We start from the raw sequence: 72089 nt of genomic DNA on the forward strand, positions 1-72089 counted from the left end.
GAAAAGATGAAGACTTCTCAGAGTCGTCAGAAGAGTTATCATGATAAAAGAAGGAGGACACTTGAATTTCAAGCAGGAGATCATGTGTTCTTGAGGGTGACCCCCACAACTGGTGTTGGTAGAGCACTGAAATCAAGGAAGTTGACTCCGCGATTCATTGGTCCGTTCCAGATTACGGAGAGGGTGGGAGAAGTGGCGTATCGTATTGCGTTGCCACCAACGCTTGCGAATCTGCATGATGTATTCCACGTATCACAGTTGAGTAAATACATTGCTGATCCATCTCATGTGATCCAAGTCGATGATGTACAGGTAAAGGACAATCTGACAGTTGAAACTTTGCCTATGAGGATTGAAGACCGAAGGCTGAAACAATTGCGTGGCAAGGAGATAGCACTGGTCAAAGTAGCTTGGGGAGGACCAGCAGGTGGGAATGTGACTTGGGAATTGGAAAGTCAGATGAAGGATTCCTATCCAGAGTTATTTGCCTAAGGTATGTTTTCGAGGACGAAAACTATTTAGTGGGGGAGAGTTGTAACACTCCATTTATTTTCATAATTTAATTTAATTAAATTAATTGAATTATGAGGAATTAAGCAATTGGGCTTGAGTTGTGGTTAGTAAGGGAGGGGGTGCATTGGTAGGCCCTATTACTAATTAAAATAATTTTATTTTATTCTTAATAAAATAGAAGGAGTGGTAGAATAGAGAAGGTTACAGTATTGGGAAAAGAAGTCTGAACGTGAAAAGAGAAGAGGAACGGAGAAGTGCGACCGAGGAAGAACGAAGAATCAACCTTCAGGTAAGGGGGGACTCTTCCGTTTATCTTCTATTATGGGATTATAGATAATATGATAGAATTGATCGTGTTATCCGTACCAATTGGGTTGTGCTTAGGTTGTAGAAATGTTAGGTTTTGGGAGGGTTTACACGTAATGAATATGCTGATTCGTGTAATGGTGTTATTTGGATGGTTTGAATGTATTATAATGTGCTATAATATGTGTTTGTTGTACTGTATGCGAAATCTGATTGGAATGGGTTGAATTGGTAATGATTTGGTGAAGGAAGGGTAAAATCGCAGGCTGTTTTCTGCTATTCGGAGCGCTGGGATTCGCCAGTTCGCGCCGCGTCCAGGAGTTGGCGCCGCGAACAGCTTGGCAGAAGGCCAGGAAGCTTTGTTGCGCTCAGTACGCGCCGCGAACATATGACCGCGCAGCGAGGGCGTAGTTTTTATTCGTTCCGCGCCGCGAACTTTTGTTTGCGCCGCGAAGGCGTAGTTCCTATTCGTTCCGCGCCGCGAACCGTGTGTGGCGCCGCGTGCTGTTAGTTGTTGCGACTATCCATTTTGAAAAGTTTTAAAGAGGTGTAACTTTTAAACCGTAAACCGGATTTTGGTGCCGTTTCGAGTACAGTGAAGTTAATCAGATAATTTATATAATCAAATGGTGTTTGGAGTTGTGGCTCGAACTATTTTTTTTAAAACACCGAGCTTATTTGTTTGTGGTAGGATATGCTTGTAGGTACACTAATGAATGTTTACCTGTATAATGTTGTGGTTGTAATTGGTGTCTATTGTACATGTATTGTTGGTATAAATATGTGTCTTATTGATGATTATGACATTAATTGATGTATGTGGGTGATGAGCATATTATGGTTGATGCATGCATTCATAATCATTATGTGGCTGGTCCTTGACGATGGTGGATCAGTGGTAGCTAATTCCCATTGTGAGGAATTAGTGAGTGGGTGTTACCGTATCCTTGATGATGGTGGATCGGTGAGTTGGGTTATACCCCAGATTTTTGGTACCACATGCATGTAGTTGCATTGCATTAGGCTGTTCTGTGGTTATAACATGAATGGAAGATTGTCCAATGTTATAATATGTGTTAATTTGGTTGTTTGCTTGCTGATTGTGTGGTTTGAAATCTGATCATAACTGTGATTGGGTGAATGGCATGTGGAATGACATTTTATTATTTAGATCTTATAACATTAGTTAAATGTGAATGAGACTCACCCTTACTGTTGTTAATTTTTCAGATTGAGGAGTAGCTCTCGTACTTGGTGAGGATTAGCTCGTCAAGTAGTGTTAGAGTCAGTTGGGTCCGTGTCATGCTCTGGTCGTGTAACACTGGGGGCGTCGTTTAGAATTATTTGCTGAACTTTTTATTTTGGATGATTTGTATGTTGACGCTCTAAGTCTGTGACTTGGCTGTTGTTATTCAGATGTTAAAGATAACTCCGCTGTGTTAACATGATGAATCTGAATAAATTTGGTTGACGTTCTCCTTTATGGCATGACATGAGTATTATTGTTTGAATTATATGGAAGTTGTAATGCCCTTTTCATGTTTACTCTGATTATTGTTTATTATTTATGCGGGGTATTAGAAGGGTGTTACAGTGAACCTCATGCCTACATATCCCTAGTGGAAGTCAGAGCTTAATGTAGTTCGGGGAACTAACTAGAGAAATTAAATATTTTTTTGGTGCCTTGCTTGAAGCTCAAGGTTGAAGCTTGAATTAAATCTCTATTTACAGTAAAGAGACATGAAATCATCTTTACAGAGAGGTATTTGTACTATTCTACCACAAACATTTAAAGGAGTGACAGAATAACTGAATTCATTTCATTCAAGAGGGGGACCTTACTTGTGTATGTGCAAGTATACCAGTCAAATGCCTCTTAAATGAAAGAAAGATGCTCATCCAAATTAGGGAAAGTTACCACATGTCTGGGTTTTACTGCCAGCTCATGCCTTTCAAAATCCTAAATGGGAGACTTGATTAAAATTGAAATTGAAATGGAAATGTTTGTTTGTTTGAATGTGGTAGAGTAGTAAAAATATCTCTCTATAGAGATAAGCTATGTCTATCTACTGTATAAAAGATTTGACTTTAGCTGGCTTGTATGAGGCCCAAGCTTGAGGCTTTTTGATTGATTTATTAATTATTATTAACTCTGGGAGATGACTCCATTGAGGATTAATTACAGGGTATTTTTGTGTTCTGTACAAAGCCCAGAATTGAGGCTGACTCTATTTGGAGAGTGTTTATTTTGATGGATTTTTATTTGGTGTTCTGTACAAAGCCCAGAATTGAGGCTGACTCTAGCTAGGAAAAAACATTATTTTCTGCCTTGTACAAAGCCCAAGGTTGTGGCTGACTCTTAAATAAATTGAGTGTGGATGACTCTATGGGGAAAAGATCCTAGGTGTTAGGAATCTTACACAACATATGGTTTAATCTGCCTTGTACAAAGCCCAAGGTTGTGGCTACTGAATGATGAAGAACTCACTGGGGAGACTCAATTATCTGCCTTGTACAATGCCCAAGGTTGAGGCTGACTCTTGACAGGGGAGTTTTATTGTTTGGGTGCCTTGTATGAAGCCCAAGGTTGAGGCTAACTGTTTTTGTTGGTTTGACTCTATTGAGGAGATTTTATTTATTAAAAGACTGTTTTTCTTTGGAAGCTAACCCTTTCCAGGGATTTTGACTCAGCTGGTGAATTTGTCTGTTAAAAGACTGACTTTATCATGTTTTTGGAGGCTGACCCTTTCCAGGGGTTTTGACTCTTTTGGGGAAATTATCTCCTAAGAGAATGAATCTTTGGTTTTGAAAGACTGATGTTGGAGGCTAACCCTTTCCAGGGGTTTTGACATTTTAAACAGATTTTTATTAATTGACTTTGGAGGCTAGCCCTTTCCAGGGAATTTTGTTAAAATGAAGGAATGTATGGAGGCTAACCCTTTCCAGGGGTTTTGTTAAGATGATAGCAGAAAGATTATCTATTGGAGACTTCTTGTTTAAAGCCCAAGATGAAGGCTGACACTTTGAGGATAAGCACACATAGATCCTAGACTCTACTAAGGAAGATTGATGAAGATAAGGGTGACAGAGACTGTCCATGTCTCTCATTCCAAAAGGTGTACTCAATGTGAAATTGAGACAAACTTAGCTTGTTTAAAGTCTGGTTTAAATTGGAAGAAACTCACCAGGGTATGTTAAAAGGTGACTAAAGACTTGTTCCTATGTTTATAAGAAACCTGATGGGTCCTTGTATACAAGCTCAAGAGGAAGCTGGAAATGCTTTTAAGAAGCCTGTGGGTCCTTGTACAAAGCCCAAGAGGAGGCTAATCGAGGGTCCTTGTTATAGCACAAGAGAAAGCTATGTAGTTTTGAACTTATTTTGGCTCTAAGCAAATGGGTAAGAGGTTTCACCGGGAATAATTCCTCTTTGGGTGGATGTGTCCTATTTTTTGGATTCTAAGGTTTTTGCCAAGATGTTTCACCGGGAATAATTCATCTTCGGGGTTTGAACTACAGATCTCTAATTAGGAAAGAGCCTTCACCGGGAAGACATTCTCAATCCTAGGTCATATTCCTATAATATATATATAGTTTAACTGTCCTAGGGTTTACACTCAAACGTAGTTCTAAACTAATATATATGCACAGTTTATATTTGACAGTAATTTAAATAAAGACTGTAAATTGAAAGCTTGTAAAGCCTAACCTGGATGGAGTGGAGGCCTTTGGAGAAGTATGTACAGAGCCTCAACAATATTTTTGTTGTTTTGTTGATAACAATTGAATATTTATTATAAACAGTTAAGGGTTTTTGAAAACAGAAGAAGTGAAGATGGACAAAGGTCACATAGGTATCTGAAGAGCTTCACCGGGAATAATGCCCTTCAAATACCAGAAGAATGTTTTGAAAACAGAAAGAAGATTTTGAAAATACAGTTTTGAAAACAAACTAAGAAGAGAAGGTGTTTGGGACTTACACTCTATTAGAGGCCCAGTACTTTACAGTACTGGTTACAAAAGCAGTTTGAAAATGATTTGAAATGGTATAAGGTTTTGTTGTTTGAAAACCTTAATCATCCGTTTAATCGGAGACTGGTAATAGCTTTGAAAATTGACAAAAGTCAACTTAATTAAGGTAAAGAATAAAGATCTATGCCTAACTAAGACCTAAACAAATAGGGTTTTATCATGAGCTTATTCACAAAATAAATAGGTTAAAATAAAATGACAATATATATTTAAAGTATTTAAGAAAACACTTAAAAACATACTATTTTAAACCTAATTAAAATACATGAAATAAATAATATTTTTATGATTTTTTTTATTATTCACAAAATAGATATATTAAATGACAAGTGTGTGAAAAATGAAGTGAAAATAAATTAATTTGATAGGTTAAATAATTGGTTGAAGTTGTGAAGAAATCAAATGGAAAAAAGTGGTAAAAAATAGGGTTTTGTCACTAACCAGGTTTGAACCCACGCCCTTTATGTTACCAGCCCAAAACAACACCACTGAGCCAACGCGCGCTTAGTGACAAAAGAATGGTTCCATTGCAAATCATACATTACTCAAGTGCATAGAAGCAATAAAAGAGAAATAAAATCAAAAGGTCTGGGGCGAGGGGGATTCGAACCCCAGACCTTGGGCACGCGCAACACACAAACACTCTTTACCACTGGGCTATCACGTTTTAGTCGTTTATAAGACAACTATCACTCAAAATAAAATAAACTCTTTCCTGAATTTGAATTTTTGCGCGCCACCACCATTGTCATCTTCAACCTCTAGCTTTGAATTTTTGAAAATCTGAACTCTCTCAACTCTCAACCATTTGCAACGATGTAAAGACCAAACTTGCTCTAAATTCACTCACGATTCTAAATATGTAACTAACATAGATTTATATTAACTACATCTAACTAATTTACCAGAAATCGTGAAGAACCCTAAAATTTAAAAATCAAATTAAATGGCTATACTGAAAGATAAATGAATGATGATAGAGGGTTTTCAATCCTCTGATGATGCTGAACAAGATAGAATCGAGCTATATCATAAAGAGTGCTTAAATTAAAGAGGTGGAGTTCAGAAACTTACCTCTGAAAATGGAGGTCGTGAGGATGATAGAGAGCAACTGGGCTTGTATGAATGATCCCAAAAGCTTCCTTGGGACTCAGTGATGCTAACTGAATGCTTGTTGTAACCTCAATCCTTCTGAATTGTTCTATGGACCTCCCTCGATTTGAGCTTCAAGTGAACATGGAGAGTGATGATTATTGAGTTACAGATGAGCTGCAGCCATCTGAACAGCTTCACTACCTCCTATGGAACGCGCCTGGATGCTTGGCTCGATTGGAAACCTTCTGAATTGCACTATGGACCTCCAACTGCAACAGCTTCAAAGTGAGAGAAACAATGGTGTTCCTCCACTTACAGAAATGATCCAGGTGCTTGGATCACCTCAAATGACCTCCCTTGAGATGTTAGAATGCTTACTTTCCAAAGATAAGCTCTGGTTTGAAGAAAACGATTTTTCTTGCCAAAGAACTTTGAAAAACAATAAGCATGAGAAGAGAAAGAGAAAGCAAGGAATATGGTTGCTTTGGTGTGTTTTTCTACTGAAGTATGCTCTCCTATTTATAGGCAAATGAATGCAGATCAATTGGCTGTGGTGAGCTTGCTTAATGAAAGAAGTTTGGTTTCTTAGCCAAGAAGAAATTTTGAAAAGATCCTAAATGCAATGATGCATTTTCGGGCTAGCTTCCCCTATCCATTGATTCTATCTGATCTTGGGGAACATTTCAGATGCAAAGTGAGCTCTAATTGGTTGGTGAGAAGATTCCTTGGGTGATTCATCAATTTGCCATAAATTCACAAATGTAATCATTACATAATCACATGTTCTTGTTTTAGGAATCTTCTTCAATTATCATGGCATGGTGAAAATGAATGCATGGTATGTTTTCATATGTGTTATGGGTCGTGTAGCATCCATATTTGAGGTCATGTGCACAAAATTTCAAAGTTCCAAAATGATGCATGACCTATAATTTCACTTCATGAGGCCAACTTTGAACAAGCATAACTCTTAGCTCAAAATGAATTTGGAGAAGGTTGAACACAATTTGGAAAGCCCTAAACATCTACTTCAAATCATTAGTTTGGAGTTTCTTCAAAATCCTTTGGCAAATTTGTGAAAAATGAGGCCAAAGTTGGAAGAAAACTAGGTTAAAACACTTAGAAAAATTTCTAAGTGTTTATGACCTAAAACTCCAAAATTTCCAAAACTCTTAAATGATTGATCTTTTGAAAAAAGTTCCTTTGTAAGATGTTGTTTTATTTTGCAAGATCTACAACTTTCATGTTGGAAGTTTTTTGAGTTGTGTAGGTGAAATTTTGAGTTCCCACAATGCCCTCAAAAACCCTAATTCCCGACTTTTTGCTCCTTGAAGATTCTTTTTGAATTTCTTTGGTCAAATGACTTTAATATCCATATATTGATGATATTGATCCTTGAAAGTCATGGTTTGACCAAAAATCTTAAAAGTCAAAGGTGAACCCATACAGTTGACTTTTTCCAGATAAGGTGAAATTTTGGACTTTTGTGTAGAATCAAGATCTTCTCCTCAAATGAATGATGTAAATGGGTTATATTGAGGTAGTAGAGGTTCTTGAATCATGTCTTGAGTTTTGGATCCATGCCCTGATTAAAAGTCAACTATCCTGGTGAATTAGGTCAAAAACCCTAATTGTCGACCATATGAAAATAATGACTGTAGACCTTGAATTGAGGTGTGATGTCCAGTGGATATTGTCATATGAGTTATTTAAAAATTATTGATGTCTTTGAATGATCCCCTGGGGCTTTTTAGGGTTTCCCAAAGGTGATCCCTGATTTTAGTCCTTGATAGGCTAAAAAACCCTAGTCTGGTGACTTGAGTAAACCTGTACTCAGATGACTGGGTGTCTAATCAATCATAGGTGAAATAATGAAGCTCTTGAGTCTTATGATTGTATTAGAGACTAATCCTTCTATTGATTGATCCTTTGCCTGAGTTTTCTTGTTTTTGAGCATCCTCGATTAAATGCCAGATGAAGAAGTGACTGCTCTGGGTACTTGCTTTGACCTGATGAAAATCCTAAAGATATGTCATCTCAGGGGGGTCAAAAATTAGGGTATGACAGATGCCCCTATTTAAGTTTCTTTTATCTGGAGGGGGAGAGATTGATATCTCGATCTCTCCTGCGTAAAAGAGACTTAAATATCGAGGAATGCCCGAATTTTGGGCGCTCCTGAGATGTTGTAATTGATAAAATCTTTGCATGACTTTGATCCCGTTGTCGCACTCGGCGAGGATGAGGAGACAAACTCCTGTAGAAATACTTGATGTGGACTCTGGCGAATGGATGGCAGTGTAGGATGCGTAATCCATCTTCTTTAACTAAGTGTTGATACTTAGAAAAAGGTAAACAACCTCCCCCTTGTTTCGGATGTCCATATCTCGAAACTGGTCTTAGTTGCGTTTGGACAATATCTCAGATAAAGAGAAAATTTCCAAAGGTCTGTTTCCTTATCAAACTTCTCATCAGCACTTGGAGATGAGATACCATTTGACGGTAAAAGAAACTTCAAAGGTTTGTTTCCTCATCAAACTTCTTACCAGCACTTGGAGGTAAGATACCATTTGACGGTAAATAAAGAAACTTCAAGGGTTTGTTTCCTCATCAAACTTCTTACCAGCACTTGGAGGTAAGATACCATTTGACGGTAAATAAAGAAACTTCAAAGGTTTGTTTCCTCATCAAACTTCTTACCAGCACTTGGAGGTAAGATACCATTTGACGGTAAATAAAGAAACTTCAAAGGTTTGTTTCCTCATCAAACTTCTTACCAGCACTTGGAGGTAAGATACCATTTGACGGTAAATAAAGAAACTTCACCATCTTCCCTTTTGACTTGGTATCTTTGAAAGATTGTCATATGGGCCCGCGCTCTTTTGAGGGGCTAATGACTTTGTTTGAAGGCGGACGAACTGTTTTCGGGGTGAAAACCAACATTTATTGTCCTCTTGAATGTTTAACAGACAAACTGTCTTTCCTTGGGGAAAGACTACCATTTGTTGACTCCGCTGGGGATCATGAACTATCTTCTGGACGAAGACTACCATTCACTGATTCTGCTGGGGGATCACTTATTGATCTGCTGGGAGATTCTGAATTATTTTTTTTTTTGACGAAAAAGTGGCATCTCTTGACCTTGCTGGGGAAATACCAAACTGTTTTTCAGGAGGAAAAACTGCCACTTGTCAATTATGTCGAGGAATCCATATTTCTTAGAGAAGAGAACCGCTTATCGATCCTGTAGGGAATTCCAAAAATGCGAAACAGACTATCTTATCTGAAGAAGATTGTCGAGCGTCGCTCTGCAGGAGATTCTCAGTTGGGGAATTCCAAAAGTGAACAAACTATCTCTTTGAGGGAGACTACCATCTGTTGACTTGCTTGGAGAGATCCTTGTGTATGAACTGTGGTCTCGAAGGAAAAAGTTTCTCCGGAACTTGCAGGGGAAACTTGAGTTCATGCCTCCATGAATCGGACATTCACATGATCAAAGCCTGACTCGACTATGCAGTTATGATGTAATGTATGCATGAATATTATGACAATTATAAAATGTAAAGTGAATGTGAATAGAATTGTCGCAGATGTAAAATCCTATGATACGACTTGAATTCTTGTTGATCAGAAGATGTCCTCTTCTTGCAGTTCGAACTCTGCCGGGAATACCTGGTTATCAGTTGTCCGTTATCCGAAGTGAGTAATATGAACTGAAGTAAAGATCCGTCATCGGGAGATGTTCGCAAAGCGACCTCATGGGGAAATCTTGATTCCCGGAGTCTCAACCGTTCTCGGAGCAACTGTTTGCATTCTTCCTACTGTTTGTAAACCTCAGAAAGAAATTTCACCTTTATTTTTGCAAGTAAATTCATTTTATTTTATGAAAACAATTGTTTCAAGAAAATGACTGTTTAAATTTAAAATGCATTTCAAGAAACTGAATAAGACTAGATTGCAAAGGAAAAAGCACAAGGCTCAAATTATTATATATGGAATGGTAATCAGCCAAATGCTTGATTCCATGGAGTATTTACAAAGTTGGAAATTGGTAATTTTTCGGGAAAAGGGCTACGATGAAACGTGACGACCGTTATCTTTCCCTTCCATTCCGAGTTGCGCTGTATTCGTGCTTCGTAGAAGATGACCTACTGCTGATGAATACTCCGCTATGGATTTTGAATGATCAAGTTTGTCCTGAACACAGTTACTTGCCATATATCCCTAACTTTTGCGTAAACTACCCCTTTCGGGTTTTAAGTCTACCGGGATTGACTATTTTTTTATGTCTCTAACTTTTGCCTGAATCGCCCTTTCGGGTTTTCGATTCACCGAGACGCTCTTTTTTGCCTAAGCCGCTCTTTGCGAGTTTTCAACTTAGCGAGCTGTTCTTTTGTTTTATTTAGGCGGAGTATTTCTTGACTGCGTCGACGTTCACAGGACGGGTGAATTCTTCTCCATCCATAGTCGTGAGTATTAAGGCTCCTCCTGAGAAAGCTCTCTTGACCACGTAGGGGCCGTCATAATTGGGAGTCCATTTCCCTCTTGAATCTGTGAGAAAAGATTGAATCTTTTTGAGTACAAGGTTGCCTTCTTTGATTGTGCGAGGTCGGACCTTTTTGTCGAAAGCTTTCTTCATTCTTTGTTGATATAGCTGTCCGTGGCATAAAGCTGTCGTGCGCTTTTCTTCGATTAAGTTCAGTTCATCGAATCTGCTTTGACACCACTCGGCTTCTGTTAATTTTGCCTCCATCAAAACTCTCATTGATGGTATCTCAACCTCTATTGATAGGACTGCCTCCATGCCATATACAAGGGAGAAAGGAGTTGCTCCGGTCGAAGTACGTACTGATGTACGGTAACCATGAAGAGCATACGGGAGCATTTCATGCCAATCTTTGTAAGTGATGACCATCTTCTGAATGATTTTCTTGATGTTTTTGTTAGCTGCTTCTACAGCTCCATTCATCTTTGGTCTGTAAGGAGATGAGTTGTGATGTTCAATCTTGAATTCTTCACAAAGCTCCTTCATCATTTTGTTATTCAAATTTGACCCATTGTCAGTGATTATCTTGCTAGGAATGCCGTAGCGACAGATGATGTGATTCTTGATAAACCTGACGACAACTTGTCTTGTAACGTTTGCATATGAAGCTGCTTCGACCCATTTGGTGAAATAGTCTAATGCTACCAAGATGAAGCGATGTCCGTTGGACGCTTTTGGCTCGATCATTCCAATCATGTCGATTCCCCACATGGAGAAAGGCCAAGGGGAAGAGAGTATGTTGAGAAGAGATGGTGGCACATGAATTCTATCGGCGTAGATCTGACATTTGTGACACCTCTTTGCGTACTGGTAGCAATCTGACTCCATCGTCAGCCAATAATACCCTGCTTTCAGTATTTTCCTTGTCATGGTATGTCCATTGGTGTGAGTACCAAAGGAACCTTCATGTATTTCTCTCATGAGTACTTCTGCTTCTTTTCTGTCAACGCATCTGAGCAGAACCATGTCGAAGTTTCTCTTGTACAGAACATCTTCATTCAGGAAGAATCTACAAGCTAACCTTCTCAAAGTCTTTCTATCTTTCTTTGACGCCCCAAGAGGGTACTCTTGCTTTTGAAGAAAGTTCTTGATGTCGTGATACCACGGTTTGTCGTCGATGATTGCTTCTACTGTGAAAACATGAGCGGGCCTATCCAGGCGCATAACATCGATCTGAGGAATGTCATTCCAATGATTTATCCTAATCATGGAAGAGAGTGTGGCTAATGCATCAGCCAAGTTGTTTTCTTCGCGAGGAATGTGATGAAAATTTACCCTGTCGAAGAATGGTAACAATCTTCTAGCGTAGTCTTTGTAAGGAATTAGCCCTGGTTGGCGTGTTTCCCATTCTCCTTTGATTTGATTAATGACCAAAGCAGAATCTCCGTATACATCCAAGTGTTTGATTCTTAGATCCATGGCTTCTTCGAGACCCATGATGCAAGCTTCATATTCGGCCTCATTGTTTGTGCACTTGAAAGTTAATCTGGCAGTAAATGGAATATGGGTACCCTGAGGTGTAACAATAATTTCCCCAATTCCTCGTCCGTAAGCATTGACAGCTCCGTCAAAGATTAAGCCCCACTGGGATCCTATCTCAGGTCCTTCGTCTGGTACTGGCTCGTCGTAATCTTTCATCTTGAGGTACATGACGTCCTCGTCCGGAAAGTCGAAACTGGTTGATTCATGACCATTGAGTGGGTGGTGAGCCAGGTGCTCAGCTAGAATGCTTCCTTTCACGGCTTTCTGTGCGTGATACTCAATGTCATACTCTGATAACAACATCTGCCACCGGGCAATTCTCCCGGTTAAGGCAGGCTTCTCAAAGATGTACTTGATTGGATCCATATGAGAGATCAAGCAAGTAGTATGTCGAATCATGTACTGGCGGAGACGCTTGGCAGCCCAGGCCAAAGCACAACACGTCTTCTCGAGCATGGAATAGCGGGATTCACAGTCAGTGAATTTCTTGCTTAGATAGTAAATGGCATGCTCTTTTCTCTTCGTCTCGTCTTGCTGTCCAAGGACACAACCCATGGAATCTTCTAAGACGGTTAAGTACATTATCAAAGGTCTTCCTTTTACTGGAGGAGACAAGATGGGTGGTTCGAGCAGATATTCCTTAATGCTGTCGAACGCTTTCTGACAATCGTCTGTCCAGACGCAACTTTGATTTTTCCGTAGAAGTTTGAAAATAGGAGCGCAAGTTGCAGTCATGAGATATATGAATCTCGAGATGTAATTCAGACGTCCAAGAAACCCTCTAACTTGTTTCTCGGTTCTGGGTGAAGGCATTTCTTGAATTGCCTTGACTTTATCTGGATCTACTTCAATTCCTCGTTTGCTGACAATGAAACCAAGGAGTTTTCCTGAGTAGACACCAAAGGTGCACTTGTTGGGGTTCAGGCGAAGCTGAAACTTCCGTAAGCGTTGAAATAACTTTGTCAGATTTTGTATGTGATCTTCTTCATTTTCTGATTTGGCAATCATGTCGTCCACATAAACTTCCACTTCTTTATGCATCATGTCGTGGAAAAGCGTAGTCATGGCCCTTTGATAAGTTGCCCCTGCGTTCTTTAGTCCAAAAGGCATAACACGATAGCAGAACGTGCCCCAGGGGGTGATAAAAGCTGTTTTTTCCATGTCTTCAGGTGCCATTTTGATTTGGTTGTATCTTGAAAATCCGTCCATGAACGAGAAAACTTTGGATTTTGTTGTACTGTCTACCAACATATCAATATGTGGTAAAGGAAAATCATCCTTAGGGCTAGCCTTGTTCAGATCTCTGTAGTCGACGCACATGCGGACTTTTCCGTCTTTCTTAGGAACGGGAACAATGTTAGCTAACCACTGAGGGTATTCTGAAGTGACGAGGAAACCTGCGTTGATCTGCTTTTGAACTTCCTCTTTGATTTTCATGGCCATCTCCGGATGAGTTCTTCTCAATTTTTTCTTGACCGGAGGGCATTCTGCTTTTAATGGCAAGTGATGCTCCACTATACTGGTATCCAACCCTGGCATATCTTGATAAGACCAAGCGAAGATATCTGAGAATTCTTTGAGCTGCTGTATCAAACTCTCTCTAATCTCTGAACTGAGCGAAGCTCCAATCTTAACTTCTTTTCTGTTTCCATCGGAACCAAGGTTAATGATCTCTAGAGGTTCATTGTATGGCTGAATGGCCTCTTCCTTTTGTTGAAGTAATCGTGAAATTTCCTTTGATATTTCTTTGTCTTCTTCTTCCTCTGCCTCGAATACAGGAAACTCAAAGCTTGGAGAAGTCATACGGTCGCACGTTTCAACGGGGTATTTTATGATTAATCTGCATATGTGTGATAATTTTATTTAGACAACGAGGGAAGACTCGGTGTATGCAGTTAATGGAATATTTGATGTTTTATAAGGGTGTTTTTTAGGATTACCAATTTCCGAAAAAGAGAAAAGGAAAAACTAAACGAAGGAACAGAATGACATTTTTATTTATTAACAGTCATTTCTTGAAACAAAGACCCTATAAAACAAAACTCTATTGCTTTGGGCGAAGCAAAGAGGGACATTTTCCTAGGAAACAGTAAAATGCAAAGCCCTATGAAACATCTCTTCACCCTGGGCTATGGTGAGAGGATAAAATAACAGTGAAAGTTCCTACTTAGGAGTGCGAACAACAGTTGAAACTTCAACAGCTGTCCAGTAGTGGCGAACCCCATTGTGCACTAGGTAATCTGGAACCTTAGGCTTAAGCTGGCCTGTGGTAGGTCTTGATTTACCAACCACTGTCTTTGCAACACTCAGACGATCTTCTTCTACTTCAGCAGACTGAGCGGTGTGAGCATACCCCTTTCCAAGTGGAGTATGTCAAACTTTCTTTTGAGGAAACTTCCAATCTTCTGAATGGAGAGACTCGTTGTCGGAGACACTTTCGAGATCATCCTCTTCTGTATTTTGGTCTTGCTCTTCTCCCAAGATGGCATTGACTAGATATGTGAACTCTAGATCCGTAGCCTCGGAAGGTGTCTTGGGGATATAATCCTCAATGATGATTTCACCAGTCGATGATGATGAATAGCAAGGGTTATACATCTCTTTTGGCTGAGAGAGGTACTCAAAATCACTGTTCCATCCAGTTGGAACAATATCTTCAAGAGAGATTCTTGAACTTTCAGGAGCGGAGTATTTCACCATGTAGTCGAATTTTCCGCTTGGTTCTCCTAATGTATCCCAAGTCTCTTCGGGGATAGGAGGAACTTCTTCTGATGAACCATGACTTCTGGTGGTGAAGCTGTCAGTAACTTCATCACTGCTTGGTTGAGTCTTACTTTCAGATCCTTTAGTCGGATAACAGCAAGGTGAATCAGACTCTGATAGGGAGATGTATCCTGCTTTGTTAAGATAGGATAACCATTCCTCTTCATCGGTGTTTTCCGTACCGATGGTATTGACTGTTTGTTGAACAGGTTGAAGAAAACCTCCACTGCAGAAAGTTTCTTGAATTGGAAGAACTACCTCAATCCATGGGATAGCTCTTGATGATGTTGGAAAGAATCCAACTCCTGTTCTGTTCTTGTTGTTGGTAGGAATATTAATGTGCCCCCAACCACTGGTAGTGCCATCCTTTATAACTTGGATTGCATCTTTGTATGAAGAGATAGACGCTGCTTTCTCCTTTCCTTTGTCCAAGGAAAGTGCTTGGAATTTAGTTCCAACAACTTCTTTTGGTTCTATGTCGGAGAATGATGACAGGTTGCTGACGATCAGAGCTCGTTCTCCACATACGGTTACCAATTTGTCATCTCTTACTGCTCTTCGTTAACAGACAGAAGGCAAGTAACCTTTTGATTCTTAAGATCAGAAAGATCAATCTTATAAATGTTGTTCTTTCTCTTGCCTGTAAATAGGATTGAGCCATCCTTCTGACTAATAGCTTTGCAGGACTTTTGATTAAAGATTATGTCAGAACCATTGTCACTTAATTGACTTATGGACAATAAGTTATGAGCTAATCCATCTACTAAAAGTACATTAGTTATAGAGGGAGAGTTACCAATGCATATGGTTCCAGAGCCAATGATCTTGCCCTTCTAGTTCCCTCCAAACTTTACTTCTCCAGCAGATTTAAGTTCCAGGCTTTGGAACATAGACCTTCTTCCCGTCATGTGTCGTGAGCACCCAAAGTCCAGGTACCATGACATGTTTTCCTTTGTCTTTTGAGCCTTGAAGGAGATCTGCAACAGGAATTATCTTTTCCTTAGGTACCCACATTCTTTTGGGTCCTTTTGGGTTAGTTCTCCTCAAGTTCTGATTGAACTGAGGTTTAGCAAAAGATTTATCATAAGATTTTCTAGATCGTGTAGCAACATATTTCTTGGTGTGTGTTATGTGGAAAATCTTAGAGTGAGATGTGTGCTTAATATCATGAGAATGGTCAAACTTGATCTGTTCATACAAAGGTTTGTGTTTGATAATCATCTCATCAACAGGTTCAAGTTTGTATGGGGTTTCACCCTCAAATCCTATGCCTATTCTCTTGTTTCCACTTACTCCATATAACATAGAGGCTAGCTGACTTCTGCCTATACCTCTAGATAAGAACTTTCTAAAGCTTAAGTCATATTCCTTCAGAATATTGTTAGTACTTGGAATAGACTTTTCTGAACTAGAAGATGATTCAACATCTTTAGATAATTTTAAAACTTTTTCCTTAAGTTCAGAATTTTCTATTTCAAGCCTCTTAGTTTCAGATGCAAAGAGCTTTTTGAGCTTTTTGTATTTGATACTAAGTTGACTTTTAACTTCCAGAAGTTCAGATAAACTGGAAACAAGGTCTTCTCTAGTAAGTTCAGAAAATACCTCATTAGAGTCTGAATCAGAAGTAGACTCTTCACCAGCGTCAATAGTTACCATCAGTGCTATGTTGGCCTGCTCATCTTCAGAGTCTGACTCTTGATCAGAAGAGTCTGAGTCATCCCAAGTAGCTATTAAGCCTTTCTTCTTTTCAAATCTTTTCTTGGGCTTTTCCCTCTAAAGCTTTGGACATTCATTTTTGTAGTGTCCAGGCTCTTTGCATTCATAGCATGTCACCTTCTTTTTGCTTGATCTTCTGTGTTCAGAAGATTCTCCCTTCTCAGGTCTTTTGAAGTTCTTGAAGTTCTTGAACTTTCTCTGCTTGCTTTTCCATAGTTGATTTACTCTTCTGGATATCAGAGACAGTTCATCTTCTTCTTCTGACTCTGACTGGTCATATTCTTCTTCTTCATCCTGAAAAGCGTTAGTGCATTTTTTATTATTAGATTTTAATGCAATAGACTTGCCTTTCTTTTGAGGCTCGTTTGCATCCAGCTCAATCTCGTGACTCCTCAGGGAACTTATCAACTCTTCAAGAGACACCTCATTCAGATTCTTGGCAATCTTGAATGCAGTCACCATGGGTCCCCATCTTCTGGGTAAGCTTCTGATGATCTTCCTTACATGACCAGCATTGATGTAGCCTTTGTCAAGCACTCTCAATCCAGCAGTCAGAGTCTGGAATCTTGAAAACATTGCTTCAATATTCTCATCTTCCTCCATCTTGAATGCTTCATATTTCTGGATTAGAGCTAGAGCCTTCGTCTCCTTTACTTGAGCATTACCCTCATGAGTCATCTTTAAGGATTCAAAGATATCATGAGCTGTTTCTCTGTTTGTTATCTTCTCATACTCAGCATGAGAGATAGCATTTAGCAATATGGTCCTTGACTTGTGATGATTCTTGAATTCTTTCTTTTGGTCATCACTTGTGGCTTGTCTTGTAATCTTGACTCCACGTGCATTTACAGGATGTCTGTAACCATCCAACACTAAGTCCCATAAGTCACCATCTTGACAAAGAAAGTAAATTTCAAGCCTATCCTTCCAATACTCAAAATTCTCACCATCAAAGACTGATGGTCTATTGTAACCATTGAAGCTACTGCTTCCATTGTTACCATTGTTGTGTTCAGGAGTAGGAGTAGATGAAGATGTTTCAACCATTTTGATTTAGTGTTTTTCTCCCTGAATCTTTTGTCTAACACGGTTAAGTGCTTGCACCTAGAACCGATGCTCTGATGCCAATTGAAGGAGTGAAAAACACTTAGAAAGGGGGGGATTGAATAAGTGTACTTCTCAAAAAGGTAAATTAAAAACAATGAACACAATTATTTTTATCCTGGTTCGTTGTTAACCAAACTACTCCAGTCCACCCCTGACAAGGTAATTTACCTTAATTGAGGATTTAATCCACTAATCCAACTTATTACAATGGTTTTCCACTTAGATACCCTCTATGTCTTCTAGAGTCTACAGATCACAACTTGATCACTCTAGGAATTCCTTTTACAATCAATGTAAAATAAATGTTTACAAGAGTATAACTTGCTTCTAAAAAGCTGTAATCACAAAGTGATATTTCTCTTAAGTTTCTAGTTCTTAACACTCACTAAATAATACAAAGAGTTGTGAGGTTGAAGATGAAGTTCTTTTGCTTTTCAGTTTGACAGTGTTTCTGTATAATTGCGCAAGAGATATGTCAGATGCTTCTGAATGGAACTTCTATATATAGGCGCTTGAGAGGAAATGACCGTTGGGAGCATTTAATGCTTTGCGTGAATAGTACAACGCTGCATTTAATGTTTCACACTTTTTTCAACTACCTCGAGCCATGCTTTTGCTGCTTTTACTGACTTTGCCTTTTGTAGCTTCTAACGTTCCTTTTGTCAGTCAGAGATTTGACGTTATAGCCTTTGTACTTGTACTTTCCTTCTGGACTCAGAATGTGATGAATAGACGTTTGAATTTCAGAGTCTTCAGCTTTGGTGCAGATGCAACTTCTGTCTTCTGACTTGAAGTGCTTTGAGTGTGATACCATCAGAGCTTCAGAGCTTTTACTTCTGACTTCCATCTTCTGATGCTTTGCCAGTTGATGTTCTGATTCTGCAGGACCATCTTCTGATGTCTTGCTAGAGCATGTTCTGATGAAGCCATCCAGAACTTCTGGGTCAGTGCTTCTAAGCGCTGATTTGTACATACCCTTTTATACTTTTCCTGAAATGGAAAACGTAAAGGATTAGAGTACCACATTCTCTTATACAAAATTCATACATAATGTTATCATCAAAACTAAGAACATTGATCAGAACATTTCTTGTTCTAACAATCTGCTCATTTTATTCCGATGAGGATGGATTATTCGATGGAAAGACTTGCTAAGTTATACATTGAAAGGATTGTATGTTTGCATGGTATTCCGTCAAGTATTGTTTCGGATTGAGATCCAAAGTTTACTTCGAGATTTTAGGAAGTTTTGCAAAATGCTTTGGGTACGAAGTTGCGTTTGAGTTCGGCGTATCATCCGCAAACTGATGGTCAAACGGATAGGAATATTCAGTTGCTTGAAGATCTTTTGAGGTCTTGTGTTATGGAACAAGGAGGAGCTTGGGATAGTTTCTTGCCTTTGATTGAGTTTATGTATAACAACAGTTTTCATTCAAGTATTGGAATGGCACCTTTTGAGGCTCTTTATGGTAGAAGGTGTAGAACTCCTTTGTGTTGGTATGAATCTGGAGAGAGTGTTGTGGTTGGACCCGAGCTAGTTTAGGAGATTACGGATAAGATTAAGATTATTCAAGAGAAGATGAAGTCTTCTCAGAGTCGTCAGAAGAGTTATTATGATAAGAGGAGGAAGGCTCTTGAGTTTGAGAAGGATGAACATGTATTTCTTCGAGTTACGCCAATAACAGGTGTTGGTAGAGCTTTGAAGTCGCGTAAGTTGACGCCGCGTTTCATTGGTCCTTATCAGATTTTGGAGAGAGTAGGTGAAGTGGCATATCGGATTGCGTTGCCACCATCGCTTTCTAATCTTCATGATGTATTCCATGTGTCTCAATTGAGGAGGTACATTACGGATCCATCGCATGTTGTTCAATTAGATGATGTTCAAGTAAGAGATAATTTGACGGTTGATACATCACCTATGCAAATTGAAGATCGAGAGGTGAAGAAGCTTTGTGGTAAGGAAATTTCTTTGGTGAAAGTGATATGGGGTGGAGTGGCCAATGGCAATATCACTTGGGAACTCGAGGATAAGATGAGGAAATCGTATCCGGAGTTGTTTGTTTGAGGTAATTTTTGAGGCCGGAAATATTTTAAGTGGGGGAGAGTTGTAACATCCCAATTTTATTAGATATTTATTTAATTAGCATTTAGTGTTTTGATAATTGTTTGTTTTATTTAATTAGTGTTTGGTGTGATAATTATTTAATTATGTATTATTATGCTAATTGAGCTATTTGAGTAATTAGTAGAATAATAAGATAATAACTATTGGGCCTAAATAATTGAAATAGAAGTAATAAGGGAGTATTAGTGACTAAGCCCATTTGGATTGAGAAAGATAGTAAGGAGAGTTAGTTTAGTCTCATAAATTTCATTTGGTAAGAAGAGAAGAATAGAAGAGTATAGAGAAGAGAAGGGAATTATGAGATTCTTGAAGATTGGAGGAGATTGAATTGGGGTAAGGGTTAGAATCCAAATTATTATAGGTTTATATAATTGGATAATGTTGTGTGTGAAATATTCTATGTGTATAATCTCTTATTCTCTCAATATCATAAGTTTATAAAATGTTAGGGTTTGGTAGATTTCATAAGATTTTGTGAATTAAAGCATGTTTGATGATGTATGTATGTGAACCCAAGGTTAGAAACATGTTTAGGAATCTTATATGTCTGCTAAATTGCTACCAATTGATGTATAAATTGTATGAGGGTTAGTGGTTGTTGTATGAGGTGAATGGGGAAGGAAAATGGAGATTTTTGGGTTTTTACGTAGCATGAGTCGACCTATACAAAAGCTTGGGTCGACCTGAGCTAACCCGCAAAGGCAAAAATTCAGTTTCTAACAAGAAAGTTTTCGTCGACTTGAAGAAACCCAAAAACCCAGCATGAGTAACTCATGGTCGACCTGAGAAAACCCGAAGGGGACAAACTCAGCTATGCGTCGACCTGAAGAAAGCTTGCGTCGGCTCACGGAATTCAATTTTTGGCAGATTTTTTAAAGACCATAACTTTTGATTCGTAACTTCATTTTATGCGTCGTTTGAAGTATTAGGAAGCTAATGAGATTACCTATATGATAGGATAGATTTGGTTGATGTTGAATGGTATAATTTTGATGTTAATATATGGATAACATGTGATTACTTATGTGTGCATTATGAATTAATAACTTGTGGCTAATATTCATAAATGTGCTAAATGATGTGATATCCATGATATGTTGGAATGAATATATATATATATATATATATATATATATATATATATATATATATATATATATATATATATATATATATATACTATTTGCATGTATATTGTTGATAATGATCATTTAAATGTGTATGTATTGAGATGTGGATTGAATAACGATAATGCTATACTTGAATACATTTGATTGATTGATGCATTGTTTGGAAGTGAAATCATGTTGTGTATATTGTGCAATGTTGGAAATATGTGATTGTGTATTTTAAGAGATAGAGATCGTCTTAAATGCATGAGTCTTGTTTTGTTGCACACTTACACTAGCATGAGTCTTTGAAAGAGGCAATATCGAGTAATCTCGCGAAGATTATTTGCTTGTCCCAAACCTATCGGGAATGAGGTTTGAAAGCTTAACGAATATGGGGCTTTGAGGTGGTTATCTAATCTATAGAGAATGACAATCGACTTTCCAGAAATGATAACGAAGGGATCCACATGCATATTGCATAGAGTCACACTTGAGTCGCCCGTGTCGGTGTGAATTGTATTTTGTGTGATTTTGTAATATGATTTATATGGAATGATTATTTGATGAGTGATGCATATATGTGGAGATTTGTGGGTTGATAATCGTATACTTGATGATATTTCATTATTGGATTACAATTGTTGAATTGGTAATTAGATATGATTACTTGAATGATGGAACTTGGTTGGTTAATGATAAAATATGTTAACTTTGATGTCTGGATATGAAAGCATGTTTTGTGAAGAGTGATGAATTGTGGAATGTATTGCTTGGTTTTGTTTTTGCATTTCCCATTATTATGTTTCCTATACGTGCAGGTTGGTAACCCTTCTGTTTGAATGTTACCCTTTGTTGGTAACGTGCAGGTTTAGACGCCTAGTAGCTTGTTCGTGGTTTAGCTGAAGAGCTTCCGAGTTTGTTGTTTGATTAGGTAGCGAGTCATATGCTATGATCATGTAACACTTGGGGGGTTTCTTTAGACTTATTCTTATGTTTGGATATTGTTACTTTCTATGTTTTGTTGTATATTTTGGATGTATTTCTTTGATATCTTGGATACGTTGTTTAAAGGCTATGTAGCCTAGATTGTAAATTTCAAGTAACATGGTTGTTGGTGTTTCTTTGGAATTGGTAGATGAATATAGTATGAGATTTATTCATTGAATTTATGTGATAGCAAATTCTATTGTTTTTTGCAAGTGTTTATGCATAATGTATGAGAGCATGAGATTTTCAAATTGTGTTACAATATGATTAGTGCATATTATGAATGCTGGATGTTTGTTTTAGGTTTTCATATTAATGAAAATAACATGTGACACCCTTTTTTCCTTTATGCATGACTACTTTGTGAATTGTATGTTATAATTTGGGGTTAGAAAAGGGGTGTTACACCAAGCCTTGCTGTCCAAGGATTTTGAGAAGACCACCATACGTGGTTTCTAGTGGTCATAATTGCTTCCGTTCAGAAAAGGTGGTGTGTTCATGAATCCTCCTTCCTTGTCCATAATACCAGAAAGTATCTTCCTTAGATCTCACCCAGATGCAGAGCAGGATGCCTGCTCTAATACCAATTGAAATTCTAGTATCTGATATGTGATGTCGAATGAGATGTCACGACACAAATATCTGTTGATTAAACACTATGGAGCAAGATGGTAACAACAATGAAAAATAGTGCATAAACGTAAAAGACACAAGGAATTGTTTACCCAGTTTGGTGACAAACACACCTACTCTGGGGGCTACCAAGTCAGAGATGAAATCAATATACAATAGTATCAATTCGAAGTTAAACTCCCCTTTTTACAACTTCTCACTTAATCACTACCCTTCCTATGACTTCTACCTAAAACTCACCTAGGTATGAGACCCTCCTCAAATCCCTTCAATCACAACACCCTGTGACAAACTACACAAACAATCAACAGTGGAAGACACTCTTCCAAGATACATAATTCTCAATGCTTAAAAGCTTGTGAGAACTGACACTACTCTCCTTGCTTAACAGCTTCGGAGATCAAACATAATACAACTCAACAAAAAAGTCTGACTCTATTATCAAACCAATATTAGAGCAGATTACAAGTCACAAACTAAAGACTAAAAAACACGATAACCACACACACTATTCAAAAACTTGAGTTGCACACACAATTAGGATTGTGCAGCCCTTATAACGCAGCAGCAACAGCAGTGGGCTTGGGCCACCAAGTAGGGTTCAAACCTCTCATAAAAACTTCCATGAAATCAGGTCATAATAGCTCGGGTAAATTCATCATGAGATTACGCAAACCTAACGTGCAAACAAACACCTGAAAAACAAAACCGTAAAATAGAAACTGACACAGTTCAGTTTCGGAAAGCGATGTTAAGACATCTCCTTTGACATCTCATAGAGCATCCTAACATTATGTTTTACCAAAATTGCTGCCAACACAAAACCAACACTTATATTTGATCTAAGGTTTAGATAAATGTAGGTTGGATTGTGTTTTGGGGTTTTGAGATGTTCTTGATGATTTTTATGAGATATGATGATTGATTATTTGGATTGTATTGTTTGTATATTATACGATGTAGATAATTGGTGAATGATAACATGATCTAGAGTCAAATCCACCATTGTTAAGGATTTGAAGGTTGGGGTTTTAATGATGAATCTTGGATCTATGATGAATAATTGTGTTTTGATGTTTGTAATGAATTATGCATGTTAGAACTAGGTTAATAGACCTTAAATTGCAGGAAATTAGTGATTAAAACATGTTTTGGGGAAAAAGTTTGGAACGGGTTTGATGCAGGTCGCGCAAGGTTTTCTGCAGAAATCGCAGACCCTCTTAGCGCGCTTTTGAAAATAAAAGAAGAGTCAAGTCAGTGAGAAACGCCCTTAGCGCGATATGGGACCCGCTTAGCGTGGTAGTCTGGGAAGAAATTTATGATTTTTGAAAAATGATTCCAGATTATGGAAGCTTATGATTTATAATAATTTCTGAGTAATTTTCCAGAATTTAATGAACGTGTTTGGATGGGTTTAGAGGGCTATTTGTATGGGACTTGATTATGTGATTACATGTATTTATAGACTTGTTGTGATGAGCGTCATTGTGATAATTGATTACATGATAATTGTGAAGTATGTGTTGTGTTGATTGAGATGTTTGTGAAATGATGATATGAATTGATAATAAATGAAAGATGATGTCGTTTTGACTAGATGTGGTCGTTGATAATTATGAAGTTGTGCATCATACATTCATAGCATATTAAAGGACGATAGTCCAGTGACATTTGCAGGACAATTGGTTCAGTCGTGGTCTCAATCCCATTGTGTGGATTAGGTGCGATAATTGTAAAGTGCTCCGGTTTCAAGCGAGAATCAATCCTACTGGTGGGGATCTATGGAGAATGATGACTGAGTCATCAGTGAAGTGTTGATATCGCATGCAAGAGTCTATTGGTGTTGCATTGCATTATTTGTGACATTGCGTGATTGAATGATGTTTGATTATTCGTAGTGTGAATGACGAATTAATTGATGAGTGTGATTGAATTATATGATGATGTTGTGAATAGATGATGATGTGCAGGAGTGAGTAAGTTGTTAGAACAAGATTTGTTCTGATCAATTATCTTAGTTTTGATGATAACAATAATATGAATTTTGCTTAAGATAATATGGTACTCTAATCCAATGCAATTTCCTTTTCAGGAAATATATAAAGAGTATGCATAATTCAGCGCTCAGAAGCTTTGTCTCAAGGGTTCAGCATGCAACATCAGAACATGGTCTGGCAAGACATCAGAAGATGGTCGAAGCAGAATCAGAACATGGGTCTATGGAAGCATCAGAAGAACATGAGATCAGAAGCACTGAAGTTCTGATGGTATCACGCACAGAAGCACTTCAAGGTCAGAAGATCAGAAGATGCTTTGCACCAAGCTGTTTGACTCTGATGATATTCAAACGTTGTATTCACAAACATCAGATCAGAAGGAAGTACAAGTGGCAAGCTACGCTGACTGACAAAAGGAACGTTAAAAGCTATTAAAGGCAACGTCAGTAGAAACAGCGTGAACAAGGCTCGAGGTAGTTGACAAAAGCGTATAACATTAAATGCGATGCTGTACGGAACACGCAAAGCATTAAATGCACTCAACGATCATCTTCTCCAACGCCTATAAATATGAAGTTCTGATGAGAAGCAAGGTTAACGATTCTGAACAAAACAACTCATATTAACTTGCTGAAACTCTGTTCTATTCAAAGCTCAGAATCTTCATCTTCATCAAAGCTCACTACATTGCTGTTGTAATATATTAGTGAGATTAAGCTTAAACGTTAAGAGAAATATCACAGTTTGTGATTATAGCTTTTAAGAAGCAATTGTAATACTCTTAGAATTGATTACATTAAGTTGTAAGGAACTAGAGTGATCGTGTGGATCAGAATACTCTAGGAAGTCTTAGAGGGTATCTAAGCAGGTTGTAACTAGAGTGATCGTGTGGATCAGAATACTCTAGAAAGTCTTAGAGGGTATCTAAGCAGTTGTTCCTGGAGTGATCAGTGTGTGATCAGAAGACTCTGGAAGACTTAGTTGCTGACTAAGTGGAGAACCATTGTAATCCGTGCGATTAGTGGATTAAATCCTCAGTTGAGGTAAATCATCTCTGCGGGGGTGGACTGGAGTAGTTTAGTTAACAACGAACCAGGATAAAAATAACTGTGCAATTTATTTTTATCTGTCAAGTTTTTAAAGCTACACTTATTCAAACCCCCCCCCCCCCTTTCTAAGTGTTTTTCTATCCTTCAATTGGCATCAGAGCGCCGGTTCTAAGGTGCAAGCACTTAACCGTGTTTAGAAAAGATTCAGGAAGAGAAAAACGCTTCAGTAAAAGATGGCTGATGAAACTGCAAAGTCTACACCTGCATCTACATCTGGCTCTGCTGAGCAACACAACGGTAACAATGGTTATACTAGACCGCCGGTATTTGATGGTGAAAACTTTGAATACTGGAAAGATAAACTGGAAAGTTACTTTCTTGGTCTAGATGGTGATCTATGGGATCTTCTGATGGATGGTTACAAACATCCAGTAAATGCCAGTGGCGTAAAGCTGACAAGGCAAGAAATGAATGATGATCAGAAGAAGCTTTTCAGGAATCATCATAAATGCAAAACTGTTTTGCTGAATGCTATCTCTCATGCTGAGTATGAGAAGATATCTAACAGGGAAACGACCTATGACATATATGAGTCCTTGAAAATGACTCATGAAGGAAATGCTCAAGTCAAGGAGACTAAAGCTCTCGCTTTAATCCAGAAGTATGAAGCCTTCAAGATGGAGGATGATGAAGACATTGAAAAGATGTTTTCAAGATTTCAAACTCTTACTGCTGGATTGAGAGTTCTTGACAAGGGATACACCAAGGCTGATCACGTAAAGAAGATCATCAGAAGCTTACCCAGAAGATGGGGTCCTATGGTGACTGCATTCAAGATTGCAAAGAATCTGAATGAAGTTTCTCTGGAAGAGCTTATCAGTGCCTTGAGAAGTCATGAAATAGAGCTGGACGCAAATGAGCCTCAAAAGAAAGGTAAGTCTATTGCATTAAAATCCAATATCATGAAATGCACTAACGCTTTTCAGGCTAGAGAAGAAGATCCTGAAGAATCAGAATCTGAAGAAGAAAATGAACTGTCCTTGATCTCCAGAAGGCTAAATCAACTCTGGAAGAACAAGCAAAGGAAGTTCAGAGGCGTCAGAAGTTCAAAGAAATTTGAACGTGGAGAATCTTCTGATGACAGAAGATTTGACAAGAAGAAGGTCATGTGCTATGAATGCAATGAGCCTGGACACTTCAAGAATGAATGTCCAAAACTTCAGAAGGAAAATCCCAAGAAGAAGTTTCATAAGAAGAAAGGTCTTATGGCAACCTGGGATGAGTCAGAAGATGATTCAGACTCTGAAGATGAGCAGGCTAACTGTGCGCTGATGGCGACAGAAGATGACGGATCAGAATCTACATCAGAATCAGATTCTGAAGAGGTATTTTCTGAACTTACTAGAGATGAGTTAGTTTCCGGTCTAACTGAACTTCTGGAATTCAAGTCTCAGATTAGTCTCAAATACAAAGAGCTGAAAAAGCTATTTGAATTTGAAACAAAGAAGCTTGAGTTGGAGAATTCTGAATTAAAAGAAAAACTTTTAAAATTATCCAATAATGTTGGATCTCCTTCTGATTCAGAAAAATCCACTCCTAGTCTAAACCATATTCTGAAAGAATATGATTTAAGTTTCAGGAAGTTCTTATCTAGAAGTATTGGCAGAAGTCAGCTAGCTTCTATGATATATGCTGTGTCTGGAAACAAAAGAGTCGGCATTGGTTTTGAGGGTGAAACCCCATACAAACTTGAACCTGTTGATGAAATGAAATTCACATACAAGCCATTGTATGATCAGTTCAAGTATGGCCACTCCCATGATATTAGGCACACTTCACATGCTCAAAGTTTTCACATAACACACACCAAAAAGCATGTGACACAACCTAGGAAATATCATGAAACTCACATTAAAAATTATCATGCTGTTCCTCCAATTGCTTACAATGTTAAACCCAAGTTCAATCAGAACTTGAGAAAATCTAACAAGAAAGGACCCAAGAAAATGTGGGTACCTAAGGATAAGATTATTCCTATTGCAGATATCCTTGGCTGCAAAAAGGACAAAGCACAACATGTCGTGGTACCTGGACTCTGGATGCTCACGACACATGACAGGAAGAAGGTCTATGTTCCAAGACCTGGTGCTTAAGTCTGGAGGAGAAGTCAAGTTTGGAGGAGATCAGAAGGGCAAGATAATTGGCTCTGGAACTATAAAGTCTGGTAACTCTCCTTCCATTTCTAATGTACTTCTTGTAGAAGGATTAACACATAACCTCTTATCTATCAGTCAATTGAGTGACAATGGTTATGATATAATCTTTAATCAAAAGTCTTGCAAGGCTGTAAATCAGAAGGATGGCTCAATCCTATTTACAGGCAAGAGGAAGAACAACATTTATAAGACAGATCTGCAAGATCTTATGAGTCAGAAGGTGACTTGTCTTATGTCTGTTTCTAAAGAGCAGTGGGTCTGGCACAGAAGATTAGGTCATGCTAGTTTGAGAAAGATTTCTCAGATTAACAAACTGGATCTTGTCAGAGGACTCCCTAATCTGAAATTCAAATCAGATGCTCTTTGTGAAGCATGTCAGAAGGGCATGTTCTCCAAACCTGCATTCAAGTCCAAGAATGTTGTTTCTACCTCAAGGCCATTAGAACTCTTGCACATTGATCTGTTTGGCCCAGTCAAAACAGCATCTGTCAGAGGGAAGAAATATGGATTAGTCATCGTAGATGATTATAGCCGCTGGACGTGGGTAAAATTCTTGAAACACAAGGATGAGTCTCATTCAGTGTTCTTTGATTTCTGCATTCAGATTCAATCTAAAAAGGAGTGTAAAATCATAAAGGTCAGAAGTGATCATGGTGGTGAATTTGAGAACAGATCCTTTGAAGAATTCTTCAAAGAAAATGGTATTGCCCATGATTTCTCTTGTCCTAGAACTCCACAGCAAAATGGAGTTGTAGAACGAAAGAATAGGACTCTGCAAGAAATGGCCAGAACCATGATCAATGAAACCAATATGGCTAAGCATTTCTGGGCAGAAGCAATAAACACTGCATGCTATATTCAGAATAGAATCTCTATCAGACCTATTCTAAATAAGACTCCTTATGAATTGTGGAAGAATAAAAAGCCCAACATTTCATATTTCCATCCTTTTGGATGTGTATGCTTTATTCTGAACACTAAAGATCATCTTGGTAAGTTTGATTCCAAAGCACAAAAATGTTTCCTTCTTGGATATTCTGAACGCTCAAAAGGCTACAGAGTATACAATACTGAAACATTGATTGTGGAAGAATCAATCAATATCAGGTTTGATGATAAGCTTGGTTCTGAAAAACCAAAGCAGTTTGATAATTTTGCAGATTGTGATATTGATATATCAGAAGTTGTTGAGCCAAGAAGCAACGCATCAGAAGCAGAGCTTCTCAGAAGCAAAGAATATGAAGATCAAGTATCAGCTTCTCTGGAGAATCTAAGCATTTCTGAAGAACCATCTGTCAGAAGATCATCCAGACTCATCTCTGGTCATTCAGAAGATGTCATTCTTGGAAAGAAGGATGATCCAATCAGAACAAGAGCATTCCTTAAGAACAATGCAGACTGTCAATTAGGCCTTGTATCTTTGATCGAGCCAACTTCTGTTGATCATGCTCTAGAAGATCCAGACTGGATAATTGCTATGCAAGAAGAACTGAATCAGTTTACAAGGAATGATGTTTGGGATCTTGTTCCTAGACCAGATGGATTCAATATAATCGGTACAAAATGGGTCTTCAGAAACAAGCTCAGTGAGAAAGGTGAAGTGGTAAGGAACAAAGCCAGACTGGTGGCTCAGGGTTATAGTCAGCAAGAAGGGATTGACTATACAGAAACCTTTGCACCAGTGGCCAGGTTAGAATCTATTCGTCTATTAATTTCATTTGCCACTCAACATAACATCACTCTCTATCAGATGGATGTTAAGAGTGCCTTCTTAAATGGTTATATAGATGAAGAAGTTTATGTCCATCAACCTCCTGGTTTTGAAGACTCTATGTCTCCTAATCATGTTTTTAAACTAAAGAAATCGTTGTATGGATTGAAACAAGCTCCCAGAGCTTGGTATGAACGCTTAAGTTCTTTCCTTCTGGATAATGGTTTCACTAGAGGAAAAGTGGACACTACTCTCTTTTGTAAAACCTTTAAAAGGGATATTTTAATTTGTCAAATATATGTAGATGATATTATTTTTGGAACATCTAATGCTACACTTGGAAAGGAGTTTGCTGAGTCTATGCAGGCTGAGTTTGAAATGAGCATGATGGGAGAACTCAAGTATTTCCTTGGAATACAAATAAATCAAACATCAGAAGGAACGTATGTTCACCAAACCAAGTATGTGAAGGAACTTCTGAAGAAGTTTAATCTTCTAGACTGCAAAGAAGCCAAAACTCCTATGCATCCAACATGCATCCTAGGTAAGGATGAGGTAAGTAAGAAGGTAGATCAGAAGTTATACAGAGGTATGATTGGATCTCTTCTATATTTGACTGCTTCTAGACCTGACATTCTGTTCAGTGTTTGTTTGTGTGCTAGATTCCAATCAGATCCTAGAGAATCTCATTTAACTGCTGTTAAGAGAATTCTAAGGTATCTGAAAGGTACTACTAATGTTGGCTTAGTTTACAGAAAATCTAAAGAATACAACTTAGTAGGATTCTGCGATGCTGACTATGCTTGAGACAGAATTGAAAGAAAGAGTACTTCAGGAAGTTGCCAATTTCTTGGAAGTCATTTGATCTCCTGGTATAGCAAGAAGCAAGCAACTATTGCTCTATCAACAACAGAAGCAGAATATGTCGCTGCTGCTGGTTGCAGTACACAGATGCTCTGGATGAAGAGTCAGTTAGAAGATTATCAGATATATGAGAGTAACATTCCTATATTCTGTGATAATACTTCTGCTATATGTTTATCTAAGAATCCTATTCTTCATTCAAAGGCTAAACATATTGAGATTAAACATCATTTCATAAGGGACTATGTTCAGAAGGGTGTTATATCTTTAAACTTTGTGGATACAGACCATCAATGGGCTGATATCTTTACAAAACCCCTGGCTGAAGATAGGTTTAAGTTCATTCTGAAGAACATCAGTATGGATTTATGCCCAGAATGAGAAGATGAGAAGTTCTTACGTATGAGTATCTTCTGAAATGAATGTGGATTTTTTTTTTAATCAGAAGTTCTGATTGAAATCTTTTAGAAATTATGATTCGGTTATTACTAACGTTTCATTGTCTAAGTTGATTCAGAACCTCTTTTAAAGCAAAACAGCTGTAACGTTTTATCTCGGGATGGTAAACCTGTCGTTACTGTTCATGGATAAGCGCGCGTGCAGTTGAAGGGACGCCGACCATAGGTAACTGTGCTAGTCACCTCATTTGTCTTTATTATCTCTCCTCATGTCACGTAACATTAAATGCTATCCATCATTTGTTTCATTTTATTTTCTTTTAAATACTCCTCAAACGCTTCTCCTTCCCTCTTATATTTTCTCTATTACACTCTGTCTCTGTTTTCCTTCTCTATCTCTTTGCATTCCTCATCAAGTTTTTTCTCTCTCTCTCCTGTTTTTTTTTCTCTTGCTCAAACAAAGTTTTTTTTAAAAATCCTAGTTCAAACCTAGCGTTCATCTTGAATCCTTTGTCTGGATCTCTTAATCATGCTCTAAGCCTGTTGAAGATCTATGACTCAAAGGTGGCAGAAATTCAGGTGCCTCTTCTTCTGGTGAAACCTCAGCTCTGATGGAGACCTTGGAAGCTCTTCATCAGAATCAAGCTATGCTGGCTTCTCGTTTGGACGCGCAAGAAGTAGCCAATGCTGAGTTTCGCTCCTTCATGGCAAGGCAAGCTACAAGCACTGACGGGATTCATGATGTTCTGGCGCGGATTTTGCGTAGGCTAGGATCTTAGTCCTTTGGTCTGTGTAGTTTTCTTTCCTTGTTGCATCTGTTTTCCTGTATTCCTCTTTTGTAATCTTTCTTGTTGAAATCAATGAAAAGTTATTTGTGTTTCTTTCCTTTTGTCTCTTGCTTTGCATCTGAATCTCTTATGCTTTTTGATGTTATGACAAAAAGGGGGAGAAAATAAATGATAAATGATTTGATTAATCTATCAGTTGCTGGGTAAAGCTCCCACACATTTACTAACAAGAACTGCAAGTTCTATATGGTTTAAGTGTTTTGCAGGTATAAAGAAGTGAAGAGAATCTTCAAAGCAAACACAAGAAGCAAAACCATAAGAAGTGTTATTCTGTAAAAAGAATAAACTCATGGAAACTGAAGCAAGCTAAGTGCTGTCAAGCTTCAGAAATCAGAAGCAAGAAAGAAGAATGAATCAGAAGCACTGATAATAGAATTTGATCCATATTTGTCTATTTGCTCTGACAAAATTCTATTTGCTCTGATACATTATTTTAGCCTATATGGCTCTGATACATATCATGTGTTCCAATATACATTTTATGTTCTGACTCGTTCATGCTGACTTTTGTCGTTTAGTTTTTGTTCTGTAACATTTCAGGATGTAGAGATGCTCTGATGATGCTCTGGTACATTCAACAATGTTCTGATACAAATCTAGCATGAAGTGAAGTTGGTAGAAATTCAAAGCTCTGAAGCTATCCGAGGGAAGCAGAAATCAGAAGCTGTGAATGTTCTAAAGATCCAGAAAACTCAAGTTCTGAAGCTGTCCTAAATGGAAGCAAAAATCAGAAGCTGTGAATGTTCTGAAGATCAAAGAAATTCAAGTTCTGAAGCTGTCCTAAATGGAAGCAGAAATCAGAAGCTGTGAATGTTCTGAAGATCAAAGAAATTCAAGTTCTGAAGTTGTCCTAGATGGAAGCAGGAATCAGAAGCTGTGAGTGTTCTAGGGATCTAAAGAAATTCTAGTTCTGAAGCTGTCCAATGGAAGCAGAAGTCAGAAGCTATGAATTCTCTGAAGACAGAAGCTTATGTGATCGTCTCTACCGAAATAATCAGGGAAGTCTTTTATTAAAGTTCTTCGAGTATTTATTTCAGGGGGAGATTATTTATCTCAGGGGGAGATTGTTAATCTCAGGGGGAGACATATTCATATGCTTATGCTATAGCTGTGTAATTTGTCTTTTGCCGTCTGCTCTTTCTGATCGCAAATTCATATCATTTATATATGTTTTTGTCATCATCAAAAAGGGGGAGATTGTTAGAACAAGATTTGTTCTGATCAATTATCTTAGTTTTGATGATAACAATAATATGAATTTTGCTTAAGATAATATGGTACTCTAATCCAATGCAATTTCCTTTTCAGGAAATATATAAAGAGTATGCATAATTCAGCGCTCAGAAGCTTTGTCTCAAGGGTTCAGCATGCAACATCAGAACATGGTCTGGCAAGACATCAGAAGATGGTCGAAGCAGAATCAGAACATGGGTCTATGGAAGCATCAGAAGAACATGAGATCAGAAGCACTGAAGTTCTGATGGTATCACGCACAGAAGCACTTCAAGGTCAGAAGATCAGAAGATGCTTTGCACCAAGCTGTTTGACTCTGATGATATTCAAACGTTGTATTCACAAACATCAGATCAGAAGGAAGTACAAGTGGCAAGCTACGCTGACTGACAAAAGGAACGTTAAAAGCTATTAAAGGCAACGTCAGTAGAAACAGCGTGAACAAGGCTCGAGGTAGTTGACAAAAGCGTATAACATTAAATGCGATGCTGTACGGAACACGCAAAGCATTAAATGCACTCAACGGTCATCTTCTCCAACGCCTATAAATATGAAGTTCTGATGAGAAGCAAGGTTAACGATTCTGAACAAAACAACTCATATTAACTTGCTGAAACTCTGTTCTATTCAAAGCTCAGAATCTTCATCTTCATCAAAGCTCACTACATTGCTGTTGTAATATATTAGTGAGATTAAGCTTAAACGTTAAGAGAAATATCACAGTTTGTGATTATAGCTTTTAAGAAGCAATTGTAATACTCTTAGAATTGATTACATTAAGTTGTAAGGAACTAGAGTGATCGTGTGGATCAGAATACTCTAGGAAGTCTTAGAGGGTATCTAAGCAGGTTGTAACTAGAGTGATCGTGTGGATCAGAATACTCTAGAAAGTCTTAGAGGGTATCTAAGCAGTTGTTCCTGGAGTGATCAGTGTGTGATCAGAAGACTCTGGAAGACTTAGTTGCTGACTAAGTGGAGAACCATTGTAATCCGTGCGATTAGTGGATTAAATCCTCAGTTGAGGTAAATCATCTCTGCGGGGGTGGACTGGAGTAGTTTAGTTAACAACGAACCAGGATAAAAATAACTGTGCAATTTATTTTTATCTGTCAAGTTTTTAAAGCTACACTTATTCAAACCCCCCCCCCCCTTTTCTAAGTGTTTTTCTATCCTTCATAAGTATGTGAAGCACGAGGATACGTTGTATCGGCATATGTATAATTGTTAATTATTTGTGTACCACTACTATATTTATTCCTTATGAAATACTCACCCTTTATGTTTGAATGTTGCCTCCACGTGGGTAACGCACAGGTAATATGGAATAGTCCAAGGAAGTTAGAGGATAGCTCCGTGGAGTTCCTTTGCGTTTGTTTTAGAATAAAGGGAATCTTGCTCTGATACGTAACATCGGGGCCGGGATCGTGTGTTTTGGAACTATATGTTCAATTTGAATTGTTTTTAACATGATAATGTATTTTTATAGTATTATGATGTTTGGTTTATGAAACATGAACGGTGAAGTTATGAATGATGTTTTATGAAGTTTTTAATGATGTTTTTAAAACTATGAATTCCGCTGCGAGTAAATTGATGATGTTATTGTTGTGCTTAAGAAGCAATTGAATTATAAATCTTTGAAAACCCATGTTACAAAGTAAAATGTTTATATTTATGAAGTTTTTATGAATGAGACACCCTTATATGGATGTTTTATTTGATTTGGGACGGAGGGAGTAGGTCCATAAACTAAAAATAAATGGTATGAAGTATTTGATAAAAGCCTAATTTAGATACTTTAATGACATCTTTTGAAAAACAGTAATTAATGATACAATATTTATTCTGCACATTTTATGGTAGGTGTGTGAATCTTGTGCTTTAGCAGCAAAATGAGACGCATTGTGGCGTATTATATAATGGTTCTTCTCAACGAGCTCTACAAAGAGAAGGTTAGACGTAAAAGATATGACAAATAATCATTTTGAAGCTTGCATGTTGGATTACCCCGATTTGTTAAGACTTGGTAGAAGCTTGAAAACGATTTTGCAATTGTTGTAAAAAAAAATGTAGTCAACCAAGACATAGAACTAAATCCCATGGCAGTGAATTGTTGATCAAGGCATGTGCAAGGTCAAGAAAATCCCAGGGATTTGAGCCAAGACACAACCTATAGTTCAAAAAGTTGACTATTTTATGAAGCAGTAAGATAATAACCTAAAATTAAATCACTCCTCCTGGTACACATACATGAATGTACAATAAAAAAAGAAGTAAACTAAACAATGCACTACGAAAACACCATTTTCACATGTAGCACGCTACATTGTAAAAACCAATGACATTACCAGAGAGAATTAGCCTGTGGTGCTAACCTGAGTTTATACCAGGGAAAGTAGATTCAAATCCCCTCCCCACAAGTAAAATCTCTATCAACCAGAGACAGAGACACTTTGGAACCTAGTGTACTTATGTCAAAAGAATAAGAAAATTTGCACAAGAAAAAAGAATGGAAAATTTTACTCTTTCCTTGCGGTAATTTTTTTTACTACAATTTCTTTAACGTTATGAGCTCATTAAAACATCGAGAGAACTTTGGGAAAAATCCGACTTCTTATGGGTGGCCGGCCCTTTTCAACGTACTACAAAATAATAACTAGTATATCACAATATACATACACATTTGAGGTTGACCAAGAAATCTTCAGGAAAATGGAATGCTGGTGAACTATTGTCACAGATCATCTTCCAATACTCTTTTAAATGAAGGGGGCAAACTCCAGGTAAGCACTAGTGTATTTTCTACAAAAGTGTGTAGACTGACAATTAGATATTGAAGAAACATTGGTAAAGTTCACTTCCAACCTTCACACCTTGACATATTTGTCAACATAACCCTGCAGAAAATAAACGACACAAAAAGTCATTAAAAGTTATTTCTGTACATTTTCTCTGAACAGACTTGTTAATAAATTGGAGAGCTTGGAGTTATTTCTGTGAAGTATGCACAACTTCAGATAGCGATGTATAAACATAAAACCAACATAAACAGTTACTTAAATACTTCCAATGAGGTAAAAAAAAAAAACAAAGTAAGAGATGAGAAGATCAATTACCATCACAAGTTTAGTCAACTTCCGCTGTGATGAGTCAATATATTGACTTATCTTCTCTTGAGATTTGGGTATACGATGGCCTTTCATGGCTCCCGACACCTTGTCTACGGTCTTTTTCACAATGGTTTTGAAAGCCACCTTACTCATATTACCCTGTCGCCATGATGGTTTCAAAACCTCTTTTACAAAGTTTGCAATGGAAACTTTGAATAATTTCATTGATCTAGAATCCTTGCTCTTCTTTCTTTTCCCTGGAGATTTGGTCTGATTAATCTCATCCTCCTCCGGAGACATGTTTGCAACATCTACATCATTACTTAGGCTTTCATTGTCAACAGCACCCACCTCAGCATCTGCTGTCTCCCCATATTCATCATTATTTAGAGAACTGGTAGAGGCAACAGCCCCAACCTTCTCATGCTTCTTCTCTTTGGCATCCAAAGACATATGAGAACTTTTAGGCCTTAGGCTGAAATTGGATTCACCTGTAACTTCCTGCTTCTGCTCAAAATCAAATTTCTTCAAAGATGATGATGGTTCAATGCTGTCAAAAAGTGGATCATATTGTTCACCAGACCCTGGCAAGATCCGACCAACAGCTGCTGCTGGTTTGGGCGATGCTGTATGCCTTGATCCAACACTATCCCCTTCCCTATATCTAGAAGGACCATAATTTTTACCATAAACTATATCATTTTCTTGTCGTAAAAAGCTAGAACTGAATTTTGAACTTAGCGGCTGCTCAAAGGTTGATGCATAAGGATTATAGTGGGCAGAAACTCTTGATGGTCCAAAAGCCGGAAGAGAAGTTGAATGGTTGCTATCAGGAATATCTGGTGGATATCTGGATACAGTAGCAGTTCCTCCAGGTCCGGGCAAATTAACATCAGATGAAGCATATTGAAAATTATGAACTGATTGTTGTTGCTGTGATAATGGATGAATGTGGGAGGAAGTGCTGAAATTTCCTTCAGGAGGCAACCTGCCGCCCAAAGAAGGTTGTGGTCTGTTCACATCTGACTCCCAGGAAAATTGTTTTGGTTGATGATGCAGGCCACCAAAAGATGTGGAGCTTGAAAGTGATTGGTATGCCGGGTTCCCCTGATGAAGATGCTTGGGAGATAGAGGTTCTGTACGCACGAAAGTTTGTGAATGGTCCTGCATTGGAGGGTAAGGTTGATCTTCAAACTTCGAATTTTGAGAATTAGATGGTAACCCATGAATCAAGGAAGTCTGGGAAACATAATCAGATCTTGAATGCAGTTGATTCTGATTAAATTCGGAAGAAATAAAGGATTTTGCAACTCCCAAGTTAGAACTGGAATTATACACGGCCTGTGATGGTGGTGGAGGCGGCGGTGGCAGCGGCAATGATGTCCAAGAGCTATGAGGCGGTACACTGAAATGAGAATTTGGTGTCTGTAACGAAGGTGGGTAAGGAGATTGGAAAGGAAATAATGCATTTTGCTGCGCCACACCATACTGCCTTGGAATTTGTGGCATATGCCCGGCATTTTCACCCTGGAAATGTGAACCAGCAAAGGCTGGCAATGGGTAAGTATGAAGAGGGATTTGCACCGATGAAACACTTATTGGAGGTAACTCTTTAAAACCCTGAGGGTGCAATGAAGGCTGCTCTGATGCTACACATGGACCAATAGAACTAGTGGCCGAGTGTAGTTGTGTAGATGGTAACGTAAATGGTAAAGGTTCACTACCAGAAACCTCATTAGCAGATCTTTTATCAGATGACAAACCAGTCGCACCGGCCACATTTAGAAGCTGAGATGGGTAACCAGAATGTTCTGGAACTCCAACAGATACATTGGATGGTAGATGCTGAACAAATGAACCAGCATCTGAAAGAAGAACATCTTTAGATGTACCACCAGAATGTTCTGGAACTTCAACAGAAACATTGGATTGTAGTTGCTGAACAAATGAACCATCTTCTGATGGAATAACATCTTTAGATGTACTACCAGATGGTATAGAAGCATCAGCATGAATTAAAGCTTCAGGCTGAAAGTCATCAACTAAGTGCTGCTGATGAGAACTTAATGCATTCTGAAAACTACCACTTTCATGTAATGAAGTCTTGGGCTTTTCTACAACTACTAAGGTTTCATGCACCTTAGGAGAAACCTCTCTAACACGTTCAGAACTTGGAATGCTGTTAAACGATTGACCATCGATACCAAAGGTAGTAGACACAACGGCGTGGCCCTCAGAATCTTCCTTTCTTTGCACTACTTCCTGGCCAGTTATATTCTGGTGAAGATCTGTGTCCTGATTTCTGACTCCATCATGCTCATAATCTGACACTTTAGAAGAAATACTCTTAACTTCTTCATTAACCCTAGAACTTTTTTCACGAGAATCAAGTTCCAGATCATGTTTATTCCTGGAGTGCCTTGAAGTAGCACTCCTGTCAGATTCATGATGCGCAAACCTACATAATGCTCCACGATAGCACTTTTTACGTAAGAAATCATAGCATTGATCCTTGTTCCTTCTCACATTTTCCCCATGAGTGTCACCTGAACGTCTTAAGATTGGAGACCTACTCCTGCTTCTACGCCGCCGAGGAGACCAGCTGCAACAAACAAAACTTGAAATTTTCTAGTAACATTCTTAAAAATAATATCCTCAATAAATAAAGAATTGCAATTCACAAAATAGGAAAAATATATAACTGCATTTTAAACAATTATGACCGAAAATAGTGATGAAAGTATGAATATGGGTGAAAAATTGGTCAACAGGTTATATACATTGCATTTGTTGTAATCAAAAGCATTGATATAAATTATATATGTTGCATTTAATGAGTGGGAGCTTCAACATATACTTTAAATTAAGTATCTGAGTTATGAATAGTCATGAAAAATGAGGTGCTGATGGCGTGTCCAGAGCATGTCAACAGAATATAAAGAGTATCGGGATTTATTTTTTTAAATGGTCTCTAATAGAGACCAAACAGGGGGTCATAAGGAAAAAGGAAGTATTATGTAATAATGCGAGTGATAAATAAATTGTTAGTTAGGATTCTTAGTTGGCATGTTATATATGCCCTAGTAGTATAAATAGTGATGTAAGTGAATTATATGCATCAGGTTAGAATATTGAATGAACCGTTATGGTTAGGCAGAGGGAGTTATCTCCTCTGAGGAGCTTTGCTCTGGGGTAGAATAGAATTCATTACTTTCTAAACTGTCCACTTCCTTCATCTATTTAATATATTGAATTGAATATTTTACATTGTTGATATATTTTCTTTATTTAGTTTCTTATGATGGATTTTTTCAGTTCCATCAGTCTCCAATACTGCACTAACACATGTCGACAGTGCAATGTAGAGTATCGGCATATCAATATAATTGAGTATGGTATGGAAGAAAAATAAAGCATCATCGGTGCATGAGCATCATAGACCCTCAACTAACAGAGGGGGATTTAGCCTAGACTCAAACAATATAACATCCTAGGAAAAGACAGCTAGTGCAACCTACACCAGCTGTTTGTAGACAATGTTCACATTAATAGAAGTTAATCAAGGCATCCAACAACACACTGTGGCAGTACATACCTGCGAGAGAGGCTTCTTTTATGCTTTCTCCTCCGAGGACTTCTTCTTCTTCTCCTACTCCTTCTGTCAATGGGAGATCGAGACCGGCTGCGACTCCGGCTTCTATCTCTTTTGTTCGTCCTCTTAGTCCGATGACTGCGAGATTCATCAGAGCCGCTATCTGAAGCATCGTCTCTGATATGCCTCCCGAATTCATCTACTTTTAGAACAGTTGGTTCAAACTTTGAGGTTTCCTTCTCACGTTTTTGTTCAGCAGTACCACTCTTACTATCAATGTCAAAACCAGTATCACCTAACCTGTCTTCTACTTGTAAAGCTCCAACTGAAGAAGCAAAATTAACAGACACCTGATTTTCAATGTTAGGCGCAACACACCCATCACTAGTACGTGAGATGGAACTTTTACAGGTTACCTCGGGCTCCTGTACTAAACATGGAGATATTTCTGAATTATTATGTGATGCTTTGGAGAGCAGACCAATCGCCTTTTCAGTATAAGAGGGACTTTTAGATCCAAGACCAGTCTCCAAATTACTCTTGCAATCTTTAAGGGCATCCGGAACACAAGAATCAGCTCCTGCAGAGTCTGTATTAACATTATTAGCATCTTCTGTACAACCTCCATCTTCATTATCTGAAGTTTCATCAGAAGCATAATTTTGAAGAAGTCTAATCGGGCTGCCGATCCTCATAAGTTGCTCAGAATCTCTGTTGGAATCGGTGGCTTCGCCAAGATCGGAAGTACCATTTCTTATAAAGTCCTTGTCTAGAGAAACTTCCAATCTTCCCGGCCCAGTGCTTGGGAGGGCTTCAGCCAATTCAATTGAGTCATTCGCGGGACTAAGAACCTTGGTATCTGATCTTGTAGATTTCATGGGCTCAACATCAGATGCAGGTCCTACTCCTGCATTTTATTTTAAGTCTTATCAACACAGGAATATACAATAATCTGAATAAAGGAATATATATATATATATATATATATATATATATATATATATATATATATATATATATATATATATATATATATATATATATATATATATATATATATATATATATATGGGTTTGCTAACATAGACCCACATATTTTTATGAAGGTTTATTTTAGCAAGCATTAACTACAATACAGTTAAATGCACCTTAAGGTGCATGTTGCTAAAACACACATTCATAAAAATAAGTGGGTGTATTTTAGCAAGCCCCACAGTGGTTTGCTAAAATACACTCACTTGTTTTTATGAAGGTGTGTTTTAGCAAGCTTTAACTAAAAAATAGTTAAATGCACCCTAAGGTGCATGTTGCTAATACAAACCTCCATAAAAATAGGTGACTCTATAAAGTAGGCACATAATATTCTGACATTGAGAGATCAAGAGATGGAAAAACTCATCCAAAATATTATAAAATTTGTATGAAAAAGGGATACCTTGAAGGACAAACCCAATTATTTCTAATTGTACAGTTTGTTCTTTCTATTTTCCCTATTTCCATTGCGAGTTCCTAAAGCCTAAAAAGTAAGAGCTATTGAAATCTGAGGGCTACCTTGGTAACAGATAAAAACCGAGTACTCTCACATAAGCAATTGGCACAACTCCTGATTAATTTGTATAGTTTATTGTTATAGTTTTTATCAATTAGATGCTGTGTTTAAACATTAACGTGAAATGTTATTGAATACTAAAGTATTTCAGGAATTCAGTACTGAAATATTAGGGTTGGATTCAGGGTTGTTAAATGGTGGTCATGGTGCCACCTTGGCAGAATGACAGTGATTGAACTTTGGACAACCACCATAGGCAATTTCTGAAGGGATGCCCATCATGGAAGCCCCATAGGCCGCAATGGCGTGTTTATAAAGTGGGCTTTTGGCATTCCTCTATAGACAATATTGGTTGGATTCTAGCGCTAAAACTTAAAGTGTAATTAAAAATCTTCTGTCCCTAATTTTGACAAATATCAATCACCATGACGAATAGTTGATTGACTAGATAATTAATGTCTGATTATCACATGGAAACTTTAAGCACCTAAGTAATACAAAAATCAAAACAATGAACAGTGGTTTCTCTTGAATGAAACCTTCATTTTTTTTGCTGACTCCTGTGGATCCAGAGCATGATACACCACTGGATAAGATGCCCTTAGCAGGTTCGTCTTGTATTGAACTCTGCAGCCTCTGTATTTTCTCATTAATGTTAAACACCTCATCAACCCGATCATGCAGCAGAGTTACCCCTTCAATTGCATAAGTTGATCCTTGGTCTTTGTCAGAAAGTGTGATATCATCTTAATCAGCCCATGAGAAATAAAATAAAGCAGATCAGGCTCAAGTTGTTGAACAAAATTTTATTTGTAAAGTCACTTCTCTTAACCAGCCCATGAGAAATAAAAATACACCCTAAAGAGAATGATCCGCGTTGAGTCACTCCTCTCTTTCCCCTAGCCAACTTTCAGCCAGCAATTATGATATTATCCAAAATTCAAAATGCATACCCACAGCTAAACTAAACCAGTAACACCCCCATCCCTCCCCTACCAAATGCACTTTTACCTATTCAGATATATAAACATAGAAGAGAACACATTATTAGAAAATAATAGCTAGGGTATTCACTGCTACGGTCGCTGTTATAGAAATTATATCAATGCGAACAGTCTAGTCTGTCTTTACATTTTAAAGTGTGAACAGCAAACCTTGATGGAATACTAAAGATGGACCACGCTTAACTAAAATTGGTTATCCAGTTTCCTGTGTATTATATTATAGTATAAAATAGAACTCTAATCCATTGGCTTCTCTAACAAAGAAAATAAACTCCGTATTTTATTAGCATCCAAATCAAATATGAAAAAAGTAATATAAAGAATACGGAACAGCAGACTCATGCATTTGGTCGCATATTCAGCATTCACCAATTCTATACCACAACCAATGATATCATAATTTAATACAAAATTAAAAAATAAGTGATAGATAACAATGCAAACTAACCTTCCATCTCCATGTCAGAATCAGCACTTACAGTATTTTCTTCTGCAGACTGGGGCAGAGGTGGGGTAAGATCCAATATTACACTTTTAGTCGGCAATAGCTCATCTCTGAGGGGATCCAGAGCAACATCACCACAATTTCCAACATCTTGATTGGCTTCAGAATCAGATTTATGTACAAACACAGTATCAGATGGACAGGAAGCTACAAATCCTTCTACTGACTCCACAGCCTTTGATTCAAATCTAGGAACCTCCTTAGAGTAAGGGTCATCGGTGCATGCAGCTTGGGAGGATGTAGAAGCTATAAGAGAGGCAGGAGGTGGGGGAGATGGCAGAACCGGTGGCGGAGAGCTTGGCAATGGCGGTAGTGACGGTGGAGGGGCAATGGAAGGCATGTGGTGGTAATTCCCAACAGTTGAATGACCATAAACGCCATCAGGAGACGGAGCATGAAAAGGGGGAGGGGGTGGTGGAGGAGGAAGATGACGATGGTTATGCAAAATTTGTCCTTGGGAAGAAGAGGTAGGAGGTGGCAACACTCTACTTGGCAGCCTAGGAGCCCAAGATGTCTCCTGATGAGAGTGGCCAATAGGGGGAGGAACTGGGGGCGGAATGGTATGACAATGGACACCTAAATTTGAAGAATGTTGGGAATTTTGTCCAATGGTAGGGAATGTTTGTTGACCCATGCCATTTCCATGGTGCATTTGAGAGGGAATGGAATATGAAGGTCTAGTATTTGGCACGGGCGGGGATCCATGTAAATAAACATGCGGAGCTGGTGGTGGGGCAAAATGCTGAAAATGAGGCGGCGGTGGAGGAGGCGGAAGTGCCTGCTGATAACTCAACGGCGGTGGTGGTGGTGGCGGTGGCAGCAGTACAGGAGGAGGTGGAGGGATTGAACCCTGTCCCGAATTCGAACCGTGATTCCCTTGATTATACATATATAAATCGCAAACCAGATATTCAACCAACACAACAGTCCCAATTAAGCAACACAATAATGAAAAAAAAAAAACCAACTTTCACACTCAATCAAGAATCCCCTGAAGAAAAACAAACATAAACAACTCTAATCAAAACATCTAGATACATGAGATAGCTCAACCTAATCAGCATTCACCTATACATAAAAAAGAAAAATTAAACCCAACTTACCGTAACAGATTCCTTAACTGTTTTCAACGAACACACAGAAACCTTGATAAAATCTTTCAATAAAAAAAGAAATGAATTTAAGTTCTTTTTCGCAATTGTCGACATTGCGCAACACGGAAGTTTCCAACGCTGCGTTTCATCTCTTTTTCCACCAAAGTTTCCAACTTCGATTATGAAACGGAACCCACGCGGACCAATCGGAACGTGCAACGACGGGGAATCGCGAAAAGAGAATGAGGGATCTTGATTCGGGAAGAGTAGGGTTTTGTTGAGAGGGTTTTCGGTGTGAGAGATGTGTGTGATAGATAAACCCTAAGTATGAGGTTGGATGGGGGAAATTGTTGTTGGGCGCAGTGAGTGAGAAGTGAGAAGAAGATGAGAGTTTTGTGTTGGGAGTGGAAACAGAGTAATGTGGGAAAATTGAAAAGGCAATGCCACATCTTCCATTACTTCTAAATAGTTGTTATGTTTAATTTGGGGGTAAAAAAAAAAAGTTACGGTTCAATTTTAATCTGGATTTAATTTGTAAATGTAAAAACAATTATAATATTCATTGCGATTTTAAGTATGTAGCTCGAGAATAATGTCAAAAGAGTAAAGATTGTTGTATTATCGTATGTGGATGTAATGAGAAATAATCCAGGGTTTTCACATCTTCATAAATGGGTGTGGGTAAAGAAATTAGTTCATGAGAGAATGATTCGTTTTGAATCATGAAATATAGATACGTTCACTTTTGAAAAAGTTATGGAAATGGTGGACATTATGATTAAGAGAAAAATCAATTTCATGTGCCTACAAGAAATTTAGTGGACAAGTAAAAAGGCGAAATAATTAGACAACTCAGGATTTAAGATTTGGTACATCGAAAAAGTTATATTAAAAAATAAGGTGGTATTGTGGACAAGGAATGGAAGGAGGATATTATGGATGTGAAAATACTAGTAGATAGAATCATAATCTTGAAATTTATAATGGAGCAAGACAACTTTAATGTTATTATGCTTACGCACCTCGGGTTGGGTTAGCGTAACACCTTAAAGTAAAACTTTGGGAGGATTTAGATGGTTTTCTTTAGGATATACCCCAAAGAGAGAATCATTGAAACATTGAGGTTTCGTCATGGATATAAGAATCAAGAGGAAAGAATAGAGAATAAGTCACACGGGAGCTCTGCATATCAAGTGGTGGCATTTGAATGGTAAAAAGAAGAAAGTTTTTAACACAAGAACTTGGAAGGAGGATTTAGATAACCCCGAGGAAGTGCAAATTCTATGTGGAATAAGATGATCTACGAGATTAGAAAAGTAGCAAAAGAAAAGTTAGGAGAATCAAGATTTTTAGACTTAAGAATAAAGAATCGTGGTGGGGGGTGTAAGTGTTCACGGTAAAGTTAGAGTAAAAAATTGTCTTAGAGAATGGTCTAGGTGTAAAAATGTAAAGACTTGGGAAAAGTATAAGTAAGTTAAGAACAAGACCAAGGAGACTGTGAGTGAAAAAAGAAATCAAGTTTTTGACATATTATGCCAATTTTTATGAACCGATAAGGGAGAAAAATCTATATATAGGTTTTCTAAGAGGAGAGAAAAAATAAGAGGTTTAGATCAAGCGAAGTGTATTAAAAATGAATAAAGAAAAAATTGTTCAGGAAAAGGGTATAAAGGATAGGTGGAAGACGTATTTCTACAATTTTTAAATTCACTTCTCTTTTATGAATGATGTCAAATACAATATGTCATCAGACAATGTGTATGACAAGACGGATGTAGTAACAATTAAAATACAGATAAAGTAAATTCTGAGGAATAAGTAATTCGGTTCAGTGCAATAACATCAACGTCTGGAGGGCGTCAACCCAAGAAAGGAAATTCACTATTAATATTAAAAGTACAATTTGGTCTTAGATGAACTCTTATAGTTCAATGCATTTTTTCTTAATATTATCTGTGAATTTCTATTTATGACTCCCGCTAAATATGAGACCCTCTCACTTTCTCCCAACAACTATCTCTAGTTTTGGAAATATTACAAATGGTTGGAACTATTACAACTCAATAAACCAAACTTTACTCGTTCAGATAGGAATGTTCAAACGAATAGAGTTTCACAAGTTAAATACACGAAAACTCAAAGACTCAACTAATACAAAATTAGTTGTAATATATCTCAAGGTCTGAGTTTTCTATTATGGATAGAGTCTCCATGAATAGCTAAACCACAAGCTACAACTTACGATTAGGGTTTGGAAAACTTGCTGCTGAAGAAACTCCAAATAGTGCATATTCAAGATATGATTTAATTTGATTTAAATCTATCTTAAGTTAAATCCCTATTATCATACCCCAAAATTTGCCCATCATATTTTTACTGTTAAGCTCATTCAAGTATCAAAGGCCCAAGACTTAACTGAGTGCACACTCTCCTAATCAAAGGCCTTCAAATTAGAGTTTTGGATCTCTTAAGGAAGATGAGTGAATCAAGGTCTCAAGTCGGATTCATATGACCTCTTATGATTCAAATTAACCCCATGACAAGTTTCAAGCCTCAGTTCCCAAGATTGCTCAGTCAAAAGCTCATAAAGTCAACAGTCGACTAGTTTGACCTAAAAGTCAACTGTAGTCAAAATACAGTCAAAATTCCTGATTTTTGGTTAACATCCTTATTTTGAAGTAACATTCATCATTTGATCAAGGGTTGATCATGATTCATCAAGGAAAGTTCAGAAATCAACAAAACTCAAAGTTTCTAAATTAGGGTTTTTGACCTAAAAGTCAACTGAACTTTGACCAGCCATAACTTTCACATGAATCATCAGAAATTTCCCAACTATAGCATATTTTGAAGGAAATTGAATTCTATAAAACTTTGTCTCTCTAATTCCAAGGTAAAAAATGCTTCAATTAAGAGATATGGTCGAAAAGATTATAGGTCCTTTTTGAAAGTCAACCAAAAGCAGCTTTTTGTCAAAGCCCATATCATCAAGATAAAATCTCCAAATGGGAAAAAGGTTCCAAAGTGGCTTGTAGAGGACATCTTGAGCTTTCCAAGGGAAATATGCCTTTTCAAAATTGGATAAATTTAGGTAAAAAAATGTAAAACAAATATGGTTCAAAATGAGTTTTCTTGCAAATGGGCCTAATCTTTTTTGATTCAATCTTGTTCTTCAAGTAACCCAAGATGTCTAATCAAAATGCCACGAATTATTGATGATTATTTGATTTTATATGACTTTTTATTCATTAAAAAATCAATTTAATCAAATATTTTGAAAGAAAATAGAAAAGATTGGATTTATTTTTTGTTTCAATCAGAATCAATCACCAAAATAGGTGTTATTAGATGCCAAATTCATGCAAGAGGAGATTGAATGCAAAAGATTGAAATTAGCCATAATTGGTAATATTGAAAATCAAGTTTCCCATCAAAGATCCAAGGATTGATTCAAGAAGATTTGTTAAGTTTTTGTTGCCCTAATTTCATCCAACATATATATGCAACCTTTTCAGATGCAGAGGGGACGGAAATTGGAGCTCAAAAAACCCTAGTCAAGTTCTTAAAATCTTCATAAAAAGGCAAAATTGTTTTTGCACTTGCAACAAAATTCAAAGCTTTTTGAAGATCAAACACGCACCCTTGGTGTTTCCTGAATCTGATTCATCCTTCCCAAACGTCCAACAAGCTCAGAATCGTCGCATATACGTCACGGTTTAGCCACGATGAATATCGTAGCAAAATTTCATCTGAATCATAGCAAAAAAAAACAGGTTCAAAACGGAGAAGATGAGCCAAGATCTCACGCCTCCAGCTTGTGCACACCCACGGTACATCCTCAAGTTTCTGCCTTTGGATCTCCAGTGATCTAAATCTAAAGGACCGGGATACGACTCCCCACGGTGCACCTCCAGGACTCACATACATCAGATCAACGCCCTTTTGGTTTTACTCACTTAATTCATTTTTTTCCTTTTTCTAGTTTCTTTTCTTCTTCTTTCTCTTTTTCCCTTTTCTTTTTTGTTTTAAGTTTAATTAATTAGAATTAACTCACTAATTAACCACTAACCATAATTTAATCATTAGAAATTAGGATTAGTTAATTATTAATTAGGTTATTATCATTAAAAAATTAAATTAGGTTTTCCCATTAATTAAATTTAGTTAATTAATTTAATTTAGTTAATTTAAGTTAAACAATTTAGGTTAATTTTAATATTAATTAGTTAATTAAGATAATTAGGATTTAATTTTAGGTTAAATCATTTTATCATTAATTTAGTTATAGGTTTAGCCTTTAAACTTCAAACTCAAGAGGTAGGTGTTGCCCATTAACCTAGGCTTAGATTTTTCAACCCTATAGGTTTATTTTACCCATTAGGTTTTCTCCCTTAGGCAAATGTTGTCAGTAGATTTTTTAACCACTAGGTTTTTTTAGGCTAATTAAATTAATTTTAGGTTTATTAAATTTTAACCATAATTTTATTTTTAGGTTTACCTACTAACCTTTAATATTTAGGGTTTATCACCTTGATTACCTCTTTATACTCGCGAATTTCTCTTGTCATCCCATACTCTATGAATGTCCCATGCCTTTAATTATTTTATTTTATGTTGCCATTTCAATTCTAGAAAATGTGTATAGGTCGCAATAAGTTTTCTTGTAATAGTTTAGGTTTATAATTTCTGCCTTTTAAGCTTTCCGCATCCCCCTACAGGTTTTTATTGTAACCCTCCATCCCGAAGCCTTGTAATAGCTTAGGATTTACTTTTCCGCATTTTAATTTTCGCACAATATAACTGCGTGGTTAGTAATTTAGGGAGTGACAACTGATCAATTGAACATGAACATAGCTCACCTAATACAAGATAAAAATATCCGAACCGACTCACGTGATTGATGCACCCACAAAAATATCCGCCTAGCTAAGGTATCCTTACTGGTTGCCTACAAATGACTATTCCATCCTTTCCTAAAGACTTCTTGCCCTTCTTATGGTATGGATAAACTTATGGCAAACGATGACCCTCGACGACCCTTCACATCCTACCCTCCTTATGGTATGGATAGTCCTTTCAAACGAAAAACTTAAAGAACAAGGAACATTCAATCTTAAGGTAGGCGCTCTTAATTTCTTGCTCACATTCAAATCAAACTTTCAAATTCTTTACCCACTCCCTTTCAAATTACTTTCAAAAAGGCTACGCTTATTTTACAAGCTAAGGTCCTTATTCAAATCTTTCCAATTCACACACTACACTTTTCAAACAAACAAACAAGTGAACAAAGCAATTAAGAGCCCATGGATAACCATGGATACGAAGGGTGCTCATACCTTCCCTTTGTATAACGTACCCCTCGAACTCAAAATCTTTCAAAGGTCTTTCCTATTCTTTTTGCCTTTCCAATTGGATAAAATAAAAGTCGGTGGCGACTCTTGATATCCGCAACATTTCAAAAAGTCAGTTCTCCCACCGTATTACACCTATCAAATAAAATTCAAAGAAAAAGAGAAAGAAATATCTTAGAGATATTGTACTAAACACTCCACTGTGAGAAATATAGTTTCTAAGAATCTCTAGAACACAAGAGTTATTTCTTGTTAGATTGTGTTATCATTTGTTCTTAAAGTTTTTGTTTTAATCTGCTTATTAAAAAGCATTATCTTGTAAATAAATTCATTTGTAAATCTGTTGAGATTTGTATTCTTCAAGTGACTAGGTTGTTAGTCTGTATACTTCAGAGGGCTAAGGTGTCTTTCTAGACTCTTAGAGATTGTTTGTAATCTTTCAAGATTAGTGGATTAAGTCCTTTTCTAAGGCGAAATCACCTTGATAGGTGGACAAGATTAACCTTTTCTAAGGTGAACTTGTATAATCAAACGTGTTTTTTTTCTTCTCCCTCTTAACTATCTCATTGATTATTGTGAATAGTATTTCTAAGAAGAAAAGTTTTTAGAAAACTCAATTCACCCCCCCCCTCTTTCTTGTGTTTTTCTCTACCTTCACTTTGTTGTTATCCATTTGAACATAACTTATAAGTTCCTTAGAGCTCACCCAAGCATGACAAAATGCTTGCTATGATGTCAATTGAAATTTTGTTCTCCCTTAAGAATGATGCCAAACATAATGTGTATGATAAGACGGATGCAGTAAAAATTAAAATGCAGATAAATTAAATTGAACATAAGGAACTGGTAACCCAATTGAGTGCAATAACACTTACGTTTGGTGGGCGTTAATCCAAAAAAGGAAATCCACTTTCAATAGTAAAAGTACAAATTGGACTTAGATGAACTCTTCTAGTTCAATATCTTTTTTCTTAATAATACCCATGAATTTCTATTTTGGACTCCCCCTAAATATGAGACTCCTCTCACTTTCTCTTAAAAATTATCCCTATTGTTGAAAAGACTACAAAAGGTTGGAACAATGGAACTACTGCAACTTAATAAACCAAACTTTATTCCTTTGAATAAAAATGTTCAAAAGAATATAGTTTCACAAGTTAAATAGGAGAAAATTGTTAGAACAAGAATTGTTCTGATCAAATTATCTTAGTTTTGATGATAACAATGTATATGAATTTTGCTTAAGATAATGTGGTACTCTAATCCGATGCAATTTCCTTTTCAGGAAATATATAAAGAGTATGCACAAATCAGCGCTCAGAAGCTTTGACTCTGAAGGTTCAACATGCAACATCAGAACATGGTCTGTCAAGACATCAGAAGATGGTCAAGCAGAATCAGAACATGGTCTATGGAAGCATCAGAAAGACTGGAGTTCAGAAGCAGAAGCACTGAAGTAATGGTATCACGCTCAGAAGCACTTCAAGGTCAGAAGATCAGAAGATGCTTATGCACCAAGCTGTTTGTACTCTGATGATATTCAAACATTGTATCTAGAAAAGATCAATCAGAATCAAGTACAAGATGGCAGGCTACGCTGACTGACAAAAGGAACGTTAGAAGCTATTAACGGCAACGTCAGTAGTCACAGCAAAAGCAAGGCTCGAGGTAGTTGACAAAAGTGTGAAACATTAAATGCAATGCTGTACGGAATACGCAAAGCATTAAATGCTCCCAACGGTCATCTTCTCATGCGCCTATAAAATGAAGTTCTGAAGAGAAGCAAAGGTTAACGAAACTGCATACAACTCTTAACAAAAACTTTGCTGAAACACTGTTCATTTTGAAAGCTCTCAAACTTCATCTTCAACCTCACTTATTGATGTTGTAATAATATAGTGAGAGTAAGCTTTAAACTGTAAGAGAAATATCACAGTTGTGATTATCGCTTTTAAGAAGCATTGTAATACTCTTAGAATTTGTTTACATTAAGTTGTAAAGGACTAGAGTGATCAGTTAGATCAGAAGACTCTAGAAAAGTCTTAGAGGGTATCTAAGCAGATTGTTCCTAGAGTGATCAGGTTGTGATCAGAAGACTCTAGAAGTCTTAGCAGTGTCTAAGTGGAAAACCATTGTAATCTCGTGTGATTAGTGGATTAAATCCTCAGTTGAGGTAAATCACCTGATAAGGGTGGACTGGAGTAGTCTAGTTAACAACGAACCAGGATAAAAATAATTGTGCAAGTTGTTTTTATTTTACAAGTTTTTGATACTACACTTATTCAAACCCCCCCTTTCTAAGTGTTTTTCTATCCTTCAATTGGCATCAGAGCGCCGGTTCTAAGGTGCAAGCACTTAACCGTGTTTAGAAAAGATTCAGGAAGAGAAAAACGCTTCAGTAAAAGATGGCTGGTGAAATTCCAACAAACACACCTACATCTACATCTGGCTCTGCTGAGCAATACAATGGAAATGGTAACAATGGTTATACTAGACCACCAGTGTTTGATGGTGAAAACTTTGAATACTGGAAAGATAAACTTGAAAGTTACTTTCTTGGTCTAGATGCTGATCTATGGGATCTTCTGTTGGATGGTTACACACATCCAGTTAAAGCCAGTGGTGTGAGGCTCACAAGAAAAGAAATGACTGCTGAGCAAAAGAAGGAATTCAAAAATCATCACAAGTGCATGACTGTTTTGCTGAATGCTATCTCTCATGCTGAGTATGAGAAGATATCTAACAGGGAAACTGCCCATGACATATATGAGTCTTTGAAAATGACTCATGAGGGAAATGCTCAAGTTAAGGAAACCAAAGCTCTTGCGCTAATCCAGAAGTATGAAGCCTTCAAGATGGAGGATGATGAAGACATTGAAAAGATGTTTTCAAGATTTCAAACTCTAACTGCTGGATTAAGAGTTATGGACAAAGGCTACACCAAGGCTGATCATGTGAAGAAGATCATCAGAAGCTTGCCCAGAAGATGGGGCCTAATGGTGACTACATTCAAGATAGCAAAGAATCTGAATGAAGTCTCTTTGGAAGAGCTGATCAGCGCCCTGAGGAGTCATGAGATTGAGCTTGACGCCAATGAACCTCAGAAGAAAGGTAAGTCTGTTGCATTAAAATCTAATTATAAAAAATGCACTAGCGCTTTTCAGGCTGAAGAAGTAGATTCTGAAGAATCAGAATCAGAAGAAGAAGAAGATGAACTGTCCATGATTTCCAGAAGAGTTAACCAACTCTGGAAAAGCAAGCAGAGGAAGTTCAAGAGCTTCAGAAGCTCAAAGAAGCCTGAAAGAGGAGAATCTTCTGGAGGCAGAAGATTTGACAAGAAGAAGGTCATGTGCTACGAATGCAATGAGCCTGGACACTACAAAAATGAGTGCCCAAAACTTCAGAAAGAAAATCCCAAGAAGAAGTTTCATAAGAAGAAAGGTCTTATGGCAACGTGGGATGAGTCAGAAGATGAATCAGACTCTGAAGATGAGCAGGCAAACATTGCACTGATGGCCACTGTCAATGATGGATCAGAATCTACGTCAGAATCAGATTCTGAAGAGGTATTTTCTGAACTAACTAGAGATGAGTTAGTTTCCAGTTTAACAGAGCTTCTTGAACTAAAAGCTCATCTTAGTATCAAATACAAAAAGCTGAAAAAGCAATTTGAATTTGAAACTAAGAAGCTTGAGTTGGAAAATTCTGAATTAAAAGAAAAAGTTTTAAAATTATCCAACAACATTGGATCTTCTTCTGATTCAGAAAAGTCCACTCCTAGTCTAAACCATATTCTGAAAGAATATGATTTGAGCTTCAGGAAGTTCCTATCTAGAAGTATTGGCAGAAGTCAGCTAGCTTCTATGATATATGCTGTTTCTGGAAACAAGAGAGTTGGCATTGGTTTTGAGGGTGAAACCCCATACAAACTTGAACCTGTAGATGATATGAAAATCACATACAAGCCATTGTATGATCAGTTCAAGTATGGCCACTCACATGATATTAGGCACACATCACATGCTCAAAGCTTTCACATAACACACACCAAGAAGCATGTGACACAACCTAAGAAATATCATGGAACTCAGAATAAGAATTATCATGCTGTTCCTCCTATTGCTTATAATGCTAAACCCAAGTTCAATCAGAACTTGAGGAAAACTAACAAGAAAGGACCCAAGAAAATATGGGTACCTAAGGAAAAGATTATTCCTATTGCAGATATCCTTGGCTGCAAAGAAGACAAAGCACAACATGTCATGGTACCTGGACTCTGGATGCTCGCGACACATGACAGAAAGAAGGTCTATGTTCCAAGACCCGGTGCTTAAATCTGGTGAAGAAGTCAAGTTTGGAGGAGATCAGAAGGGCAAGATAATTGGCTCTGGAACTATAAAGTCTGGTAACTCTCCTTCCATAACTAATGTACTTCTTGTAGAAGGATTAACACATAACTTATTGTCCATAAGTCAATTAAGTGACAATGGTTATGATATAATCTTCAACCAAAAGTCTTGCAAGGCTGTAAGTCAGAAGGATGGCTCAATCCTATTTACAGGCAAGAGGAAGAACAACATTTATAAGACAGATTTTCAAGATCTCAAGAATCAGAAGATAACTTGTCTTATGTCTGTTTCTGAAGAGCAGTGGGTCTGGCATAGAAGATTAGGTCATGCTAGTTTGAGAAAGATTTCTCAGGTTAACAAACTAAATCTTGTCAGAGGACTCCCTAATCTGAAATATAAATCAGATGCTCTTTGTGAAGCATGTCAGAAGGGCAAGTTCTCCAAACCTGCATTCAAGTCTAAGAATGTTGTGTCTACCTCAAGGCCGTTAGAACTCTTGCACATTGATCTGTTTAGCCCAGTCAAAACAACATCTGTCAGAGGGAAGAAATATGGATTAGTCATCGTTGATGATTATAGCCGCTGGACATGGGTAAAGTTCTTAAAACACAAGGATGAGTCTCATTCAGTGTTCTTTGATTTCTGCACTCAGATCCAATCTGAGAAAGAGTGCAAAATCATAAAGGTTAGAAGTGATCATGGTGGTGAATTTGAGAACAAATTCTTTGAGGAGTTCTTCAAAGAAAATGGCATTGCCCATGATTTCTCTTGTCCTAGAACTCCACAGCAAAATGGAGTTGTAGAGCGAAAGAATGGGACTCTACAAGAAATGGCCAGAACCATGATCAATGAAACCAATATGGCTAAGCATTTCTGGGCAGAAGCAATAAACACTGCATGTTACATTCAGAATAGAATCTCTATCAGACCTATTCTAAATAAGACTCCTTATGAATTGTGGAAGAACAGAAAGCCCAACATTTCATATTTCCATCCTTTTGGATGTGTATGTTTTATTCTAAATACTAAAGATCATCTTGGTAAGTTTGATTCTAAAGCACAAAAGTGTTTCCTTCTTGGATATTCTGAACGCTCAAAAGGCTACAGAGTATACAATACTGAAACATTGGTTGTAGAAGAATCAATCAATATCAGGTTTGATGATAAGCTTGGTCTTGAAAAGCCAAAGCAGTTTGAGAATTTTGCAGATTTTGATATTGATATATCAGAAGCAGTAGAACCAAGAAGCAAAACATCAGAAGCAGAACTTCTCAGAAGTAAAGAATCTGAAGATCAAGTTGCAGCTTCTTTGGAGAATCTAAGCATTTCTGAAGAACCAACTGTCAGAAGATCTTCCAGACTCACTTCTGCTCATTCAGAAGATGTCATTCTTGGAAAGAAGAATGATCCTATCAGAACAAGAGCATTCCTTAAGAACAATGCAGAATGTCAATTAGGTCTTGTGTCTTTGATCGAGCCAACTTCTGTTGATCAAGCTCTAGAAGATCCAGAATGGATAATTGCTATGCAAGAAGAACTTAATCAGTTTACAAGGAATGATGTATGGGATCTTGTTTCTAGACCAAAAGGATTCAATATCATTGGTACAAAATGGGTCTTCAGAAACAAGCTGAGTGAGAAAGGAGAAGTGGTAAGAAACAAAGCCAGACTGGTTGCTCAGGGTTACAGTCAGCAAGAAGGGATTGACTATACAGAAACCTTTGCACCAGTGGCCAGGTTAGAATCTATTCGTCTGTTAATTTCTTTTGCCACTCAACATAACATCACTCTTTATCAGATGGATGTTAAGAGTGCCTTCTTAAATGGTTATATAGATGAAGAAGTCTATGTCCACCAACCTCCTGGTTTTGAAGACTCCATGTCTCCAAATCATGTTTTTAAATTAAAGAAATCATTGTACGGATTGAAACAAGCTCCTAGAGCTTGGTATGAACGTTTAAGTTCTTTCCTTCTGGAAAATGGTTTCACTAGAGGAAAAGTGGACACTACTCTCTTTTGTAAAACCTTTAAAAAGGATATTTTAATATGTCAAATATATGTAGATGATATTATCTTTGGAACATCTAATGCTACACTTGGAAAGGAGTTTGCTGAGTCTATGCAGGCTGAGTTTGAGATGAGCATGATGGGAGAACTCAAGTACTTCCTTGGGATACAAATCAATCAAACATCAGAAGGAACATATGTTCATCAAACCAAGTATGTGAAAGAACTTCTGAAGAAGTTTAATCTTTCTGACTGCAAAGAAGCAAAAACTCCCATGCATCCAACGTGCATTCTAGGTAAGGATGAGGTAAGTAAGAAGGTAGATCAGAAGTTATACAGAGGTATGATTGGATCTCTGTTATATTTGACTGCTTCTAGACCTGACATACTATTCAGTGTTTGTTTGTGTGCTAGATTCCAATCAGACCCTAGAGAATCTCACTTAACTGCTGTTAAGAGAATTCTGAGGTATCTGAAAGGTACTACTAATGTTGGTTTAGTCTACAGAAAATCTAAAGAATACAACTTAGTAGGATTCTGTGATGCTGACTATGCTGGGGATAGAATTGAAAGAAAGAGTACTTCTGGAAGTTGTCAATTTCTTGGAAGTCATCTGATCTCCTGGTACAGCAAGAAGCAAGCTATCATTGCTCTCTCAACAACAGAAGCAGAATATGTTGCTGCTGCTGGTTGTAGCACACAAATGCTCTGGATGCAGAGTCAGCTAGAAGATTATCAGATATATGAGAGTAACATTCCTATCTTCTGCGATAATACTTCTGCTATATGTTTATCTAAAAATCATATATTACATTCAAAAGCTAAACATATTGAGATCAAACATCATTTCATAAGGGACTATGTTCAGAAGGGTGTTCTATCTTTAAACTTTGTGGATACAGACCATCAATGGGCTGATATCTTTACAAAACCCCTGGCTGAAGATAGATTTAAATTCATTCTGAAAAATATTAGTATGGATTATGTCCAGAATGAGAAGATGAGAAGATCTTACGTATGGTTATATTCTAAAATATGATTGGATTAGTCTTTTATAAGAAGTTCTGATTTTAATCAATTAGAAGTAATGATCATGTTATTACTAACGTTTCATTGTCTAAGTTGATTCAGAGTCTCTTTAAAAGTAAAACAGCTGTCACCAGTCTTTCTAGAAAATGAACACGTGTTCTCTATTTTTGGACAAGCATGCGTGCAGTTGAGGAGACACCGCCCTAGGTAACTGTGCAAATCATTTCACTTTGTCACATTATCTCTCCTAATGTCATTTCTCATTAAATGCGCATTAATGTCTTTTTTCTTGTAATCATTTCATTTAAAACAATTTTATTTTTTCTTTAATTTTAATTTCTTTTTCAAACCGTTTAAATAACCCGCTTCATTTTCATTTCATCCTTTTCACTCTCTCTCCATTTGTGTATCTCTCTCCCTGCATTTGTTTCCTTCAAACCCTAGTTTCTGATTTGATCTTAAAGCATAATCATCATGTATTCATCTTCAAGTTCATCAAGCCCAGTAGAAAGACTGACCTCTACTCAGATTCTTCTACGCAAATATGGCTATGCTCCTTTGAAAACATGCATGATTCCCACTGACGAACCGGAAGTTCTTTGTGAATCTGCTGTGGACTTCAACAACCTCAGAGCAAATGGTTTTCTGTGTGACGTCAGAATATTGGAACAAGGATGGTCAAAATATCTTGATAGATTGGTTGGACCAATTTATCCTGAACTTGTGAAGGACTTCTGGGTACATGCAACGGTTACCCCATCTGCTATCATTTCCATCGTGCTAGGGCATGAAGTGGTTATTACTGAAAAGCTCATCAAGAAGCTGTACAATCTGAATGATGAAGAAGGTTGGACTGGTTTTCAACCTGGAACGGTTAACTGGTATCAAGTTGAAAATCAAATCTCTCTTGCCTTCGGAACTGAATCTCATAAAACGGGCACTTTGAGGCCGTTTTATCAAGTATGGGCTGAGATTATTCTGGGTTCTCTTCACCACAGAAAGAAGATGTTCTCCTCCTCCGCCTACATCAGTCCGGATCACAAGTACACTCTCTTCTGTATTGGCAGCAAGATAGAACTCAACATCTCTCACATTTTGTTTGAGAATATGAAGACTGCCATTTTTGAGTCAAGAGAAGAAGAAAGGGTTAAGTACCCTCATATTCCAAGGAACACTATTCCTTTCGCCAGAATGATATCTGACATTCTGACTGAAAGCAATCTACTGGATTCCATCAGGACCCTTGACGCGTCCCAATTTCTTGGAGTGGTTCAAGGTCCCGTCTTCAACGGTGTGGATTTGTTCAGACTTGATCTCATCCAGACGGTATCTTCTGTTGGTACAAGCTTTCCTGACATTCTGTCAAGGAGAGTTCCTGTTGACGGTTTTGCCACATTGTTCCATCGAGAACTTCACAAGGCTGTCAAGCATCACTTGGAAGATTCTGTACGGAAGCAATCAGAAGTTGATCCTGCTTGGATCCGTGGAAGAGTACTTCTGTCCAAAGCTGATCTTCAGAAGAAGGATCAGAAGAAACAACAGGCTAGGCTAAAAAGAAAGGCTCAAGAAGATGAGGCCAAGCAAGCCAAGAAGCTGAGGGTCACCTATGATCCTGACAAGGTGAACACTCCTGAATACAGGCAGCAGAAGATCAGAGATTCGTTTCGTACTCCCAGATCTGCAAATGCTCCTTCTGCAACAGTTACAAGGCATGTCTTTACACTTCCTCCTTCTGAACATCAAACCTCCACCACCACTCAAAATATCCCTCATTAACCACCAAATACACAAACACCTACTCTTTTTACATCCCGACCAAATGACCTGCAAACACCATCCTCCTCTCAAGTTCTCAACCCTACCCCCATAACTACCATTCTTCCCACACCCACCAATGTAGCCTCCTCATCAACCCCCTCCACAGATATTCCATCTTCTTCAACCACCACAGTTCCACCTGTTCCATCTCATCCCCTACCTACCAGAACATCCAACCCCTACTGCCTTCTCTACCCTGACTACAAATTCACCTTCAATCCACCTGAACCTGAACCCCATATCTACCTGGAGCTGTTCAGACATGAGGTGATTAGCAGGCTGGATCTTCTGAAGGATGCCTTCTTCAGTGGTCTTGATGATGTTTCTATGCAAAACCTCTGGAGAAATTTTCGCCAGGATTTTCAAGTAGGAGCAATGGGAGTACAGAAGAGACTAGTGGCTGCTGCTCCTGGTCATGCTGGATACCTTCTAGAGGGTGATAATGGTATCGACTACCATCCCCTCAGAAACAGTGTTGCTGTTGAAGAGAAGAGGTTTGTGGATGAACTTGAAGAAGCAAGACTTGCTGCTGCAATGGAAGCTAACCCTTGCAGAGATATTGTGGTCTGGAGACCTCAGTATCCAGTGCTGCTTGGAGATTTCAGATGGCTGTTTGACCTTCTGAGAGCAAATCCTTCTGCAGAAGATCCTGACATGGTGATTCCAGAAGTTGCTGCTCCTCCAAATGTTGAAGGTCCTTCTGCCCCAAGGAATCTAGCTGCCATTCTGCAAGCTCTTGAGAATGGAGATTCTGATCTTCCTACTCCAGTGTACGGAGATGATGTTGAGATGGAAGATGCTGATGCTGAAGCTGAAGATCATTCTGTTCAAGAAATTCCTGTTGAGGAAAATCCTTCTAATGATCTCTCTCAGAAGACTGCCATGGAAGCAATGGTGCTCAATGCTGATCCTCTGAACAGAAGTTGTGAAGCTTCTTCTGGTGAACCCTCTGTTCTGGCAAGGACTCTAGAGGTCATTCAGAAGACCCAGGCTGAGATGGCATCTCGGATGCATATGCAAGATGAAACCAATGCTGAGTTTCGCGCCTTCATCCAAAGTCAGAATGAGAGTAATGCTGGGATTCAAGCTATGCTGGCCAAGATTATGTCTAAGCTAGGGTTTTAGTCTTTGAGTCTTAGTTGTCTCTTTGCTTCTTGCATCTGTCTTTCTCTACATATCTTTTGTACCTCTGTTTGTTTGATCAATGAAAAGTTCTTCTGTTTGTCGTTTTCTACATCTGAATCTTTTATATTCTTTTTGATGTTATGACAAAAAGGGGGAGAAAATGTGATAAATGATCTGATTTATTTTATCAGTTACTGGGTGAAAGTCCCCACATTTCTAACAAGAACTTGTAAGTTCTGTGTTGTTTAAGTGTTTTGCAGGATTGAAGACATCTTTCAAAGCTCAACACTAGAAGCAAAAGGGAATAAGCTCATGGAAACTGAAGCAAGCTGAGTGCTATGAAGCTTCAGAATCAGAAGCAAGAAGGAAGGATGTTATGATATTCTAATGATGGAATATGCACTAACTTTTTCTCTGTCCTTATATGCTCTGATATATTTGTTTAAGCTTTACTATATATATGATCTGATGCATTCTGTATGTTCTGATACATATTTTATGCTCTGATATATATATGTGTTATGCTCTGATTCATTCATGCTCTGACTTTTGTCGTATAGTCTGTTCTGTAACATTTCAGAATGTAGAAGATGCTCTGATGATGCTCTGGTACATTCAACAATGTTCTGATACAATCTAGCATGAAATGATTCAAGAAGAAATTCAAGCTCTGAAGCTGTCCTCTGGAAGCAAGAAGCAGAAGCTGTGAATATTCTGAAGATCTAAGCATGTGTGATCGTCTCAACTGAAATAGAAGATACTCAAGGAAGTTCTTTATGCAAAATTTCTTCCAGTATTTATTTCAGGGGGATATTATTTATCTTAGGGGGAGATTGTTAATCTCAGGGGGAGACACATTCACACATTATGTTTATATGCTGTTGCTATAAATGTGTAATTGTCTTTTGCCGTATGTTATTCTGATTGCAAATTCATATCATTTATATATGTTTTTGTCATCATCAAAAAGGGGGAGATTGTTAGAACAAGAATTGTTCTGATCAAATTATCTTAGTTTTGATGATAACAATGTATATGAATTTTGCTTAAGATAATGTGGTACTCTAATCCAATGCAATTTCCTTTTCAGGAAATATATAAAGAGTATGCACAAATCAGCGCTCAGAAGCTTTGACTCTGAAGGTTCAACATGCAACATCAGAACATGGTCTGGCAAGACATCAGAAGATGGTCAAGCAGAATCAGAACATGGTCTATGGAAGCATCAGAAGGACTGGAGTTTAGAAGCAGAAGCACTGAAGTAATGGTATCACGCTCAGAAGCACTTCAAGGTCAGAAGATCAGAAGATGCTTATGCACCAAGCTGTTTGTACTCTGATGATATTCAAACGTTGTATCTACAAAAGATCAATCAGAATCAAGTACAAGATGGCAGGCTACGCTGACTGACAAAAGGAACGTTAGAAGCTATTAACGGCAACGTCAGTAGTCACAGCAAAATCAAGGCTCGAGGTAGTTGACAAAAGTGTGAAACATTAAATGCAATGCTATACGGAATACGCAAAGCATTAAATGCTCCCAACGGTCATCTTCTCATGCGCCTATAAAATGAAGTTCTGAAAAGAAGCAAAGGTTAACGAAACTGCATACAACTCTTAACAAAAACTTTGCTGAAACACTGTTCATTTTGAAAGCTCTCAAACTTCATCTTCAACCTCACTTATTGCTGTTGTAATAATATAGTGAGAGTAAGCTTTAAACTGTAAGAGAAATATCACAGTTGTGATTATCGCTTTTAAGAAGCATTGTAATACTCTTAGAATTTGTTTACATTAAGTTGTAAAGGACTAGAGTGATCAGTTAGATCAGAAGACTCTAGAAAAGTCTTAGAGGGTATCTAAGCAGATTGTTCCTAGAGTGATCAGGTTGTGATCAGAAGACTCTAGAAGACTTAGCAGTGTCTAAGTAGAAAACCATTGTAATCTTGTGTGATTAGTGGATTAAATCCTCAGTTGAGATAAATCACCTGATAAGGGTGGACTAGAGTAGTTTAGTTAACAACGAACCAGGATAAAAATAATTGTGCAAGTTGTTTTTATTTTACAAGTTTTTGATACTACACTTATTCAAACCCCCCCTTTCTAAGTGTTTTTCTATCCTTCAAAAATACAAATACTCAACTAATACAAAATGCCTTGTAATATCTCTCAAGGTATGAGTCTTATATTATGGAGAGAGTATCCTTAAACCATATAAAGAATGCATATGATAAAGTGTCAAGAGAGATTTTATGGAAAACCATATAGAAGAAAATGGTTAGGATTGCATATATTCAAGTTATCCAAGATATGTAAGAAGGGGTGTCGACTAATGTGCAAATACATGGTAGAGAGACAAACCATTTCCCTAGTACTATATATTTACATCACTGTTCACAAAACAAATCCAAGAGCTATCACTAAGATGCATAATTCTTGCAGAAGGTATAGTTCTACTTTCAGAGTTAGATGAGGATTTAAATGAGAGGTTGGAGACGAGTTTTAGAAATGCATGACTTTCTCCAAAGCATAAGTGAATTGAAGTATATGGAACATGTTCAGCAAAAAGATAAGTGTTTCTAACCTATAGGTGAAAATTGGAGACCAATAATCCCACAAGTCACGCGATTTAAATATCTTGGGTCTGTAATACAAAATGATGGAGAAATATAGAGGATGTAAAACATTAAATTCAAGTGAGGGTGGCTGAAATGGAGGAAAGTTTTAGGGGGTTATATGGCACAAAGATACCACTTAATCTAGAAGGAAAATTTTATTGGACTGTATTAAGAGATGAGATGTTGTATAAGATAGAATGTGGAGCGACTAGGAATCAACACGTGAAAAAAATAAGTGTAACAAAGATGAGGATGTTGTGTTGGATGTGTGTTTTACTAGACATTATAAGATTATAAGTGACAATATTAGAGAGAGTGTAGGAGTAGCACCTATAGTATAAAAGATGGTGAAAAACATACTTAGATGATTTGGGCATGTAGAGTGAAGATGTGTAGATTATATGGTAATGAGAGTAAATTACATGGATAGAATTCAAACAAATAGAGGTAGAGGAAAGAATAGAAAAACTATAAGAGATGTTATTGAGAAATATATTAATATTAACAATTTGGATAAAAGAATGGTCATGGATAGAATATTATGACAGAAATTGATTTGTGTAACCGACTCACTTAGTGGTATGAGACTTTATTGTTGTTGTTGTATTCAATCAAATTATTCCATAATGTCTGTCATACCCCAAAATTTTCCCACCACATTTTCATGCTCAAGCTCATTTGAATATCAAAGTCTCAATACTTGATTGAATATACACTCTCCTAAACAACAGCTCTCCGACTAGGGTTTTGCCTTTCTCAAAGAAAAGTCAGGTTCTGATACCTCAAGTAGACTCCATGGCCTATCATATGATTCAAAGGATCCTCATGCCAAGTTTCAAGCTCTGATTCACAAGATTGCTCAGCTAAAAGCTCAGAAAGACAATAGTCGACTAGTTTGACCTAAAAGTCAATTGTGGCCAAAGTACAGTCAAAACTCCTGATTTTTTGTCAGCATCCTTATTTTGAAGTATCATTCATCATTTGATTAAGGATTGATCATGATTCATCAAGGAAAGTTCAAAAATCATCAAAAACCTAAGTTTCTAAATTAGGGTTTTTAAGGAGAAAGTCAACCCAACTTTGACCAGCCATAACTTTCACATGGAACATCAGAAATTTCCCATCCAAAGCTCATTTTGAAGGAAATTGAATTCTCTACAAATTTGTCTCTCACATGTCAAGTCCAAAAATGCTTCATTTGGAAGATATAAGCCAAAACATTACAGGTCCTTCTAGAAGCTCGCAAAAAGCTGATTTTTGTCAGGAAGTATATCATCAAAATAAAATCTTCAAATGGAAAAAAGCTTCCAAAGTGGCTTGTAGAAGATATCTTGGGCTTTCTAAAAAGTCCTAGAACACTTCCATATGATAAAATTTGAAGGAGTTATGGCTTGCGCAAGATTGGTCGATTTTGAGAAAATGCACCTAATACAAAATGGTGAATTTTGATGTTTTGGACTAATGGGCCTAGGATTTGGGTTTCAAACATATCCATGACCATAAATCAAACCTCTAACAACATTCTCATATTTTTGGGACTTTAATTTATATTTATTTGGATTATTATTCAATTAAAATTTAAATAGACAAATTAAAATATAAAAGAATGGTGCAAGGTTTAAAGGCTTGGATTTCTGTCATATTGGGGGCCCAAGATAACATAAAGATGAATGGCAGATAATGCACACGTATAAACAGGAAATTGGAGTCACTTTTAGAAGTTTTCCATATTGATTTCAATCAAGATCCCAATCATGGATTTAATAGGATTCGGTTAAGTTTTGTTGACCTAATACTTTGGACTATAAGTACATAAGGCATTCATAAGGTCTAGGAGGATTTCGGACTCCAAAATTTCCAATAGAACTTCAAAGATTCTGGAAAACAGGGCAGGGTCGTATTGAAGGTTGCAGCCGGATTTAGCCTTTTTTAAGGGTCAAACAGGCAATATCAGTGTTCTCTGAAGCTATTGCAATCGTGATTGTTCATCATAACATCCAGAATCGCGACAGCCATGGCCACGGTTTGCGTCACTTTTTCAAAATTCGATTACATCAATCTACACCACATAAACATGTTTTAACCATATATTCGTGTTTGTATGAGTGCATATATTCAGAATTAGTCAAATAAAATTAGTCAGGTCATAACCAATAATTAATGTTGGATCACCTAGCCTCGATTTTAAACCTTAGGTAACCCTAGAATCCAAATAGGTGTTATCTGCTAACGCATTTGTAAGCCTTTTAAACCTTTTGGGTCATAATAAGTTTTCTTAAATACACCTTTTAGGTTCAGGGTTAGGGTTTGTAGACTCTTTAGGGTTCGTAGATCTTTAATCAATTAGGGTTTGTAGATCTATAATGCACTAACCATTTCTCTTCTTTGTGCCTAATTTTCAGGATTGATCAAAGAACTTTCAGCCATGCGACCTACCAGATCAAAAAAGCTAAGTTTCTAATTTCTTTTGTTTAAATATCATTTTGGTTTATTTTTGCCTTATGGGTTAAATTAGGGTTCGTCTCAATCACTAATGAGTTTGTTATACACTCACCATTATTTATCTTCCTCATAATTTTCAGAGTCAATCGAGGGTTCAAGGAAGATCAAGGCACTTAAGGATGTTTGTACTAATTATTGATCCTTCTTATTTTGTCGTCTTTTAATTTCCCCCATCCCCGCAGGTGTTTATTGTAATAGCGTAGGAACTTTTATTTCTGCCTTTAATTTCCGTATTTTATTAACTGCGTGGTTAGTAACCCTAGGGATTGATAAACCATGAATTGAACATAGATAACTTATTTACAAGATAAATATCATCGAAGTTAACCACGTGATTGTTGCACCCACACACCTTTAGGGTAATCCCTCTTGTTGCCTTTGTTGTCTGTTGCCTTATGATTCTGTTGCCTCTAATTGTACTAAATAGTCAAGTCCCTCGATTCCGAGGATATCTAAAGCAAGGTTGCCTAAAGAGATTGAAAATAATCTAGTCCCTCGAAGTTGCCTCGGTAAAAGATGATTGTCCCAACTGCTAAGGTATCCTCGCATGATGCCTAAACAGAATGACTATTATATCCTTCCCTTAGACTATTTGCCCTCTTTATGGAAAGGGACAGTCTTATGGTGAACGATATTTCCTCGATGACCCTTCACATCCAATTGAAAGACTTCCTGCCCTCTCATTGTATGGATGTACCCTTTCACCCTGAAAAGCTAAAAGAACATTTTTTATAACTTAAGGGTAATAGCTTTTAATTGCTTGCTCAAATCAAATTAAAAAGTTCAAAATCTTTTTTCCACTTATCTTCAAATCAATTCAAAAAGGCTACACTTATTTACAAGCTAAAGTCCTTATTCAAATATTTTCTATTCACACCCTTTTTTCAAACAATTCAAACATTTTGAAAACAAAGTGAGCTAAGCAATTAAGAGCCCATGGAAAACCATGGATGCAAAGGGTGCCTTACACCTTCCCTTTGTATAACTTACCCCCCGAATTCAAAATTTCTTTTAAAGGGTTTTTTCTGTTCTTTTAGCCTTTCTTATTGGATAAAATAAAAGTCGGTGGTGACTCTAACTTACCGCAACATTTCAAATAAAGTCAGTTCACCGTATTAAAGAACTGGCGACTCTGCTGGGGATGCTTTCGATTAAAAAGAGGGGTTACCTTAAAGTTTAGGATTCACTTTAAAATTGTTTGATTTGTTTGCTTTATATTTGTGGGCCTGTTTGGGTTTACTTGTGTGAAAAATCCTAACCCGGATCTGAGTACCTTAGGTAAATGGCATGAGACCAAGGAGACTACACAACGTATACTGATGTGGTTGATATGGTGGCCATCGTTAGTGTAACACATTGGTTTGTCCTGGTGTTCCTTGGGATCCGACTCGAGGAAACACTTGGCTGCTGCGTGGTGTCATTAAGCACTAATTTGCCCCTAAAACCCTAGTTGAACTTGACTTTGGCCTATTAGAAAGTAGCGAGATGGCTGGCTTTGGTTCCGACTGAAGTTGGTTGATACTCGAAGCTACACTCATATGGACTGGACTTTCAGGACCTTTTCGGTTGGTGATTCGATTGCCGAACTGAGATAAGCGCCTTCGAGAAAGGTCAATGATATGAGCCCCCTAGAACCCGATTTTTATATAGGACAAGTTGAACCAACTAAACATCAGTAGGGATGGTACTTACCTACGAACTTCATGCAAGCCTCTAAACCTAAGGGCGTTTGTGTGACTTGTTTGTGTTTTGCCCTTACTATCTCGCGTTGTGCCTAATGAACTGCATTCGCATAACATTCATGACATCATGACATCATAAGCATAACATGATTTAACTAGCCCTTTCAAGGATCTTAGGGATTTAGGGCGCACAATTTCAGGTTGTCATACCCCAAAATTTGCCCATGCTATTTTTCACACACAAAACCAAATCAAAAGACAAAGCTCCAAAACACAGTCTCCCACACAGAAGTTCTAAACTAGGGTTTGAATAATTCAGAGGAAAATCATTGAATCAATGGCTCAAGGTGGCTCCATAGGGTCACCAACATCCCAAAGAATCTCTATGCAAAGTTTCAACAGAGCAAATTGGGTCCCTCAAATCCTGATTAGGTCAACAGTCAACCCTCAAGGGCAAAACAGTCATTTCAAGTCAAAATACAGTCAAAACTCAAGATATTTGGTCAACAACATCCTCATAACCCTAAAACCATCATTTGATCAAGGGTTGATCATGATGATGCAAGGAAAGATCAGAAAAGTCAAAAGTCAAGAGTTACTATTTTGGGCATGAACTAAAAAAGTCAACCAAACTTTGAAAATTCACCAAATATTCATACTTCATTAGAAAAATTCCCACCAAAGCTCATTTTGAAGAGAATTCATTCCTCTATCCAATGGTCCAAGAATTAGAGCCCATAGATCAATGGTTCAAGAGATATGGCTTCATACATTATAGGTCCTCTTCAAAAGTCAACAAAAAGACACTTTCTTCAAAAGGTCATAAAATGAGAATGAAAAATGATTTTGACATGGAACCAAAGACATTGGTTAGAGGACTCTCTAAGGTTTCCAAAATGTCCTGGAACACTTCCATACCTCAAAAAATGAGAGAGATAGGCCTTGTCAAAGTTAGGCTATTTTGGAGGGGAAAATGTGAAGGAATTCAAATATTTTGCAAATAGGCCCAAGTTCTTTTGATCCAATCTTGCTATACAAGTCATTTAGAAGCTCCATTTGCCATGTCACGAATTATGGATGAATAATTGATTTTATATGATTTTTTTATTCATTAAAAATACAAGACTAATCAAATATTTTGAAAGAAAATAGGAAAAGATGATTTTATTTTGTTTCTAATCAAATTAAATCATCATTTAAGTCATATATTTGATTCAGATTCGTGGTCAAGAGAATTGGAAGAAAAAGATTGAGATTTGGCCATAGTTAGAAATTTGCAAAATCAAATTCCAATCAAAGTTGCAAATCATGATTCAATGAGATTCTCTACAAATATGTTGACCTAAAACGTTCCAATATAAATACACAACTGATCCAAACCCTAAAGGGACGATTTTCTGCAGTAAAAGAGGCATAGCCGAGTTCATACAATTCAAGAAAATTGGAATTCGTATCTGGAGTTGCAGCCTAATTCAAGACGTCCTAAAGATTCGAGCACGTTCCTAAAGGTCTCCTGGAGCTATATCAATCACTACGAGGTTCTGAATCGTCAGGAACGCATACATAAGAGCCACGGTTTGGTCGCTTTTCTTCAAACTCAATTTCATAATTTGGTGCATTATCAACGAATTTAAATTGTATGATTAAGTTTTTCATGATGCTATGTATAATTCTGGAAGCTTAATTGTATTTATGTGCTCGTATGGAGAATCCACCATTATTAGGGTTAGAGCTCCAAATTTAGGGTTCTATAAAATAGGGGAAATTAGGAAGAACTATGAATCCTATCACGTGTAGGGAGGTTGGACGAACTCATTGGTGTATTCGCGATGGATTTATGATGTTCGTATGAGATTTTGTTGGTGCAGGTACATTGGCTACGAAGCGTTGTCCATGGCTAAACCGTAGCAAAATTCTTAGACTGAATTTGCAGGTTTTGTGAGGAAGACAAAGGCGTGGCATATGGCTATTGGCCTGTTTAAAGTTCGCGCCAGTTTCTGAATCTTTGAACAAGGTTTATTATATTTTTAATGTAACGCGTTACGTTTACAACAAACGCATCTGGTTCGAGTGGCAGAGATGCGTGCGTTAAGGCGTTACGCTGCTAGGGCAAGGGTTCGATCCCTGCCTCTTGCATATTATTTTTGCCTAATTTGCAGGTTAGCAATATTGAAGGATCCAGCGTACGCAGGTCACAAAGGAACATGATACACCTTCGCATCACAGCCCTTGGATCACACATAGAATAGATCCAACGCTCCAGGAGTGTAACCTTATTATAGACATCCAGAATCAGCACAACACCGAATCACCTACCAGCTAAGTGTCTTTTAATTTTTTTTTTTTTAGGTTGTTTTTTTTCTTTTCTTATTTAATATACATATATATACATATATATATGTTTATTTTATTTTTATATAATTTCTTTTAAACAAAAACTTTTATTTATTTCTTTTTACATAATAATAATTTTATTTATATTATTTATTTATTTAATTTACTTTTTTATATATTTTATTTTACTTTTATTTTCTGAATCATTTAAAATTAGATTATTTATTTAAATATCATTGATAAACTCATGTTTATTTTATTTTAATTCATAAAATTAAGAGGATGCTTTTGTCCGATTAAATTATTTTCTCCTCTTCGATTTAATCAATTAGGTTGCGAGACCAATAATTAATTAAATCAATTGCGTTCCTTTACTCAATTTATGCCCGAATCAGGGTTTACGAGAATTAACCCTACACTGAAAATATATTTTTTCATGCCTTTTCAGGGTCACTTTCCAAACATCTCCCGACAACGCGCCTGATCAAGATTCAAAGCTAAGTACATTATTTAATTTAAAAACTATTTTGTTTCCTTTTAAATAATCAGGATTTGTCTTGCCTTCATTCTCTTCTGCCTTTGCCTTTTCAGGGTTAACCCTGAAATCTCTCCTGACTACTAACCATATCAGATCAAATGCAAAAAGCTAAGTACCTGTCATTTATTTGCTCATTTCAGTTTATTGTCTCAACCTTCTTATTTTAGGGTTAGAGATGTTCGCCTCTGAATTAGCCATACACTCACCCTATTTTTATTTTGTTTGCATTTTCAGGGTTCGATGATTGCCAAAGCTACGAATGTTTGGTAACCCTAAACCTTGGCTTTAATACCCTTTTTTTTATTATTATTACTTATGTCAAACCCTATTAAGGGATCCGCTGGTTACAATTCCCCTCTCCTCCGCTGGTTTCATTTTCCCCCTTCCCTTTATTGCTTTATATACTGCGTGGTTAGTAAAATAGGGAGTGGCAACCTTAAACTGACTAGCATAATTAATTAAAAGATAAATATCCGAATTGAATCACGTGATTGATGCACACACGCACGCTTTTTGGGTAACCCTCTCTGTTGCCTTGTTGCCTGTTGCCTTGTTGCCTGTTGCCTTTGTGTTTTTGCAGAATAAGCCTCGTCCCTCGAATTCGAGGATACCTCAGCCATGTTGCCTCGATAAAAAGGTCACGACCCTAATGATGCTGCCTTCGATACGCAAATGACCTCGACCCTCGGATGTTGCCTACGAAAAGGCTGAGGTATCTTCTGGCTGCCTACGAAATGGCTTATTCTGATCCTTGCCTTAGACTACCTGCCCTTCTATGGCATGGGACAGTCTTATGGCAAAGGATGCTTCGATGACCCTTCAACCTCCAAACGAAAGGCTTCCTGCCCTCTTATGGCAAGGATAGACCCTTTCATTCTGAAAGGCAAAAAAGAGACCTATCATCTGAGTTTAAGGTAATTGCCCCTAATTGCCTTGCAATGCTCAAACCTTTTTATTATATTCTTTCTCATAATTTTTCAAAAGGGCAACGCTTATTCACAAGCTAAAGTCCCTATCTCTTTCATCTACTTTTTCTGAAAACGAGCAAGCAAAGCAATTAAGAGCCCATGGAAAACCATGGATGCAAAGGGTGCCTTACACCTTCCCTTTGCATAAATTACCCCCCGAACTTAGATTTCTTTTAAAAGGTTTTTTTCTGTTTCTTTTTGCCTTTCCGAATCTGTTTGGATAAAATAAAAGTCGGTGGCGACTCTTGCTTAACCGCGATATTTCGATCGATAAAAAGTCAGTTCACCGTATTACAGAACTGGCGACTCTGCTGGGGATTTTCGATAAAAGAGGGGTTACCTTAAAAGTTTAGGAATCAATAAAATGTTTTCTATTGTTTGCTTTGTTTGTTTTATTTTTCAGGGGCGTTTTGGGAAAACTGAAGGACGAATCCTATTCCCGGATTCAAGAACACTTAAGATTAGGAGCGGCATAGTCATGGAGACCCCCCTTGTGCATGCTTGGGGTTGGTCAAAATGAAGTTCGCACTTGAGTTAGGCCTCCACTGGTTATTGTGTACCTCTTTTGCATGAGAGAGGTTTACGCATGTATCTTTGGGTGCGTCGGAGCTCAAGGACCTTTAGTAACCCTTAACCCATCTTAACTTTTAGGAACGTAGTGGGGGGGCTATTCTTGGTGCATGCCAAGTTATGGTCGCTACCCGATACTACAGCTCAGATAGGTTTCTTCCTAAAGTATCATTGCGTGGTATGCATGTACCATGTTCGAGGGTGCTTTAGAGGGGGCTGACAATTCTGAGTCACTTGGTAGAACCCGTTGCTGAAATCTCCTTATCCATAGAAATACCCTTGGGAAGGACACCTGATCAGACTCCATGCAAGCCTTAAGCCAAAAATTGTGTGACTTGTGTGACTTGTTTGTGTTTGCTACTAACCTTCGTTCTTGGCAGGTTTTGTTAAAAGGACGTGTTTGCCCTTACTATCTCACACTATGCCTAATGAATTGCATCCGCATAACATTCATGACATCATAAGCATAGCACGATTTAACTAACCCTTTCAAGGATCTTAGAGATTTAGGGCGCACAATTTTAGGTACTCTTATCAACGACCGAATTTCAAATCAAGGGGCAAGAGGATTTATTTTCCTCTGGCCGCATACCTTCCAATTCAGAGACACATTACCTATCAAGGGGCAAGAGGATTTATTTTCCTCTAGCCATATACTTTCAAATTCAGAAGTATCTCGAATCAGAGGCGATGACCCACTCGATATGGTGAGCTTGATTCTCAAAGAAAGACGTTCAAAGACAAAGTTCAGATTTCTTCAGACAAAGATGCGACCAAATCACTTTCCAATGTTGCTATCTAAATTCCTTAAAGATCCTTGAAAACATTTCATTTGCATTCATGACATTGCATATTTCTAACTTTGTTTTCAGGTTCCGTCTCGACAATCATTCCTCTCAGATATAATCGAGCTGGAGATTCATTCTGACAAGCCCTTCTACATTCCAAAACTTCGTCAAAAAACTCATCGACTCTAACAAGCAAGCATTATCTATCAGATATGGTCTAATGTACGACCCGTTCCGGTATTTCCAGTCAGATATGGTCTAAATGTATGACTCGTTCTGGCATTATTCATCAGATATGGTTTAATGTATGACTCGTTCTGGTATTCTCCTTCAGATATGGTTTAATGAATAAACTCGTTCTGATATTCGTCCTCAGATATGGTCCAATGTATGACTCGTTCTGACATTCCAACAGATATGGTCTAATGTACGACTCGTTCTGCTATTCCTCAACAGATATGGTCTAATGTACGACTCGTTCTGCTAATCCTCTTCAGATATGGTCTAATGTATGGATCATTCTGATATTCCTCCTCAGATATGGTCCAATGTATGACTCGTTCTGACATTCCTCTGCAGATATGGTTTAATGAGTAACTCGTTCTGACATCCTTCAACAGACAAGGTCTAAATGTACGACTAGTTCTGATGTCCCTCAATATATATGGTCTATTTGCTCCGACTTCCTCTATCACATATGGTCTAAATGTATGACCGAACCTCACCTGACTAATGCTGAGCACAACCGGAAAGGTCGCAATGAACAAAACCAATCTGTGGGGACAATTTTGATCTCTACACCAGTTCCACAACAACGACGCAAGCCAGAT

General features: G+C 37.5%; 1 protein-coding gene across 2 annotated transcripts; it reads right to left on the bottom strand.

The window, feature by feature from the left end:
• Positions 1 to 34592: 34592 nt before the first annotated feature.
• Positions 34593 to 44017, bottom strand: LOC131594930 (uncharacterized). Of its 2 annotated transcripts, XM_058867125.1 has the most exons (6): positions 43591 to 44017; positions 42431 to 43478; positions 41518 to 41724; positions 39433 to 40336; positions 35844 to 38439; positions 34595 to 35624 (listed from the first exon to the last, which is right to left on the bottom strand). In XM_058867125.1, exons 2-6 carry the CDS (start codon positions 43374 to 43376, stop codon positions 35595 to 35597), a joined length of 4683 nt encoding a protein of 1560 aa, XP_058723108.1. In that variant the 5' UTR covers positions 43377 to 43478; positions 43591 to 44017; the 3' UTR covers positions 34595 to 35594. The 2 variants fall into 2 exon arrangements, with proteins under 2 accessions (XP_058723109.1, XP_058723108.1); XM_058867126.1 differs by lacking the exon at positions 41518 to 41724 and having other exon boundaries at positions 34593 to 35624.
• Positions 44018 to 72089: the final 28072 nt, after the last annotated feature.

Source organism: Vicia villosa, linkage group LG4 (assembly GCF_029867415.1).
Source record: "Vicia villosa cultivar HV-30 ecotype Madison, WI linkage group LG4, Vvil1.0, whole genome shotgun sequence".
NCBI classification, from domain to species: domain Eukaryota; kingdom Viridiplantae; phylum Streptophyta; class Magnoliopsida; order Fabales; family Fabaceae; genus Vicia; species Vicia villosa.

Excerpts from the sequence above, each read along its gene's own strand:
- LOC131594930 (XM_058867125.1), bottom strand. The coding sequence starts at position 43,376 with ATGTATAATCAAGGGAATCACGGTTCGAATTCGGGACAGGGTTCAATC. Across the intron at positions 40,337-41,517 it reads AGTCAGCAAAAAAAATGAAG|GAGTAGGACCTGCATCTGAT; the intron begins GTTTCATTCAAG and ends AATAAAATGCAG. Across the intron at positions 35,625-35,843 it reads AGTTGACTAAACTTGTGATG|GGTTATGTTGACAAATATGT; the intron begins GTAATTGATCTT and ends TATTTTCTGCAG.